Source organism: Coffea eugenioides, chromosome 3 (genome assembly GCF_003713205.1).
Source record: "Coffea eugenioides isolate CCC68of chromosome 3, Ceug_1.0, whole genome shotgun sequence".
NCBI classification, from domain to species: domain Eukaryota; kingdom Viridiplantae; phylum Streptophyta; class Magnoliopsida; order Gentianales; family Rubiaceae; genus Coffea; species Coffea eugenioides.
Genome location: NC_040037.1, coordinates 24147690 through 24219778, shown reverse-complemented (window position 1 = coordinate 24219778; position 72089 = coordinate 24147690). Strand labels below are relative to the sequence as shown.

Sequence of the window (72089 nt, the reverse complement as noted above, 5' to 3'; positions counted from 1 at the left end):
AGGTAAACAAGTAGGAAAGCGGATAACAACACAAGGTAGGATACAGGGGCTCTCAGGAGCCATTTTCCTCGCTTGATCACCATTCATCGTAGTTGACCCTCCGTCAACTCTCACTACTTATAGTCCATGTAGATCCTCTCATTTTTACTCCTAACCCGTCACCGTACGTACCCCTGTCCCGGGCCCGAACACCGACTAAGGAAGCAGTATACTCGAGATATACCCTTATAAAATTGGGAGCAGTATACTTGAGTATACCCTCAGGAAATTGGTCGAGGGATTCACCCAGCGACATTTCCGTAGTTGGATTCAGAAGTCGAGGGATTCACCCAACGACGCAACTACATTTTGATTCACGGATTCAGGAGAAAAATGTTTCACGCAAGTCACCACTCGAACGGCTAGTGCGATAAAGTACGCACTGCTCACTTCGATGGATCTAAACTAGTTTTGCAATTTATCACATATTGAGTCAAGAAAGCACTTTAATCAGGTAAGCATAGAACAGGCAGGGACACTCACCAAGAGTGATGTTCAGATATCAAGTTGGGAGTCGAAATCAACGTCCTCGCTAAATCCTAGAAAACCAAATTTTGAAACTATAAGTTCTCTATTCAATTTTTAAGCTTGTACGTATTGTGGATTATCTAGTATTTTACTAGTTAACCTTCTCAAAGTAATTTCAAAAATCTACTTGGGTTGAAGCTTGACAAAAGTAGTAAAAATGTTTCTTATAGTTTTCCTTGAGATACTTTTCCTTATAAAAGGGTAACTAGTATTATTTTCTTGAAATAAGTCGACAAACCACTTAATATCAGAGCTAGAAAGATACTTTGAAAGATTTCTTTAAAGTTACGGTTCATGCAAAATTTGTCATTAAAACTATTTTACCTAAACTAAAGTTTCTTGCCGAGCAAAAAACTCGTATTTTTGGGAACTTTTCCTATAGTCAACTAGCCAAGAACAATTCTTAGAGAAAAGAAAGGAAGTAAAAACAAAAGCCTAGGGTTTTAGAGCTAGAAAAGTCATTTTTTTTTTTTTATAAATAGTGTGGCTAGTTTAGCTAAAGGAAGTAAAATAAAATGTTGAGTTGACAAAGTTTAGGGCAAATTCCCTACACAAAATTTTTGGCGTTAACAGACAATACTAAGTGTTCTTGCTCCATACTAGCACGAAGATATATTTAAATAGCTTAATTGAAACTTTCTCAAATCTAAGAACTAAACGGATTTCTTATTCCGATTCACAATGCATTATCTCGTAAATTTTGCCACTTCGAATTCACATTATAGCTCAGGTTTTCCACCACATCAAAATCACATTTCAATAGCAAGTCACTAGGGTTTCGTCAATCATTAGCCCTAGTTTTCGATAGATTCATTTCTGATCAAGAATAAAATAAATGACCAAGGCTTCGTCAATCATTAGCACTTGGTTTTGGCAAGCTCATATCATATCTTAACTAAATCAAAATAAATGTAATGCCTCCAAGCAGTTCCAGCAATTAAATTTCATCACCCTGTAATACTTATAAAATCATTCAAATGGCCAAGGGCTTCATCAATCATTAGCCCTTAGCATCCAGCAATTAGTTCGTGAAGCAGTAAAGCTAACATTTCACAATATTCAAATTCCAAAGTATCCATTCCAAGACCGATAATTTCCTCACAACATTACAATCATAATAAAATCAAGTTGTCGCTCCGAAATACACATGCAAAGCCCTCTTAATGTGGCTTAAAGTGAGATCAATGAACATAAGATATTATACCACTCGAAACAGCAGTTTTAAAACTAAGATTCGCCAAAAGAAATCTGGGAAATTCCTTTACTACTTCTATCCATTCACTTGGAAATTTTCCAGGTCTACACTTCCACATTCTTAGTTCAAACTTCCATCATATCAAATGATTCATAGTTAAATGACTTATGCAGCTTAAAACACATATTTCTGATGCATTTCAAAACCATGACACTCTAAGGAAAAATCCAGAAACAGATTAAAATTCCAAAAAAAAACAAACTGAAATTTCTGCTCAAGCCTCTCGGCTATCAAGAATTTTTCCAGCACTTAGGTGTTTATAAATCCAACTTTCCCTCGGCTAAAACATGGTCTTAGAGACCCAAATTAGTCATGCAAAAACTTATCTAGCTAATTAATATTTCCAATTAAAATTAACTTTAACAACAACTGCAAATCCCGAAATCTCCAGAAATTCTGTTCAGCTAGCTTCGGATGAACATGCATGTAACAAATCCCCTTTTATTTTTATTTTCTGTTTAAAACCAACCAAATCAATTTCATGCAGAGCTTAGCTATCTGGTTAATAACTAGTTAATCGCAGTTATAAGCTCAGAATATCCAGATTAACCAAGTAAGGTTGCATCATTCCTAATTAGCTCTCGGCAAAATCAGAAACTCTTCCAGCATTTGGTTAGTCACAATCCAATTTTTTTCTTCGGCTAAAACCTTGTATTTTACACTTAAGTCTCACACGCACAACTGCTGAATTAATTAGCTATCATTTCCAGACCAGAAATCAGTTCGGCAACAACAATATTCATCCATAACTCCAGAATTTTGTGCAACTACTCTCGGATGAGCTTGCATGTGGCAGATTCTGTTTCATTTTTATTTCCTAGCGTAATCCAGGCTAATTAACTTCATGCATGACTTTATCATCTTGTTTTCAGGTGGTTAAACACAATTACAAACTCTGATCATCCCAAAATTAATGAATTAAGGCTACAAATTCCCAGCTCAAGCTCACGGCAGTACCAATTTTTTTTCCAAACCAATTTCTGGTAACTTAATCCTTTATCCAAACGTACAACTCTCACATGCATGCCTCTAAACAGCCTCATCTACCCATAATCAATTAGTTCAAGTCTAAATATTACCTCAACCTGGAGTTCACACGCACGGCTGGCAGCGGAAATAATTTTCCTCCCTTCAACAGCCCAGAAATTGCAGACCGCTATCTCTCCCTCTCTCCCTTGCTCTGGCTTGCGGCTGGATGAAGGAAATTTGGTCCCAAGCTCTTCACCAGCTCACGGATGGAAGGCAGAATGGATCGCAAGTCACTCCCTTCCCTCTTTAAGTTACGGACAGAAAGAAAAAAAAACAAGAAGCTCGGCTCCCTCTTGCTCACTCTCGTCGATGGAACCGAGGCTACAGCTCTCACTCCCTCTTGCTCTCGGTCCAAAGCAGAAACTGAAAATGTGTAGTGGAGTTTGGGTGCTTAGTGGTTGATATGGTTGTGTGTGGTAGTGGAGTCGCGGTTTTTTTGAAGAATGGTGAAGTGTTGAAGTGGTGAAGTGAGTGCATTGGTCGAATGAGAGGTGAGTGATCATGGTGTCCGAAAATTTGCTTGGTTTGCATGGTGATTTTGTGAGGTTGTGAGGGTAGTTTAGACATTTCACATCGCCCTGCTAATCCTCACTTAAATCCTTAATCCTAACTTAATTCCACAAATTTATCCCGAATATAAATTAAGCTCCTAATAATACACTAATCTTGCAAGGCTTCAATTATCGAAATATTTACGTCCCACGCGTATTTAGTATACTTGTATTATTCTTATCTAAAATTTGTCGGCTTTATATTTTTAACGTGAAAATTTTTAGTAGTATTAACGTTATTCACTGATTAGAATTAATTATTGGACTTTAAATAATTTATTTTAAGGTAGTAAGATTAATCGGTTTCGAGTATCATTAATTTAGCATGAAGGAATCTAAATATTCTAACGTTTTAGATTAATCTAACTTTAAAAGTATTAATTTAATCTATCGAAACATAAAAAAATTCATAGTTTAGTAAAATTATATTATTTTCACATAAAATTGTTTTTACGTACTTATCTGCAAACAAGTGAAAGTAATGCTAAAATTTATTAAAGAATTAAAAGAAATGCAAATGAAATATGTACAGGCTTATGTAGACACCAAATTTTTGGTGTTTTATTATTTATTTATTTATTTACTATTCGTTTTTATTTGTTCTATTTTTAATTGTCACATTTAGTTTTATTTACTTTTAGTTTTAGTTATTTTAGCCATTTTAGCTAGAATTTCTCAAAGGAAAAAGAAAAGTGTTCCAAAAAATATGTTTTATGTCTTTTAAAATCAATCTTTTAGCATCTTACTTATTTTTGTTAAGTTATTTTGAAAAAAAGAAGAAAAACAATGAAAAATGGAAAATGAAAAAAGGAAAATGGAAGTTGCACTTTGTTGCTTCTAGTTTATTTATTTTGCCCAATGTTAAATAAATTATTTTTGTTATTTATGTTTATTATCATTTGTGTTAAATTACTCTTTACAAAAAAAAAAAAAAAGGGGAACACGCGACAGCAAGCTGCGAAATCGCAGCTTGCAAGAGAGGACCTGGGCAGTCCCTTAGCTGCAAATATAGGAGAGATGGCTGGGGTTTTAGGGTTGGAGATGCTGGTATAAATAGAAAAGGCAAGACAGCCGCAAAAGAGAGGATCCGCGGGGGAAGAGAAAGCAAAAACGGAAAAACTGGAGCAAAAGGAAAAAACTGAGAGAGTGAGTCGTGAGCAAGAACTAGATAAAGGGAAAGGTCAGAAGATTGCTTCTGGTGGCGGCTGTGGATTAACGAAAGAACGAAACAGAGAGAGAGAGGATACGGATAGAGAGCTGGAGTTGAGGGGCTGTGAGAAGAAAACAGCAGAGGGGGAGAGGTTTTGGAGAGCAAGCTAACGGCTGCAAACTGAAAAGGAAAAACAGAGGAGAATGAAGGTGTAGGGCTGAACGAGAAGAAACCAGGTTGCAGCTCCGAGCTGCAGCCCGTCAGTTCCAGGAAATTTTGCAGCTTTCCATCAGCAGCCCATTCACCCTTGAGTCTACGCATCTTACCGCATCATGTGATGTTCCGTTGTTTAAAACATCAGGGGTAATCTCTAAACTCCCTTCCGTCATCAAAGTTTGGTCTTATGACAGATTTCTTTTTTCCCTTTTACTCTCTGCAGTTCTTGTTCTTTCTTTGCTGTTTCATATCTATTTCTCTGTTATAATCTTATGACCGAGTGTATCGTTTGATTTGTTTGACGTTGGGAGTTATATCTTTAAGTTGTCTTGGTTCAAAGTTGATGTTTGGTTGGATGTTTTGTCTTGATGAGATCGCGGTAGGCATGAAACCAGAAAATTGCAGAAAGTGCTTGCCGAAAGTTTGTATGCTTGTATGGTTGGTTTTATGTGATTTCTGTGATCCAGGCTTGATGCCTAAATCAGATTTTAGTTGTGTAGAACTTGCACACTTGCACTAAAAAACAGAAAATGAAGAAAAGCTGGCTGTTTGCAACGGGAGGGGAAAATGGACCGCACATTTGGTTTCTTTTTTTTTATATTTTGTCTATGCGGGTCAATGCTTTGAAGAGCTGAAATGATCTGGTTTCCATTTGGTTAGTTCCAGGTGTGCATATTTTGTTAAGAAGTGTTGAGTAATGTCTTGGTGGGATTTGTTTCAAAGCCATCATGTGGTTTTTTGTTTGCCGAGGGTCTGCATGTTATAGCAGAAAATTGCCGCAGGACTGAAAATGCAGCAGGCTTCACTTTTGGTTGCTGAATTTTCTGATTGTTTGCCTACTTAATCTTGTGTCAAGGAAGCATGAGCCCTGCTTAAAACACACTGTCGCAGTCTTGCTGGGTTGCTAAGAGAATTGCAATTAGTTAGACTGCCAGAAACTTCATCGAGTTGCCGAAACTTTTCCTGTTGCATAAAACCTTTTGACACTCGCACCTCCACATTTCGGTCTGCTTTGTTTTCCTTGTTTGCATTCCACTAGCAGCATCCTAAGCCTCTTAAGTCTGTTTAGGGCCTTGTGTTCTGCTCCTGCATTAAACCATGAGTTCCATGTTGGCTGGAATCATTTTGCTGCTTCACGGTTTGCAGCTCCTAAAATTTGCAGCTTGTAAAGCTGTTACAAAGAAAATTCAAAAGGTCTAGTCATCTGCATTAGTGGGTATCGAAGCTTGCTATTTGGTTTGTAATTGCATCATTATGTTAGTTTCCATTTCTCCAAGTTTACGCAGAAAATGTTGCTGTTTGGTGTGTTTTGCTCACTTGCTGTTTTCCTTCTGCTGGTTCCACAAGCTGATGAGAGGCTTGCATTCTCGTGATTGCATTCTGTTTGCTTGTTTGAGATGCTAAAATCTTGTGTTTTGTTATCTGAAATAAAAGCTTTGATGTTTGGATGGGATTAGGTGTTTTGGGATAGAAAAGAGATTGCATTGAAGTAATCCGAATTGAAGCTGGTTTCATTTTAGTCATTTGCAGAAGCATAAGCTTCATAACCGTGCATGCTTTTGCATGAAAAGCTTTTCTGGAATTTAGCACTTTGACCCCCCAAGTCCCCTTTGTTTCACTATGACCCAACCAATTGAATAATTTCATCAAATTGGTCCTTGATAATTTAATTCTACAACTTCATTGCTTGCTTGTTTTAATTAATTACTATGCTTTGTTTCAATTGCATTTAATTCATGACTTTAGGGGCTTTATGACCAAGTGAGCTTGTGTTTGGGCCTATTTTCTTTAATTTTCCCAAATAAATTGGTACCTTGACCATTTCTTTTATTTTGGAGGATAAATAAGTGATTTCACTCCGTTAAGGCGTCAATTCAAGGGAGGTAACCTCTATCTCCTTGATTTTATTTTTCCTACGTGCTCCTACGTGTTATGTGAATATGCATGTCTATTTCGCTTTCCTTGCCTTTCTTTAATTCCTTTCATTTATTTCATTTACTTTGGCTTTTTATTTAAGTTATTCATTATGGGGTATGTGTACACCTCTTGGCTTGTAATAGATAGGGCTTGGCGAGCAATTTGGTCCATTTCCCCTTCCCCTTTTGTTGCCTTTCTTTAATTCCTTTCATTTATTTCATTCACTTTTGCTTTTTATTTAAGTTATTCATTATGGGGTATGTGTACACCTCTTGGCTTGTAATAGATAGGGCTCAGAGAGCATCTGGTCCATTTCCCCTTCCCCTTGGTTGCTTGCTTTTGGTGCTACATGTTTAATTGCTTTATTAGGCTCTTGTATCTAGTCGAGCATGCTAAGTGTTATGTGCTACGTGTTTATAAGTGATTTGCATGTCTACTCGCTTTTTATAGTGTGGATGAATGGAATGGATGAATGTACGTCACCACACTAGTCCAACGCTAGTTGTGGCTTCTTTTATCGTTTCCACTAGTCTAATGCTAGTAGGAATTCATAGAAAGGGCTAGTCCAACGCTAGACCCAATAGGATTTTTCCTTTGTTTTTCATTAATGCATTATTTGCCTGTTCACGACATATCATGCATTTTTCCTTAGTTTTATCATCTGGCATGCTCCTTGATTCCTCTTTCCCCTCACTTTAGGTCTTGCATCTCATGCTAGTTAGGGTACATTTGCCTGAAGAGTCCCCTTAAATATGGGATATAGACGAGTGTGGTTTTTTCTAAACCTTAGCACGCTTATATTCCCTCTATCAAAGGGAAAATTGAGTCACGATTTAGCTCTCCCGTACCCGACTTGATGCACTCCTATAGGTTCATGCACCTCATCTTATCATTTCACTTTTTCATCTACATTATTCACTACTTATGATTTTCTCACTTCACATGCTATGTTCACACACTTCTCCTATCACTTATTTATTTTTCTACCTCACAAATTGCACCCATTTGCACACTACTATCTATGCCATATTTTTATTCACTTGCACATGAGCACTTTTTTTTATTTGCACCCCAACACTTTCACACTCTTTTGATCGCATATATGCATTTTGCCCACTGGCACTTTGAGTATATTTTTACATTCAAGGACATTTCCTTTGCTCACTTCCACTCACACTATTGTTTTTATTACTTTTTCACACAAACTCACATTTTTCATGGCATGCATTCATCCACTCATTTTTCACGTCATTTAGGTTTAGGTGTGACCTCTCCAAAAGGATCGTTATTGGGCTTCACAATTAATGTGATTGGCACCACTCAACCTTTGAAGAGAAATTTCCCCCATGTCCCCCTAGGTCTAGGTTTTTGCATTCATGTAGTGCATCCAACACGCTATACATACTTTGGGTAGAAAATTAGGAAAGGTGGGGCTAAATCACGCAACTAGCCTTGGCTAGGTCGAAGGGGTGCCTTGGATTTTATCCTTGCCTTCCCCTTCGTCAAATGTGACTCCCGAACCTTTTTCGTTGGTTTACGTGGACTAGGAGTCGTTCAAAAGGGGTTTCTTTCTATCTTTCCTTTAGAAAATTTCTTTTTGGGTGACTTGGTACACCCTAACTCTATACCAAGTGGCGATTCCATTTTTTATTAAAAACCCCCTTTTGAACTTTGTTTGGCCAAATCGTCGCATTCTAAAGTCCCATGGCCTTTTATTTTCACTTTCACATGTTCACATATTCCACACTACTCACACACCACACACATCATTCAAAAAGTGGGGCGCGACAGTTGGCGACTCCACTGGGGACTTCCTAAGTGGGTCCAAGCATTTGACTTAGCCATTCGTTTCCTTTTTCTACCCTTTTTATGCATAGCGTTTGGATATTAGGGTTGCATTTTCCATTTTTAGGGTCTTTTGCCTCGCGCGTGTATCCAACTATTCCCTCACTCACGTACGTGTGATTGGTTGATTGGATGTATGTTTACTTGTTTATCTCGCGCTTGCATTGCATTTGGGAGGGGGTGTGTCACCTTTAGAGCCTCGCGTTGGTTCTCAACCCCTTCCCTCAAAATAGGGGAACACTTCATACGTGCACGTTTACTTGCTTTTATCCCATTTTATTTTGTTTTTCGTGGGCGTTATCCCACACCGCCTTGTAGGACTAGGATCGATTGCCTTGGGTAGGCGGATGGTGTGCTCTGCGCCCGTAGCGCTACCTAAGGGATCACTCGAGCCACCGATCGAAGGCCTTGGGAGTGATGACCCTTTGCCTTTAGGTCTGAAGGCTTGGGAGCCGAAACCTTATCGAGTCTAGTTGCATTAGAGAACCCCAACCTCATGCATCCATGTTAGAATTTTCCTAGGTTAGAGTCAGCCTCACCCTATTTTAAGCACATTAGGCACGAGGGAAGGGGTTCCACCCCTTTTACTTGTTTTTATTGTATTTCTTTTCTTAATTGCTCCCAATGTGTTATGTGTACTATCAATTGCACTAACCATTCTTTTGTTTTCTTAGATTGCATTCATGTGCCTTAGCATAAGAGACCTTTTTGGCACTCTTTTAGTGACTTACCCACTAGATGATTCACATGTTTAAATTTCAGCTATTGCACTTGATTTTCAATAAATACATTTTATTTTTAAACCTTTTTCCCCCCGATGTATTATTTGTATCCTTTAGGCCGTATTTGTCACATATTTACATCGCTTTAATAACTGGCATCATGCATAAACCATAGAAAGGGAATGCCACATACGGAATCCCGTGTTTAGGAATAAGCCACCTTGTGTCTCAGATACTTAATCCAGTGAGACTTGCACGTTTACATTTTGTACCATCCAAAGGGGTAGTGCACAAGGTAAGGTAGGATCCGATCATTTTCATGGAGTGATCTTTGGAATATGAACATCTAATAATTACTTTTTGGCCATTTTATCAAAAATTGGTAAAAATCCCTTGCGTGAAGGACATTAATTTGAAGAAATTCACAAATGATTCCTCCTATTGAGACGATAAATAAATTGAGGCCAAAATTTGATTTTTAGAAGGTCATAGATCAATGCACCTCAATAATTTTGAAATAACCAATGGCCGGACAATTCAACCAATCCATTTTTGCCAATTCATTCAATAAATCGTCAATTCATTTGACCAATTTACCCTTTTTAGGGTCATTCGGCCGATCTTTGAATAAATCACTAATTCCATTTCATTCATTTGGCCAATTTACCCATTTTTAGGGCAACCGAGCCGATTTTGAATAAATCAAGTTTTGTTCAATCTATTTGCTCAATTTACCCTTGTTAGGGTGATCTGATTAATTTTGGATAAATTAAATTTCATTCAATTCATTTGACCTGTTTCCCTTTCTAGGGTAATCCGGTCGATTTTTAATAATTTGTCAATTTCATTTGACCAATTAGGGTTTCAATGTCGAATTTCAAAATGGAAAACCTAGTCGATTTTGAGAAAAACATCCATTGCATCCAACCATTTGATCAATTGGAGTTTTGACCCTTGCTTCACTGAGAAAAGTTGTCAAAACGAATTCCAATCTCTTCGATATGAAGTTCGTCAAGGTCAAACCCGTGCGTTTTTTGCAAGTTCTTGTATCGATCAAAAGTGATCAATCCATTCGGACGCTGACCTCATTTTGACAAAGTGTCTCTCGTCGCTCCAAGTGACCAATTTTTTTAAAATTATTTTTCACTCAATGAGTTGATCAGATCCGTCAGGTATGGTATAGCGCCTACCCTAGAGGATTGCATTTTCATGCTAGGCCTACCCTTGGCATAAAAGGGTTCCCCCATAGGACATGCATACCGATTTTTTATTCTTACTTACTGACTTTGGGTTTTTTTCTTTTGTTTTCCCCCTTCCCCTGCATTCATAAAACTATTTCAATAAGATGAAAATATTTCCCTATATTGGACAACAATTTTTGATCCGATAAAGTTTGGAAAGTATTATTTGATTCTTGGGCAGATCCAACAATGGGGACATGAAAGATCCATCTGAAAGCTCTAGGCTAAGAGCTTCTAAGAGATTTCATGATTGCTTTCAAGGAAAGTTCTGTATATTTGACTTGTTAATATATTTTTGTGTCAAAAGAAAAGAAGACAAAAAGGATATATATGTGGAGCTCTTTAGAAATTTTCTATTCCCATTTGTATCATAATTGAACGAGAAATTTTGTTTCAAACTTTTTCAGCAATAAAATTTTTGGACAATTATTGTTTTGTGTATATTCATGTACATTTCATTCTTTATTGAGCTCATTAAGAGATTTCATGGTGAATTTTGAGAAATAAGACCAAATCGAGTTTTCCTCAACCTCCGGCCTGAAAATTCGCAAGTATATGCTTTCTAAAACCCTTGTGTACACTAGATTGGTGATCCGACCTACACAATAAGAGTGCTCCAAATTGAAAGAGGTCACTCAGAGGGCCCATGAGATACCTTTCTCCTTCACTTAACCCCAAAATAAAATCAGTCACATTGATCGATAAATTGCAAATTGGGGCAACTTTTGCTTGAAAATGTCCGCCGTGTCTAATCCGATTCAATCACATCTAAGTGAAAGCAAAAATGTGCGTTATCCTTGTTTGTTTTGAAAATTTGGAATGATATTTCAAGCATTCGTTTCTCTACCTATACAGATTTTATCATTTGCTCTCCTATTTGAGCCTTTGGAAGGATAATTTCGTTTCAAATAAAGGCCTTAATGATCTCTACCCTACATTGGAAAACTTTCAAAAGGGAATGGGTTCTCAGTGAGCATTGCATTACTTTGATTGTCATGAAGCGTAAGAATGATACTTTGGCCATCATTTCTACAACCTAAACACTGATCATCCCTTGCATCCTCATTTGAGCTAAAAATTGATGGTTCTTTTCGAGTGCACATATGATCGCACCCCACATTGGGGAAGGAGATTGAGGAATTTTGAAAAAGGGAAAAGAAAAGGGGAAAAGCAAAAAATGCTAGAATAAGGAGGGGAAAAGCAAAAATGCTAAAATAGGAAGGGAACCGCAAATTGGGGAAATTTGATTCCACTTGGGTTCCAATTTTGAAGGAAAAAAAGAAGAGTTTTGTCCGCGTGGATCGCCTATGTTTCACAAGTATGGATGAACAAGGGTCTTCCTCAAGCAGTTAATTCAGATACATGCCAGAAATTTCCTATTAATGAAAGTTTCCTTTCAGAGTTATTGTAAGGAACGGAATACAAGTCAGGCCATCTTCTTTTCCAATCAAACGTTCTATCCCTAGTTATCCTTTTTGAGCCTTCAGAATAAAATATTTCGTTTGGAAACCCCTGAGAATCGCAAACCCCACACTGGGGCAAGTTTGAGTTGAAAAAGGAAAAGTTTCAAGAAGTGAAAAAGTGAAATGCAACAAAATCAAAAGCAAAAGAAGAAAAGAGTACCTCAGTTCAAAAATAAACTGGGGCAAATTTCAAGGAATGGCAAAAAGCCGAAAAGTCAAAAGAAGAAAGAAAATGAAAGTGAAAAGCCTCAATTGAGCATAAACTGAGGCAAATTCTGATTTAACCCTGAAATAGGGTCGACGCAACAAGTGCGATCTCAGATTTTTCAAACCACTTTTGAAATCTGCCTTCAAACCTTGACTTTTCTAAGCACCCCACCTGACCCCATTACAAAAGCCGAAAGCCCTGACTTCTGTTCTTTGCAGTGGCCCTGTCGAGAAAATTTCTGATGCCGAAAAATTTTAGCTGTATACTGAATTGATTAGGTGTGAGGTTGACACTGCTCTTCATGTGAAACCCCGCGAGGGCATTTTTGAAAAAGGAAAAAGAGAGCGAATGCAAAAGAAAGATGCAAAAAGATTTGATGCTGTTGGGTGATGATAAAAAGTCAAACAAAGTCCAAGAATTTGGAGTCCAGATGAGGGCAATGTTGAAAAATGCGATCTTCGGTGCAATGTCCTTTGAAAATTATTTATTTAGCTATCGTTTTCAAGCCAAATTACAAGCTAATAAAGTCCATCGTTGACTTATTCCTTCGTGACAATCCAAAGTGAGGATTATGCTCATAAAAATTCATCGATCACTCATGATCATAAGGGTATAACCAGATTTCACATGTTTAGCTATCATTTCTACCCAAAAATTTTGCAAGCCCATGAAGCTTATACGTTGACTAAGTTTTCTTAAGAAATAAGGGTGACAAACTCTTTGCTTTCACTAAGATATGGTATTGAAGGGATTACATACCATCTGAGCACATGAATAAGACAAATCTTGACCTCCCATTTCCAAATCAGAAATAACGCCCATTACCCAAAGCTTCGATGCTAAGGTAAGGAAGAAATCTCTTGTAATTTGGCATTATTTTGAGGAATTCATCATGAAATTTTCTTTCTTGCAGTGTTCGAATAAATGGAAAGTCATCCAAACCAATTTTTTGCAATCAAATGGGCCCATACCGGGGCAAAAAATTTTTATTTGCAAGATTTCACAAAATAAGCCCACACTGGGGCAAATTTTTTATAGTCCATCTGAGGATTTCGTCAAAGACTCAAGCAAGACTTTCAAATCAATCACGCTGCCATTTTCATGAAAATTTGAATGCATGTAAGCCCCCTGTGCAGGTATACATAGTTGAAATCGACGAAGGAGCATCCGGTGATGTGAAAGGCCGATGCTGAAGAAAGAGAAGAAAGAAGAGAAAAAGGGCCCTACACTGAGGACAAATTATTTTTGGAAAAAGATTCTCTCGAAAAATCAGAAAGGTCAAAAATCAAAAACTCAAGTTTAACTTCTTGCTTCTTGACAAATCAAATTCAATTTCTTGTTCACAAAAAGCACGTTGGGCCTGGATTTAGTGCCGCCAACTTCGCTTTTCACGTTGGAACTGGGTTTTATCCCGCCAACCTCGGCAGAACTGGGTTCTATCCCGCTGACCGCTTTAATCACGTTGGAACTGGGTTTTATCCCGCCAACCTCGGCAGGACCGGGTTTCATCCCGCCAACCTCGGCAGGACCGGGTTTTATCCCGCCAACCTCGGCAGAACTGGGTTCTATCCCGCTGACCGCTTTAATCACGTTGGAACTGGGTTTTATCCCGCCAACCTCGGCAGAACTGGGTTCTATCCCGCTGACCGCTTTAATCACGTTGGAACTGGGTTTTATCCCGCCAACCTCGGCAGAACTGGGTTCTGTCCCGCTGACCGCTTATATCACGTTGGAGCTGGGTTTTATCCCGCCAACCTCGGCAGAACTGGGTTCTGTCCCGCTGACCGCTTATATCACGTTGGAGCTGGGTTTTATCCCGCCAACCTCGGCAGAACTGGGTTCTGTCCCGCTGACCGCTTATATCACGTTGGAGCTGGGTTTTATCCCGCCAACCTCGGCAGAGCTGTGTTCTATCCCGACCGTTTATATCACGTTGGAACTGGGTTTTATCCCGCCAACCTCGGCAGGCTCGGGTTTGATCCCACTGTCCGATTCTCAAAAGCATTTCATTTTCATCGCTACTGGAGCTGGGTTTGTCCCGCCAGTAAGCATTTCATTTTCATCGCTGCTGGAGCTGGGTTTGTCCCGCCAGTAAGCATTTTCATTTGCATTCGCCGCTAGCCGTTGGGTTTGTCCCACTAGTGAGCCTTTTAATTGCATCCGCCGCTAGCCGTTGGGTTTGTCCCACTAGTGTGCCTTTTAATTGCATTCGCCGCTAGCCGTTGGGTTTGTCCCACTAGTGTGCCTTTCATTTGCATTTGCCGCTAGCCGCTAGCCGTTGGGTTTGTCCCACTAGTGTGCCTTTTAATTGCATCCGCCGCTAGCCGTTGGGTTTGTCCCACTAGTGTGCCTTTCAATTGCATTCGCCGCTAGCCGTTGGGTTTGTCCCACTAGTGTGCCTTTCATTTGCATTCGCCGCTAGCCGTTGGGTTTGTCCCACTAGTGTGTCTTTCATTTGTCATTGCCATTAGCCGTGGGTCTGTCCCACTAGTGTGCACCATGATTTCAGATTTTATTCGGGCCAGTCCCATGATTTTCATTTTATTCGGGCCAGTCCCATGATTTTCATTTTATTCGGGTCAATCCCATGATTTTCATTTTATTCGGGCCAGTCCCATGATTTTCGTTTTATTCGGGTCAGTCCCATGATTTAAAGCTTATTCGGGCCAGTCCCATGATTTTAAAGCTTATTCGGGTCAGTCCCATGATTAAAAGCTTATTCGGGTCAGTCCCGTTTTTAAATTTCTTGTTCGGGTCAGTCCCGTTTAAATTTCTGTTCGGGTCAGTCCCGTTTTTAAATTCTGTTCGGGTCAGTCCCGTTTAAATTCTGTTCGGGTCAGTCCCATTTAAATTCTTGTTCGGGTCAGTCCCGTTTTAAATTCTGTTCGGGTCAGTCCCGTTTAAATTTCTGTTCGGGTCAGTCCCGTTTTTAAATTTCTGTCCGGGTCTATCCCGTCAGTAAATTCTGTTCGGGTCAGTCCGATTTTTAAAATTTTCTGTTTAAAATTTTCTGTCAGGGGTCAGTCCCCATCGTTTGAGTAATTCGCAGCCAGATAACACAGGTAAGCATTTGGTGTCTACTTCTTTGTCTCAAGTTTTTCCAAAACTCAGACAAAGAGGGGCAAACTGTAGACACCAATTTTTAGCATTTAGTTTTTTATTTGTCGTTTTAGTTTTATTCACTTATTAGTTTTAGTTTTTTTAGTTTTTACGTTTCAGCATAAAATTTCTCGAAAGAAGGGAAAAAGAAAAAATAAAGAAAAAGAAAGAAAATTAGCATTTCGTTAGCATTTCTGCGTTTATTTTTTTTATTTTTTATTATTATTCATTAGTAGGTAATTGGTTATCTATATTTATATTATACTTTTTAAAAAAAAAAAAAAAAAAAAGGAAACACGCGACAGCAAGCTGCATTTTTTCGCAGCTTGCAAAGAAAGGTTCGGGCAGCCCTTGGCTGCAAATATAGCAGAGATTGCTGAGGTTTTAGGGTAGAGGTTCCGGTATAAAAAGAAAAGAAGAGAGTAGCCGCAAAGGGGGAGTTAGAGATTGACAGCCGAAAAAGAGGAGTTTTGGAGAGTTAACGGGCTAAGAGAAAATAGAGAAAGTTGACGGCTAGAATCTGGGGAGGTGAGGAGAGAAAGACTGAAAAAGCTGGAAAGAACGAGAGACCAGTAAGCTTGAGGGAAACGAAAGAAAAACCAGAACTTGAGATTTGGAAGAAGACGAGAGGAAACAGGAGGGGAAGAGTGAGAGAGAAGAAAAGAGGGTTTACGGGCTGAGAGCTGGAGGAGAACCAGCAAGGTGGAGGGTGGAAAGGAACGGTCTTTGAACTGGAACAAAAAGAAGGGAGCTTCGGTAGTAGCGGCCGGAAGGAAAAGGAAAAACACAGAGCAGCCGCAACCCCAGAGGATCTCATCGTCGACATTGGCTGAAGTGGTGGCGCTGTCATTTCCGCTGCTACTCTCCTTCTATTGCCGTGCACTCCATCACCACCGGCAAAATCTTCACCCAGGTAAATCCAGAAAAATGGCGTAGAACTCTGGGCAATTCTGATTGATGTTTTCTTCTAGTTGTGTATGTGCGGCAGTGCCTTGGTGTTTTTTCCCTGTTGTTCTCCTTTCCATTTTATTCTTAGCATCGTGCTTGCTGTTGTGTTTGGGCTTTATAATGTTTCTCGAAGTTCTGAGTTAGAGTCAATAAATGTTTATATTCCTTTGCGCTGTTGCTGGATTTTAAGTGAAGTGGATGAATCTGTCTTGTTGTTTCGTTACATTTCATGCTTGGCTATTTTGATCAGATCTCCTGGAGACAGATGATTATGTTTTGGGGAATGGTATGACAATGGATTAGAGCCTTTGTGGTTGGGCTTAGTTGTTGAACTAGTATAAGTCTGTTTGAACTCGGTTAAAGGAAATGAAATGCAGCAACAACATTGCCAAGCGCCTGGCTGGCAATTGACGCAAGTTCCAATCTTTCTTTTGTTGCATTTGTATTCCGTTGCTAGGACTGAACCTTCAGTGATAATTTGAAGTCTTGCATTAGATTTTGGTTGTTGAATTGGTAGAATCCGTTTGAGTGGCTTCATCATAGGCCTTCTTGTTGAATGGTGAAGTTTGTTTTTATTCCGAGAAGTTACAAGGCTGGTTTTGTTTTTCTGCTGCTGCACACATTCTCTATTTGGTTCTTCATTTGCCTCCATTTGATCTTAAATGGTTCACGGTTCATGACTGGATTCTGTGAATGAGAATGTTTATGTGCTAAGTGATGTTGAGTGATGGTTTTTGCTAGCTTATATCCTAAATCTTGCATGAAATCTGCATTGCATTGGAAAGCTTAAAGGTTGCCGAAGCAACATTGGCTGGAAAATTGCAGAAATCTCAGTTTCTTCATGAGCCTTGCATGAAAGTTTTTTCCAGATTTTGCATAACCTTCTTCTAAGTTGTTGCGTGCAAGTTGAGTCGCTGAATCCATCGGTTTGCTTTGTACAAATGCATCTGGGCTAAATGAAAGATTGCTAAAAGAATGGTTGCTGGAAAATTACAGGAATATGAGTTTCGTAGGCTTGCATGGTTTGCATGAAAAATTTTCAAAAAAAATTGCACTTTGACCCCTTGGCTTTTAACTAATGCTGCTATGACCCAATCAATTGAATAATCTCCTCAATTTGGTCCTTGGTAGTTTTTAATTTTACAACTTCATTCCTTGTTTGCTTCAATTAACTACTATGCTTTGTTTAAATTGCACTTAATTCATGACTTTAAGGGCTTTATGACCAAGTGAGCTTGTGTTTGCTTATTTTATTTAATTTTCCCAAATAAAGTGGTACCTTGACCGTTTTATTGTTTTGAAGCCATTTTTCTTTCATTTGGACTCCATTCCAAGGGAGGTAAACTCTACCCTTTTTATTTGCACTTCATTTTTCCTATGTGCTCCTACGTGCTAAGTGTGAATTGCATGTCTACGTTGCTTTCCTTGCCTTTCTTTAATTCCTTTCCTTTATTTCATTTACTTTTACTTTTTATTTAAGTTATTCTTTATGGGGTATGTGTACACCTCTTGGCTTGTAATAGATAGGACTTGGAAAGCACTTGATGAAGACCTATTGAAGACATGTGCCTAGCTAGCAAATGTAATAGGTTCATTAGCTTGATTGCTTGCTTTTGTTGCTATGTGTTAATTTGCTTTATTAGGTTTTTGCATCTAGTCGAGCATGCTAAATGTTACGTGCTACGTGTTTATGAGTATTTGGTATGTCTACTTGCTTTCATAGCCATGAATGAATGGAATGGATGAATGTACGTCACCACACTAGTCCAACACTAGTTGTGACTTCTTTTATCGTTTCCACTAGTCTAATGCTAGTAGGAATTCATAGAAAGGGCTAGTCCAACGCTAGACCCAATAGGATTTTCCCTTTGACTTTCATTAATGCATTATTTGCCTGTTCACTACACATCATGCATTTCTCTTCAGTTTTATCATCTGGCATGCTCCTCGATTCCCCTTTCCCCTCACTTTAGGTCTTGCATCTCATGCTAGTTAGGGTACATTTGCCTGAAGAGTCCCCTTCTGATAAGGGAAACGAGCGAGTGTGGCTACTCGATAGCCTTAGCACGTTAGTTTTGCTTTCTAATCAAAGGGAAAATCGAAGTCGAAAAGTTAGGAGTCATTCCCATACCCGACCTGATGCATTCCTTTAGGTTCATTCATTCTCATTTATCACTTACTCATTTTTTTCCAATTCACATTTCCTCATCACTTTTCCTTTCCTTATTGTTCATTTTGATTTCTACTTCACAAAATTGCACTTAATTACACCCACATGCACTTATCACTATATTTCATACACTTGCACACAAACACTTGGATTTTTCATACAATTTCACACATGCACCTTTTCATACACTTGCACACAAATACTTGGATTTTTTATACAATTTCACACGTGCACCATTTTATACACTTGCACACTTGCACTTTAGCCATCATTTGCATTAATCGACCTCTATAAGGTTTTCCTTTATTGGCCGCCACAACTCATGTGGTTGGGACCAAAAACCTTACAAGAGACATTTTAGAATTTAGGTTTGCATTTTTTTCTTTTCTTTTTGCATTCATCTAGTCAAATCCAAAACATGCAATACATATCTTTGGTAGAAAAGTTAGGAAAGGTGGGGCTAAATCACGCAACTAGCCTTGGCTAGGTCGAAGGGATGCCTTGGATTTTTATCCTTGCCTTCCCCTTCGTCAAATGTGACCCCCGATCCCTCTTTTTTTGGTTACGTAGACCCAAAGGTTCTCTAAAAGGGTTTATTTACTTTTTCATTCAAAAACAAAAATCATTTTTGGGTGACTTGGTACACCCTAACTCTATACCAAGTGGCGACTCCATTTTGATACAAAAACCCTTTTGAACTTTATATGGCCAAACCGTCGCATTATCAAGTCCCATGGCCTTTATTTTCATTTTGCACACGTTCACACACACACTACACACTCACATCTCACACCACACACTCATCACATTCGAAAAGTGGGGCGCGACATCTTATAGATGGTAAAATCATTTGCATGATAATTTAACTTATTCTGATGAGTGCTAGTGTAAGATTTTTCAACATTCTGTTGAAAGTAATTCTGTTTCTGATATTGTAGCCACTGGCCAAGCTCATTCATTCTTCTTTTCAAACAATTTTGTTCATTTTTGAGTATATCATAGACATTTATTTTTCTGTTGAGTTTAGCATGCAAGTCTAATTCAATCCTTTTCAGATTCTCATATTCATTTTTTAAGTGTTTGTTTTGTCGATAAAGATTTGCATTGTTTTGAATTAAAAATCTGATCTTCTGTTTTAGTTCCTTGTTTCTGACACAGGATTCTTTCAAACTGTTGTGCATTTTTTCTAAAAATGAATTAACATCATCATCAGATTCACTGTCACTATCCGTCAGAGAGTTACACGTAATTACCTCTTCATCACCAATGGCCATGAAGATCACTTGGGCAGATTTCTCTTCTTTTTCGACTTCACCTTCTGAATTGCAGTCATTCCAGGTGATCTGAAAATTGTTGAACCTTGATTTTCGTTCAATCTTGCTCTCATTCTTCCTTCTTATTGGACACTCATTTGCATTGTGTCCAGGTTGCCCGCATTCAAAGCATTTATCTGTTTGTTTTTTGTTAAACTCTAGTTTCCCCTTATTTCTCAAGTTGTTGGACTGATTTGAGAAGGAATTGCTTGGACCACCTTTTCTGAATCTCCTCTTGTTGAGTATTCTTTTGAAACCTCTTGTGATGAGTGCAATGTCACTGTCATCACCTTCCATGTCTTCTCCATCCAGGGAGGCTGTATCATCTTCATCTTGTGAAGCTTTCAAAGCAATACTCCTCCTCACCTTTGTGTCTTCTTCTCCTGCACCTTGGATTTGAGTTTCAACTCATATGAGATTAGAGAATTAATAAGAGATTCAATAGGTAGGATATTTAGATCTTTAGTTTCCTCTATGGCAGTCACTTTACTCTCCCAATTCTTTGATAAGGCATTCAGAATTTTTCTGTTTTTCTCACCTAGAGAGTAGTTCTTCTCAAGCACTTCTAAATCCTTGATAAGATCATTGAATCTGCAGTACATTTTGTCAATGTTTTCATGAGGTTCCATCATAAAGGATTCATACTTAGTGACCAGAATGGACTTCTTTTGTTCTCTCACATTCTCGCTTCCTTCATGGATTTCTCTAAATTTATCCCAAATTTCTTTTGCAGATCTGCAACCTTTGACTCTAATGGACTCATTTGAATTTAGAGCACTATATAATACATTCATAGCCTTGGCATTTAGAGTAAGATGAGTTCTATCTTCAACAGTCAACTCATTTCTTGTTTTTGATCTCGGCCAATGAGTATTATCATCAATAATAGAAGCATCATATGGACCATCATTAACAATAAATCATAACTCAATATCAATAGATTGTAAGAAAATGATTATCCTCTCCTTCCAACTCACATAGCTTGACCCATTGAACATTGGAGGTCTAGTGACAGATTGTCCCTCAAAGAACATGGCATTGTTGGTTGTCATTTTTACTCCCAAGCCGATTGAGCTTAATCTCTAGGAGACCAAACTCTGATACCAACTGTAAGGATCAAAGACAACCTAAGAGGGGGGGTGAATTAGGTTCTTTAAAAACTAGCCGAGATATGAGTCACTTTTTCTAGAGTTTGCTTTCTTTTTCTAAAGGTCCTCACAAAGAAACAATTAACGGATTAGCACAGGTGATTTGTGAATAGAAGAAATAAGCAATATATATTGCAAAACAGTAAGTAAAGGGATAGAAAGGCAAACCAAGTTTCAAACTTGACTTAAGTTTGAATATCACTTTATATACCAAGCTTCTTCAAGTTGATCAATTTGCAACCAATCTCCTGTGTACAAAGGAATGATCACTTCCTCCTTGCCTCAAGTCTCACTTGATCAAGCAAGGAAGTTTTATAATCACTCGGATAACACTCACAAGGCTACACTATTGAAGAAACTGAATCACACTTGAAAAGCTAAATGAAGATTACACAACTAAGAGTACAAATCTTCTTTTTGAAGTATTCTTGCACTTGAATCACTCAAGATCTGATGTAAACTTAAAGTGTAAACGTTTTTTTTGAAGTAGTTGACTATTCACGATTTATAGGGGACCAAAAAGTCTTCAATTAATACTGTCAACGGATAGAGGACAGTTGAAGAGTCAACTAGCCGTTGGTGGTGTCGGACATCCAGTACTCTGATTTTCTGCGTCCGAACGAAGACAGTGAATTCAGGACATCTTTTTGAGATTCTTAGGACGTCCGGTCCTTCCACAATATACGTCCGAAGGTAAGATGTAAACTTTGCAGATCCTTCATTATTTCTTTCGAACGTTCGGTACTCATAGTGTATTGCGTTCGAAGTACCGCAACGTTTGTCGGACGTCCGGTACTGAGGTATTGAGTGTCCGATCGAGATCATTGATCATAGAAGACTTGGCTCATTATCTTCGGACGTCCGAGTGTGAGTTCTTCATGCGTCCGAAGTTACTCAATGGTTGTCGGCCGTCCGATATGGCCCTTTTGTGCGTCCGACAGCTATTTCAGCAATTTGCCAATCTTTTGATCCTGTTTTGGTTTCAAATCTTTGACCTTGTTTTTGTTCTAATTTCCTGAAATAATCTCTTCAAAGAATATTAGTAACATCCAGTTGTTTTGTAATCATCAAAAGTTATGGACTAAGATATACACAACTAACATTGATAAAGTGTAAATCAAGAAAGGTAGCAATGATATTGACGTAAAAATTCACAAGAGAAACAAAAGCACTACCAATAAAAGATAAGAAGCTCTCAGGAGCTAAATCCACAATTCATGCTACGCCGGTACCTTTGAACCACGATTTCCTAATGTTGACACTCCGTCAACCAAGCAAGTACAAGATTATTCAAGAAAGGGAGGACGAGTGTGATAAAGTACACTCTCGCCTCATCAAATTCAATATTCAACACATAACACGTGGTATCATTCAAATCAAGATATCAAGAAACATGCACTTGACACTCACCACAACCAAAAGCAAATGAGCAAGCAAGTCCTTTACGGTTTCGCGCCGGAATTCCCTTCGAAATCTTCTTAGATACCTGAAGCAATTTCAACCAACAATCACCAAATGCAAATCGTCTTTTGCTGAATCCCCCCCATTTAAACCATCACTCACGTACACCCTAAGTTACTTAGCACACAAGGAGGAAAAATTCATTCACTTAATCAACTAAGATAATACATCGAGAGGGGTCTAAGCCCTTCGAAAACATCCATTTTAAAAGAGGGGTTAAAATCACAACAAAATTTGTATCCGTCTATGAAATCAAACTTAAAACGGACTAACAATTTCAAAGGAAAGTTGGAAGTTCTTAAAAGAACATTTTTGTTTTAAACCAGAAAATTCAGCTTTGCACGACGCTATTTGAAAAGTCATATCTTGAGTTCTGTAAGTCCAAAAATCACAGACTTTATACCGTTGGAAACTAGATTCAAAGCACTACAATTGTTTCGAAGACACTTTTGTAAGATTCAATCTAAAAGTAGATCAAAATTTGGCCTCAAGTTACAGCTTTACCAAGTTTAAGAGCAAATCAGGTTTGAATTTCAGTTATTTTTGTGAAATTTCTGGCACTTGTAGAAATAGAGTAAAAATCTGAAACTTACAAAGTTGAAAGAATTCTATATCTAGTTTCAAATGCCACAAACGGAACTCGATTTGAATTTTTTACACCAAGATATCCAGATTTTTCTAACGTTGGTCAGCACGACTTGCGAAAAATTTTCAAAAAAATAGGGCAGCAAGAACTCCACTCTTTTGACTTCTTAAGTCCAAAATTTTTGCTCAACCCACTCACCCATTCATAGATTAACATCTAACAAAGATTATTGAGCTAGATTTCACCCCAAAATTCAAAAATCAGGGTTGGAAACCAACTGATCAGATCGGCTAGCACACAGGGAAAATTTTCAAAACTTTGTCCTCCAACAAATCACATCCAATATTCATCTGATACATGAGATTTCCACAATAAATACAAACCAACATATATCAAGTCTTATAGCATCAAAATCTACCATAACTTCCATCACAAAACATGAAAGATTCTCAAGTCATCTAGCCTAAATTTTTTAGGGTTTAAGAGACCCTTTCATAGCAACCAACATCTATTACTAATTCTTGCATGGAATCAAAGATCAAGTAGAGTGGAGTTCATTACCTCTTCCAAGCTTCTTTAACCCTAACTAAGTCCAAGCTTTGCATCACTAAATCCACCAAAAACCACCACAAGACAAGGCCTTTCTTCAAACTTGAACAACTTCTAAAGGTGAGTGAAGATTTGGAAGATTTTAGAGCAAGATTTTGTGGTTGGAGAATGAGTTTTTTCTTCCCCACTTTTGCAGCCTCAAGATTCGGCCAAGGAGAGAGAGAAGAAGGGAAGATGAAGGCTTGAATGATGATTTGAAATGAAATGAAAGGTGGCACTTTAGTTGTTTAAGAAGTCAACTAGGAATAGTTGTAAATAGTGCCATGCACTCACTAGTTTTTCTCTTGTTTCTTACTCTCAAATATTAATCTAATCTGTCAAGATAGTTTCTCTTACTACACTAATACTCACTCTTAATAGTCCGAAGTTAACTCCCTAAATCACCAATTAATCGCGTCGGTGCGACTTTTGCAAAATTTTTTTTTGACGCGTAAACGATGAACATATGATTTAAATAAAGTTCATGTTAAAATGATAAAATTAAATGATATGCCAATACAAATGATTTAAAATAGATAAAATTAAGAATAAAAGTGTAAGTTCTCACAATTTTCCTTAGTTTTCTCTAATCCTGAGCTATTTAATTACCCATCCTACGTCGCATTAGTATTAGTTTTATATCATCCATTCTATTTTCTACGCTTTAGAGAGATGTTTCCCAGCTCGAGTTGCACCAATTTTAAACCGACCCGTTGAACAACGGTTCACCGATTTCAATCCTTTCAAAACCAAAGCTATTTTGAAATTCCTAAAAATTCAAAAGGTTTAGGAAATTCAATTTAGGGAAAGAAATGTTAGAATTGAAATCGATCTCAAAAATTCCTCCCAAGATCATCTCTAATTTTTTGTTAATTTGCCTAGCGTGGCATCTGATCATACTTGAGCTAGGCTCCACTGTATCAGCCATCAGGTAAAAACTCAACAATCCTCTCTTTTTTGTAATTTGTCTCCAATTTTGAAATTCCCCATTAATTTTTGGTTTTAATGTTTTTTTTTTTGTTTTTTGGTTTAACAGGAAAGATGTGAGCCTTCAGGAGAATCGTCATTGCAGAACTACAGTTCAAGGAAGATACTTACTCTCTGACGATAATGGTACAATTTGATTTTTTTTCCTCTCCCTCTTTATACCTGTTAATTAGTTTCTAATATAACAAAATTTCAAAATTTTCCTTATTTGGGAAGTTTTTTCTGTTATTATTTTTCCCCTTGAACTATTTTGTATGTTAGAACTTTGTCTTATCGTGTAAGGGAATTGTTATTGGCACTCTCTTAGCTTTTAACCGGGTGAATTGTAGATAATAATAGCTCTATTCTGAATTTCATTCACAACCATGTAAATTATAGATTCTAATTTAGATGAGATGTAAGGGAATTTTTATCATTTTACCTCGGTTAAAAAGTCGTGTGCCAGTAACAGATATGAGTGTGTAACTTACAATTTTCTGGTAAATATTTGGATGGATTTTTAAGGGAATAAGTTTTAGTGTTGTAGGTCATGTATGTGATGCACTCTCAGTTGATCCAAAGTCCAGATGCTGTCCTATCAGAGGAGAGCAATTCTCTTGTCAGTGAGTTAATCCCTAATTTCCTTTTTAATTATCAGGCCACATATTTGTGTTGCGGTTTTTGGGAGAGTTTTTCTATTTCTGGCACGAAAGATTGTGTCATGGGAAAATGGATGTCTGTTGTAGTTTATAGTGCTTTATTGCTTCCTAAACTGCTTTTACTCCATTGCAGTGGCTGCAACCTTGTTTCACAATGCTGTAACTCTTATGAATATTGTGTTTCGTGCTGCCTCAATCCAGCTCGGGTAATTTGTTCATTGTTTCTGTTGGTTGATAATATTTTTCGATTTTAGGAGTTTATTATATCACTTTTAAGTCATAAATTGGTCTGCAGACACAAAAGGATCTGGTGTTGAAGCTTAAGATAGCAAAGCCAGTAAGTGCAGGTGATGTTTCACTGTGCATTTCATTCAATTAGGCAGTAAAAACAGAAGAAGATTTTTATATTCTTATTTTTTCTGGTTTTAGCCTTATGAATGATTTTTGAAGTGTACTTATTCAGCTTAACAATTTTTATTTCTCCTTTGAAGTGATTATGCTAAATTTCAGTTATTTTAGGTGCTCCGACCATTTGTGCTGGGGGATACATGTTTATCTCCAGTGCTGCATGTTCTGGTTTCCATGGTACTTAATGGCTTCACTAAGTTGTTAATTATAGTGTTCATTGTGATGGCAGGAACCTACTCAAGCATTTTTGATTATTGTGCTGGGAGGTGTCGCCATAATTCAGAGAGTGTAGTAAGACTCATTTTCCTTCTATTTTTGTTATTGTTTAGGATGGTCATATACTTTGAACTTGACATGAATATGAGGTGCTGGCTATAATTTTTCTTTGCTGACTTTCACCCAGACAACTATTAAAACTTTGGAGTGAAGTTATAAAACAACGTTCGTATTTTTTTCTATTAATGTTTGATATTTAGTTATGATTATTCATTATTGGATTTTTTTTGTTAGGGATTTATCTGTTCTTTATTAAATGTTTTATAAGTTGTTTAGGAGAAGAAACACTTAACAGACTTAACTGTATCTGTTTCTCTGAGTGTATGAAATAAAGGAGAGAAGGTACGAAAAGTTTTAATAATTCTCTCCTGAATTTTTTATGCTAAGTTGCAGTGATAAATATCTAGAAAGCTTCTAATATCAATGAATAATGAATGCGCGGTTTGTTCTTTTTGTTTTGTCTTTAAGTCACACATGTATAGATCAAGAGTTGTAATTGAACTAGAAGCAGCATATGCACAGCATCCTTCCTCCGTAATAGAAATGTAAATTTCCCATGGTTGCACTATCAGTGTGTTTTCTAACATAAACAATGAAATGCCCAACCCTTGCTGAATAGTCTCTATTGACTCCTAGAGACTGATAATTTGGTAATTCATTCTTAGTCCATTTTAGAACATATCCAATATGTGATGTTTAAAACCTCATGTCTATAAATTACATGGAATGGAAAACAATGTAAAATTTTTGTTTCTCTTTGTGTCTTGGTCTTATCTTGTTCTCCCATGCTGTCTTTACTAAGAGATGAACCATTTACTTCCCCTAGATTTTGTGTAACATTAACGTGACTTTTTAGTTTAAGGTTGTCCTACAGAATTTGAGCAGAGCAAATTTTGAAAAAAAGTTGTATGAGGAAGCCTAATAGCAGGAGAGATTTTTTTTTTGAAAGAAAGTTAATCAGAAACTATGTTCAGTTGGCAGACTATGTAAACAGAAAAGTGTTTTTTTTTTTGAAAGAAAGTTAATCAGAAGCTACATTCAGTTGGCAGACTATGTAGTAAACAGAAAAGTGTTTTTTGTAAGAGATGTATTCATATGAAAGGAAAGAGGAAGAGAACGTATCTCTGATAATGTTCAAGTCATGAAATCATCTATCCGTAGTAGGACTCATTACTCCACAATGGTTCATGTTGGACAGATGTTGACTGTATAACATATAATTTATTTGATTACAATTGTGTAAGGCCTATTGTCCATACAATTTTGGAAGGGCTCATTATTGTCCGTACAAACCTTAAAATGGTATAGTGAATTATGTTGATCTTGAAATTATGTGGTTCTTGTAGATTTGTAGCTTCTAGTGAAATAGGTCTTGGACTGCTGTAACCATTGGTGATGAGTAGTTTTTTGATTCAGTGCCTTTTCTGTGTTTTTGCATCGAACATTTCTTATTCTAGTTTATGCTGCTCAATGTGGGAAAGCAGAATTTGAAGCCCAAGCTTTCCACATGTTTTGGAAGTCCCTTAACAATTCAAGCAGATATTGAATTGTCTGCCTTTTAATTCTTATATTCTTCGAATGTGATTAGCTGGGAGTAATCAATGAAATTTTCCAGTTAAGAAGTTTTAACTATTATTTAAAATGGTAATGTTGGTAAATTGAAGCTGAAGTTCTGGGTTTTGTTTTCTCTAAAACCAAGTCAAGTATTGACCTGGAGTTCTTAAAATTTACACTTTCATCTTGAGCTCATTTGCAGCAAAATATGAGAACACACTGGAAGTAAAGAGCGATAGGGGAAGAACAAGTGACTGTTAATTTTTATTATTATTATTAATTTTTTTGCCAATATGACTACTTTCCTTGTCTGTTTTCTTTTCCTGTTTTTCTTTTTTTTTTTTTTTGGGGGTGTTGGGGGGGGGGGGGGGGTGGTTGGCTGGCTTAGCCCCCATGCAAGCAATCTTTTTTCTGGTCTGTATCCAGTTTTGACTTGATATTCATTCCTTTGTCCTTTCTGCATTATTTAGTTCTCTATCATATAATCGTCTGAATACCATCTACGTTTAGTTGCTTATCATTGTCATATGTAGTCAGCTTACCTGATAGATGTGGATGTAACTTTATTTGATCCGGTTGACTGTTATATAACATTTTGCGAATCTTGCTGGTTTTCCAGGTCCATGAGAATGCGTATCTAAGTGATTTTCATCATTGTTTCTCTCTACCATCTAATTCTTCTGGTGAGTATTAAATAATTTCTGTTTGAATAATTTATAGTTGCTGATAGGTGGGAAAATGATTGGTGGTCTGGGATGCAGCTAATACTGTTATGTTTGAAAAGCACCCATGAGTGAACTTCACGGTCCATCATTCAATTACTTTTTCAACAATTATTCCCGCTGGTATGCCTATTCCCTGATCTATTCCTCTGTAGGTGATTAACAAGACCCTGAAGGGTATTGATGTGCCAGTCTATTCTTCGCATTATCTACATTTGCCTTTCCCTAGTGGTTTGTCTCGCACTTAGAGATTTCTTTATATTGGTGGAACATTTTTTTGAGTTTCTGATCCTAGAGTCACGTTACTTTAGAGTAAGGATAACTGAAAGCTTGATCTATGCTGTTCCGCATATTTCTCTGTGATAATTTTATGCACAAATTATGGAGAATCTTTTCTTGGAGGACAGAAATGCTAAGGCTATGTTTAACACATTTATATGGGAATTCATTTTACACAAAAGTAAAAGAAAAGAGAATAATACTAAGTCACTCGTGAGAAGAACCTCAAAAGTTCAATGTGTAATCCTTTTTCTCATTGTGGGAATTACAATTGACTAATAGAACCTACGCTCAAAGTAAGATGATTACATGCGCACCTAAAGTTTGTTGTTAGACTTTGTCCATCAGATGCCCAGTGTTGTTTTGAACAGTTAGTGCAGCAACTTTCTTTAGAATATAAAATTCACTGGCATTGGGGTTTCGGTATTGCTAGGTTTCCTTGCTTCCAGATGGTTTTTTAGTTTAATAGTTTGTTTGACTTTATTTCTAATAAATTTGAATTTAGTTTAGTTAAGAACATGGCAAAATGTTGCAGCAGCAATTTGCCAGGGATTGAAACTGTTCCCCATGGGCCCCACTTACAGATTACTTTCTCTTGCTGAGTATATACTGACAGGCTAACTTAGACAGCAGTAACTTGCTTGAACACCAGATCTCCTTTGATGAAGAACGTAAGAGTTTTACTCTAGTAATTTTTTGAAGACAGCTATCCAATGATTTTTCTTAGTGAACATAAGAAGAGATTTGAATGTCCTTTGATTTATGAGGTAGACGACTCTTGAGTATTTCTTGAAGAAAAACAGATTATCATATGGAAGACTTTTTGAGAGCAAGAACTGTTCAAATCTAATGTTGTCGAGAACAACATTTCTCGAATGAGAAACACTCAAGTAAAGCTTGAAGGCTATTTCAGGGGATGATTTCCTTGAGTTCAAAGTCATGCTATAGCTTGAAGGCTTGCTCTTAGGTTTTTAAACACCCTAATCACCATCCAGAACTCTTAATAGTGCAATTCATTGAACATAAATATTAAATTTCTGCACGTCTTAACTTGCCGAGTTTCAGAGAGGAGAGTGATTTATTTTGCTAGACACTCTAGCTTGCCCCTCGGAAGACCTGCCTGCTTTTCTAGAGGTCTTGACATGTCATTTATTGTTTTATCTAGTGATTTATTGCTCAAGTTGATTGTCTGACAAATAGCAGATAGATACCTCTAAAATCTGAATATATGTTGCAACAGGGGATTCAGACGTGCAAATAGAAGCAAGACTGGTTGGCATAAAGATCATTGCCGGAAGGTGAGATATCATATTACGGTCATACTTGGTCTATGCACCTTATTAATTTATCACCTGGTCTCATTATTTGGATCTTGTTTGGAGATAGGCAAGGGGAATCATGTGACTCAGTATGCAAGTCAAACGGACAATCTTGTGTGCCCAACAAGTTAGCTCTACTTAACCAGTGCCAGATGTAAGTTCCATGTACATGGATGTTCGATCACCTTCTTGCTTTTCGGTGTTTCTACTTTTTCGCGTTTCTGTTCAATAGTTCAGTTGTTACTGAACTTCATAATGACTGATGTTTTAACATTGATCCTACATATAAAACTGGATCTCCATTTTTAAAAGCATATATTTTGTCAATTTTTTGGGTGCATAACACAATTAATCACTCCATCTCCCTTTGCAAGTGTGACATTTCCATTTGGTTATAGGAGAAAATTGATAATCTTCTTTCTGCCTTGACATCTATTCTCTTCTTTTTCTGTTGTGTACCTGTACTTTGGCTGGAGGATAAAATTTATCTCCTGCAGTGCTAGTAGCAATTGGATGAATTATGCAGGATTCACAATTTCTTGTATAGTGTACATGTAATCTATCTTTAATCTGTCCTTGACTTTCTGCAATAATAGGATTTTTTTTTTAAAAATCTTCAATAGCATGCAGAAGTACTTTAGCTGCAAAGGATCATGTTTGGCGAGTATTGGAGCTGATCAACCTGCTGAAGTAGTTGATGATGCTCCAAATGATCTGGTACACTATATTTCTTGTCGCTTTTCTGTAGTTTCCCTTTGTAGTAGTTATTTTACTGGTAAGCAAACATTATCCATTGATACCAGCATATATCTAACTTAAAGGCGGTTTTGATATATTGAAGGAGACTATATGTTGTTCTGCAGAAAATTTATCTTTCTCTGCCAGTGGCTAGGCTGATTAATTGGTAAATCTTTACCAGGATGTAACTTTTGAACGAGGAGAAGACATGCTAATGATGAGAAAATATAAACAACTTGCAACTTTTTTTTTTTAAAGGGACTGAGACTTGATGCAGATTTGTTAGGAACTAACAGTAATTGCAAGCATCTAAAATGACCCCATTTTTGGTGGATTTTACAGTCCAATGGCTTAGGAGTTTCAAGATATTGAGAAAATTTGAATCTCAACAAAATTGCGTCATTATTTACGATTTTGTTTCATGAAACCAGGGGCGGATTTAAAGGGGGGGCACTGGGGGCACGGGCCCCCACTGCCCCCCTTAAATTCCTATAATAGTTCTATAATTTTGACATAATTTTAAAGGTGCCCCCAGAATTTTTTTTAAAAAAATGTGAAAGAATGGGTCACAAAATTTATATCATTCACTTTCCTCCTTTGGTCCCCATTTTCCCCCAACAGGGCCAAGTACCAATTATATCAGTCATTACTTTTGGTCCCCACTTCCCAAGTTCCATTTACTCCTCTGGTCCCCCATTTCCTTTCACAACCGATGACCCCTCTTCTTCGACACCCAACTAACAACTCTTTTTATTTATCACTTCATCCAATCATCATTAATCATTTACTTCCTTTGTCTCCACTCCCCAAGTTCCATTTACTCCTCTGGCTCTTGGTTGTCCCCACTCGCCAACATACGATTGCCACTTTTTCTTCCACAACCAAAGCTTGTTACTCTTTCTCTTGATCACTTCATTCGATTTAGAGATTTCACCAGAATCAATTGATCTTCTGGGATCTGGGTCTGCCACTGATTTGCAGCTCTTTTTACCAACTTTAGGAGACCATCAAAATCAGGTTCTAAACAGTTACTTCTTATTATTATTATTTTAAATTTGTTTGCAAATATATTGCTAGAGCATGAGACTATTACTGTTTTAAAGAAATTTGAAAATTGATTAGTTAATGTAATAATTAATAAATGGGTTATTTGATAAATATTTTAACTTGTGAAATGGTGATTTTATGGATTTATAATTTATTTTTTATTTTCCTTGATTAGTTTCTTATATTGGAGTTAATGTAATGATGAATAGAGGACCATTTGACACATATTTTAACTTTTAAATTATTCTTGTATGGATCCTTTTGTCTAATTAACTTGATTAGGTTCATATGTTGTGATTAATGATTTGATATAGTAATGAATAAATAAGTCATTTAATAAATAACTTTAACTTGTAAAATAGTTCTTGGATAGATTTTATTGTACATTTAATATTTTAATTGGATTAGTATCTTATATATTGATTTTAATTTCTTTAGCTATGGAGAGATATTTCAAGAGGAAATCAATGGAAAAAGAGTCATCTAATAAAGAAGAAGCCAAGGATAATGAAAGTGCAAAAAATGACAATAAAAGAAGTTACTTGGGGATTAACTTAGATGAATTACCTGCGGATCCAGCCCAAAGAAAAAAAATTGGGGATTATCATCCAAAACTTCATGATGAAATTCGGAGATATTACTTACAAAAGGGACCATGTCAACCTCATGATTATTACATTAATAATTTTGAGTTTGTCTTTTTATGTTTTTCATGGAATATACATATCATTTGTACTTGTTGGTGAATTTAAAAAATTAAAAAAAGAGTAGATAAAAAATTTTAGTGTTATTTTTGCCCCCACTAAGATTTTTTTCTGGCTCCGCCACTGCATGAAACAACATAGAAAGAAGAAATTGTCTGGAAAAATGATACTGAAACTTAACTGGAAATATTATTCTGTCCTTCTCCATAGTAAGATGTCTCAAAAGTTCTCCAAGTCAATTGCCAAACCGGATGAGGTTAAAAGAAGGGGGGGGGGGGGAGAACATACTTTATTCTCCCACTCATTTACTTGCATAAGTTGTTGCATTCTGTCATTTCTCCTGTTATTATGATCATTTGCAAAAGTGTCACAGGCAGGAGATGGAAGTAAGTGATGCCTACTTTGATTTATGATTTGGTCTTTAGGTAAAAACCAGTAGCAAAGCCTTGATCAGGAGCTAATGTTGCTCAAACCCTTGAAGTTTGCTGAGATGGACTAAAAGAAGAATACTAATGTTCTTTTAAATATCATCTAGCATCATCTTATCAACATATTGAATCAAATACAAGCTAAACCTGAATGGTGTTAGAAATCTCATATCATTTTTTGTTTCTTTAAGTAAGGATTGTTTTCATGTCTAGAGTGTTTCATACTTTAACTTGTTATCTAATTGTGCTTTTATTCAACTTTTTCCCGAACATGACTTTCGATTAAAATGTACTAGTTTCCTTTTTTGTTGGTTTCTTCTCTAAATTCGATTGAATGAGTTTATGTTGCAGCTAATGTTAAAATTAAAGATAATTGGAAATGTGCTCAAGTTTTATTTGGCAGAGTTTGGTTTAGAAAGTGAACTAAAGATTTACTATCTACTAGGTATATCTACTGTTTTCCAACTTAGCTGTGAAATTCTAGTGCCAAATTAGGAAATAGGTAGCTTTTGACGAGCGAGGAATTTTTCATTTTTTGGGAGTTTTATATAAGAATATATGCATATATTGGTTAAATGCTTAGAAATACTAGTTGTGATTAATTACATCTAAATCTTTTTTATTGCAATATCAGTACATTACATTCTTGACGTGTCTAACCAAAACATTAACTATTCTAGTTAAATGGACTATTTCTATGCAATAAACACATATGATTGAGTATTCATCTATCTATTTTGTGGTTTGCTGTATGATCTGCTGACTTTGAAGACACGTTCGAGATACAAACTGTAGCTAAGAGCAGGCAGCATGAGATCATGGAGATGTTTTCCTTGTATACAGTAGTATTAAGAGCATTTTGATTTAAAAAACCATAAAGACCACAGTAAACTGTGCATTAAAGTTAATCTCCACCATAACCACTACTTTTTTTGTTCAGGAAATAATAATATGATTCCTTTTCAGGCATCATGACTATTTCATCAATTCTGTCACAATATTTGATCTCATTAAACATCATTATGATAAAAAAAATGATGAAGAGAGAAAAAAATTATAAACTGCCAAATTACACTCTGTTTTGTGAGCATTCCTGAAAGAAAAGTCAAATAGACGTGTGCGTGCATGCAGAGAGAGAGAGAGAGAGAGAGAGAGAGATCTATAATCTCATTTACCAGTATTCCTTGGGCGGTAAAGGTTTCCAAGACTTAGGCACCATTTGGATTGAAAGAAAGGAAGGGAAAGGAGAGGAAAGGATACCAATGGAAAAGAAAGGAAAGGAGAGTGGTGGAAAGTGGTTTACATTCATCCTGTTTGGATTATATGTGGAGAGAAAGAAAGGAAATACTGGATTTTTGTTTGGACTGAGGAAGGAAAAGAAAGGAAAGGAAAAGATCAAGTGTTAATTTATTGGAAAAGATAGGGAAACATTGATCTTTTAAAAAAATTTAAATTGTTTCAATAAATTGGGTTTCATCTCCCTTCATTTCCGCCCAAAACCATAACTCAACAAAATAACTAGACTCTCTCCCTCCCTTTCCCTTCCTATCCTTTCCTTTCCCTCTACAAAAATCAATCCAAAGAATAGAAGCCAAATCCCTCCAATTCCTCTCTTTTGCTTTCCCTTCCATTCCCTCAATCGAAAAGGCGCCTTAAAGTGCTTTCCTTCATGTTTTACATTGTCTTTAAGCGCATGGTGCCTCTTGCTAATGAAAGAGAAATACAGTTTTGCATGCTTCAGAGAATTTTTTAGTTTGAAGAAGGGCTCCACATTTAACTGGTGGAGGATTTTGGCTGCATAATTATCGGTTTCATAAAAAATGTGAAATACATACACATATTGAGGGGAGCATAGAGTTTTAACTCGAGAAAGTCAACTGTGACCTCAAATAATGACACTGGTTCCTGTTCTTAGTTTATTATTATGTTGGATTTTGATGGTGAATCAGAGGAAAACAGAATGAATGGCTGCTACAGTTACAGGTTTATTTACATGATACGAAATTGCTTACAGCTGTTGAAGATGTATGTGTACAATATACTTTTCTGTATTTCTAAAAGCACCTAGCTAAACACTATTAGTGACATGAATAATTTGATAGAGCTTGTCTTTTGATCTGTTGGTTCTTTTGGCTCGCAGAACCCAGGAGCATGCTTGTACACAGAAAAACAATCAATTCTTTCTTGTGATGGTTCGCATCAGCATACGAGGAGGCTTTGCCCCTGTGCATAGCATGTTTGGAAAAGGTAGCATTTTTCCCACTCATCCATTTTAAAATAGTTGCTTGTAGTGAAATTTGTCAAAATTACCATGGACTTGTGTTTATGGGCTTGGGATCTCCATAAACAAGCAAATAGAAAATGATCCAAGTTTACAGCACCTCTTTCGTAATTTATGGCACCTCTTGCATGAGAGTCGTATCCGTGATGCAGACATGCTATGTTTACTTTGTATTATAGCTTCATGCAATTTCTACTTTCTACTTTGATAACATTGTCAATATTAAATTTTAGGATGTAGACATGCTGTACTAAAACTCAAAAGCATGGTTCAAGGTTGTATAATAAAATGTCCAAATGCCATGTACATATGCAGGAACCTTCTCATCTTCAATGCTCGCGTATGTCAATTGTTTATTTCTTTTTGATGGAGGAAGAGCTTGCAGGAAATCATTAGTTAATTTACAGCTTCCAGCTTGTTGGGAGGAAAGAAATTGAGCTCCAAAACCTCTAGGATTGTTAATGCTGTTCCATTTTTCTTTTTGATTAATTTGGGGAAGCAAAAGTTGGGCAGCTTAGTCTTTGAGAATAGGCCGTTCCTCATATTCATTTCTTCCGTTTGGCATGTTAGTGTCTTATTAATCTAGCCAGCTTTTAAACCGAAAGCTCTGTGGCTACTATTCTGCTCCATTCAATGGTATTGGTGTGATTGGCTGTAGATTTCAGGTTCTAGATGGATCTCTGTCAACCTAAACAGGAGGAGGAGTGATTTAAATCTTCTCCCTTGATTGCTCTGTTTGATCCTTGTTATTGAAATAATTTGCGCTGTTAACATTATCATCTTATTGGTCCTATTTGTTTACGAAGACTCCTATCCGCCTGGAGAGAAGTCTCCGACTTGCAATTTCTTATTCAATAGACATGTTTGAAGGCTTGAAGAGGATAATCTAATAGGGATGCTAGCTGAGATTTCTGCAGTTTCAAACGTGAATTATAGTCATATTACCGTTGAGGTGATGTGCTTCAAAACGTGCACGGCATGATTCATTTATCAGAAACATATATCATTTGACAAGAAATAAATGAGAAAAGTGTACTAAACCGAAAAAATCGTAACTAAAGAAAGAGAATCAGATTAATAAATCTCAGTTTAGTTCAACAATTCATTGATGTCTTTTAGGAAACGAGTTCAGTTGGATAAAATATAATCGGAAGATGTCAATGTGACAGGTAGGATAAAAGATCACTCATGTGACAGAGAACAAAGAGTACCCAGAGAGTCAAGACAAATAATGAACAAACTACGAACTTAACATGAATTGAATCAATAAGAAACTGTCCAATTCTCTCAATGTTTGTTTGCATTCTCTTAACAGTTTTTCCCTTCGAGAAACCGTCTGCCAAACAGTGGGTAAGGAGCCGAATGGTTAGAGGTCTGTTAGGCAAGATAAAGTGGTAGGCCTCTAAGAAGCATAGTTGTGGTGGACGTTTGCAACTCGACAAATCGGTCAAATATAGTATGCCAAAAAACGCCTTGCAGAAAATTGTCTCTCTACTTGCTGGTTTTTTATGGTATGGGGGTTGCAGAAAATTGTCTCTCTACTCGCTGGTTTTTTATGGTATGGGGGTATAACGTTGCATCATGGAGTGCAATGGTTAGAGATCTGTGCACCTGTGAGATGAGGAGGCTTGAGTTTAACTTGATTGGAGGTTTTGGAACAAGATTTAGATGCTTGAATGTATCTAAAACGTTTGTGCTAAATAAGATAAAAGAGTCTGGATCAAATGCGTGCCTGACCTTTCAATGATAGGAAGATGTTTTTGGAATATTGAAGTGCCTTCTGACTGCACTCTTCATGTTTATAGAGGACAATCTTGAAGTTGTGACCTAAAGGTGAGAAGTAAATCAGGGTTGTTGTGAGAAGTTAATCAGGGTTGTGGTCGATGATGGTAAACCTACTATCCTGTTATGGGATAATGGCAAGCTAGTGGACCATTATAGCAAGCTTTTTCTAGTGATATAGTCAACCTGGTTTTTCCCATATCAATGGCATCCCTGTGGCATCCCTGTGGACCATTATTGCAGGGTTTTCCTATTATCATAGTGACTGAAATTGGTAGTACTCATTCTGCCAAAGTTGACTCAAATCATACAGGATACGATGTGGAAGTGACCAGCTGGAAGGAGAGTAAATGCTCAGGTACAATCAAATTGATTCAAAGCATCCCTATACAAGTTACACCGGCCTGATCAGTATGTATGGTTGGCTTATTCACCTGCTACATTTATACTTGCTTCTGCAAGATGGCTGAGAGGTTCTCAATTGAAGTTGTCGTATAAGGTGGTTAAGACTAGGAGATGTATTTGACGCATTGCATTTATTCTTGGAAAAATCGTTCAAAACGTTTTTTTTTTTATATTTTGCCAAATTAATCATTTCATAATTCACTTTTAAAATGTTAACTTTTTGTACTTTACAAATTCAAGTTAGTAAAATTGGTTCCAACCTAAGTTTTTGACCACTTTTCAACTTGATATCACCACGTGACTAACATGTAGCCATTTTTTTATGTACAAAAAAAAAAATCATATTTCACTTTTTAGTAGCAAAAATGAATATGGATTGGGTTAAATCCACTTGTTTAAGGGAAAAATGAATATGTTTCAAATCAAATCTTACTTTTTTAGGGCAAAAAATGAATATAAATTGGGTCAATTGTTTAATTACAAATGAGATTTCACTTTTTCACTCTTCAAAAAATAATCATGTATGGATCACGTGATCGATTCAGAAATAAAAGATAATAGAAAATCTAGATTAGAATCAAATTTTACCGACTTGATTTTGCAAGGGAGGTAAAGTTATCATTTTAAAAGTTGTAGATGAAAAAAGTCATTTGGTGAGATGTGAGAGAAGTTTTGAATAATTTTCCCTTTATTTTTTGTAAGGGTAGATTGAATACAAAGGATCGTATAATTAAAAAAAAAAAAAAAAAACGAAGGGTCGTAAGAGACAATGTTGCTTGCAAATATATGGAATATGCTGCTTTTGCCATCAGATGCTGGAAATTTCTGATGACTGATTTTTTAAACATGTTTTTCCATCACCGTTGGCAAAACAATTTTGACATTAGCAAACTGAGTTGTTTGGCGGTTAGTGAATGGCATCATTCTACTTGTGGTGGTAAGATACTAAGATCGGCCCTGGCTATCACTGTCGATTGGTTGTGGTGATTTAGAAATATGGTGCTGCTTTACAAGGGCGGTGTCTAATGTCCTCCAATTATGCAAACTATCAGCAATGAGACAATGTATGTGACTCATTCGTCTAGAGGTGTTAAGAAGACACAAACAAATTGGTGACTTGTGGTGGAGCAGGAACAATCTGATCAGGTATTTTCTTAGTTTCGGTACTATTGGTTGATAGCTTGATAGTTGATACTTAGCTAATTTGTTTAATATTTTATTACTGGGGAATTCTTACCTGAGAAATAAATAAAGAAGTTAATTTAGAATCATTTCATGCAAGGAAATAATGACCAAGTGTAAGTGCAATGAAAATTTGATTTGTTTGACGAATAAATATTTTGAGAAAAAAAAAACTAACATGGAGACAAATATTCAATTAAGCTTAAGAAATCAGAATGCTAATTGAGTGGGATTTTAATATTTGTGTAAAAAAAAATATAATTTAAAAGAAGAAAATCATGGGGAATTTGTCCAAATCAGCATTTACGGAACTAAAGTATAATAAGGCGCTTTCTTATGCACACAAACATAGAGAGAAAATCACTTAAGGAGAAGGTATTACATGCTTCATGTGCATCACGTGACATGGTACGTGATGTACTAGTATTAAATTGACAAATAATAGCGATGAATCATGTATTGTCTTCTACCTCCTAGACAAGATATAAGCAACTAAAGTACAATTATCTAGTGACAAATTATTAGTATTAGTGCACCATGTGACAATGTCAAGTGGTGCATCTGGAGTATCCAATCTTATTCTGTAAATACGGTAAACCAAAGAACAGCAGATGAATAATTTCCATATAAATCTTATCCTATGATAGTCTCCTCTGATAAATGGTAGTGAGCTACGCTGAATGAGAAGGAAGTGTATTAAGAAACCTACTACTATGTGATTATCTTAGTAAGAAGGTAAATAAAATTAAGAAGTCATGAAAACCTACAAAAAGAAGGAGATTGAAAAGCCATCCAAATCAGCTCCATGATAATGTTATTGTAAAATAGAAGTAACTAATATATCAATTTGTCTAACCATAAGGGAAAGTATATTGTTTCCTTAATTTCCTAAATTGGAGGGTGGATGAGCTTGATAAGCAATTGAGCAATTACCAAAAAAAAAAAAAAAAGGTTTTGTTTTTGTAATTTCTAACGTTGGAAAATGGACATCACGTCAGGCATGTATGTAGAGAAATTAGAAGAATGGTTCATTTACAATTTCTTCGAGGAAGGAAATAATGGTGGAACGTAAATCCGTTGAAAATTTGACAAGATTATAAGAACATTAGACAAGAAGCCCTAACCATGGATCTAATCGCTCAAAACTATTAAGCTTCCTATTACCTCATTCCAATTTCCACATAATAAATGCCTGAAAAGAGAGTAGTATATACAACTCATGTTTGACTGACAAAAAAAAATAAAGGTTTTTTTTTTAACGGGTGCCCACTAATGTTAAGTGGATATCAGTACACGTAAATCACGCATAATCTATGATGTGAATTCACACTAATAATTATTGTCACATTTTGCATTTATATATATTTTTTATTTAAATTTACATTTTCAAAATTTTGACACGTGAATTCCATTTCGACGAGTAGCTGTAGATGCACAAACCCAAATATTAATTAAGAATAACCTCTGGATACGTAAGCAATAAAACATACTTGCCTCATTCGATAACATTACAATGTACCATCCTGCCAGTTACTGATTTGCCTAATGATCAAATTTTTGTTTAGGTACTTGGATTCTAAGAAATATAGAGTAACGTTACAATTTCTACAGACAAATGTCATATAGAATCTACATGAAAAATTAAAGTTTGAACAAAAATTTTAATTTCTCTAAATACACAAGTTTCAGCAACCTAGATCAAGCCGCGTCAATTATAACAAATTTGAAGAGCTAATTGGGTTATGTTGGTTAGTCGTATATTCATTATATTTCTATTTTGAATTCAAATTTCATGTTCGAAGTTGCGATCAAATCGATTTATTAAAAAGAATCGATTCAATACATTTCTTATATATCTATAGGTACTAGATTGTATTTGAATTTAGATTTCCGATCAACCTATACTGGTTGATTGCCCCCATTAGGTTCCTGAGCATAAAATTATACAAAAACGGGTCATTCCAAAGAAAATGAACACTAAGAAAAACAACAATCCCAGTCAATCGATGTTTTCAATGCATCTATGTAATATGATATTAATATATAAATTCACAAATTTGTCAGTATGTTGATTCAATTTTTCTTTCTTGGCACAACTTGACAAAAATCTAAAAGCTGTAATCTGGCTTGAAAATTCCTTTGCTCAATGGTGGTTTAGCACTACTACTCCTCAGGCCTCCATTTTCTGCTCCTTTTTCTTGAGTCAATGGTTTTTCTTCTTCTTCTTCTTCGTCTTCTTCATCTCCTTCAAAAGCAGGATGGCTCAATATGCGATTCAGCAACTGAGTTCCTCTGAGTGCATTAGTCAATGGGAGATGTCCCTCAGGAGTTTCATCATTCATTTCCCACGTAAATTCACTAGGAAAAGACCTGTAATTATACTGCTCAACCTCCGTATCAAGCTTCTTCATCCAACCAACTTTGAGGAAGAATTTGGTGAAGTCTCTGCTCACTTTATTCCATATCTTTTTCTGCACGCTGTAGCCATACTTGTCATTGCTGTATTTTCTCCACAGTTCATCAATGGTCCTGAGATCATCCTCAGAGATGAACTGGACTTCAGAGAAGAAAACATAGCCACGCTTCTGGGCTGCTTCACCAGCTAGAACGATGAGGAGACGGCGGGTTTCTTCGTCGGCTTGCCGGAAGTCTTTCAAGGACAAATGTTGTTGAAGGAGGTCAAAAGAGATGGTTTGTGAGGTGGAAGGAGTGGTGGAGGAGGTGGAAGTGGTGGATGATAGGGAAAAAGTGGCGAAGATTGACTGGGAAAGAGATAGGGTGTTGCTGGTTTTTGTAGTTGTTGGTTTGAGAAAGGAGGAGGAGGTGGAGGAGAAATTGCTTCTTGGGCAGTCTATGGAGTGGCGCCGCCGTAGAGAACGGTGGTGATGGTGGTGGATGGACTTGAAATAGTTAGTGGCCATAAAGAATTTATCGTTTGTGATGAGAGTTTGTTTGATTGTCCAGAGAGAATCAAGAATGAAATGTAGGAGAAATAATAAAGGGGGATTTGGGCCAAAGATAAGAAGTGTGTGAGAACTGAGCTGTGAAATCAAACGGGTCATCAGGAGCAATAAAATGCTGGAATGTGATTGGCTAGAAAGGGGTGAGGTACGATACTCTATCTTTATGAAAATCAGTCATTAAAGTTCCAAAAATACTCTTTAACTTATTTGGCTCCCATGTCTTGATGCTAAGGTATCAAAGGATGAATTGTGACCTGAAAAAACAAGTAAAAGGGAAACGCAGAAGGAAACTATTATTGTACACAAGTTAATGGGGAGTCCTTTTTTCTCTTCAAAAAAAAAAAAAAATCAGATACTTATAACGGTTTAGCTAATAGACGTTCATTAAGTATTCATTAAAAGTAATAGGATTCTCAAAAAAAAGTGTCACAATTCAGGAAATGCAATAAATATGAATGTATATATTTATATGATAACTTAGATGTGATTTAGGTGTCGTTTTAAGTGCTTCTTAGGTACCATTAGAAAAACTCTATATATAATTGATAAAAAATAGAAAAATAACGAACTTTTAAAATCCAAGATATTGCACCAAATATAAAACAGATATTGAAGTTAGATGGAATGAAAATAGTTAACTCAAACACCAACCGATGGCTACTTTCAATTTAAGCTACCCGGGCAATTCAATTTTGCTACCTTTAATCAATGATGAAAAGGTGATATATGTGAAGAGAGAAGACAAATTAAGAAATCTACCAATATTCGATTTTAGAAAAAAGAAAAAAATAATAAGTGAACATCTACAGAATGAAAGAGAACGAAGAGCTGTTTAAATCGATCCCATATGAATGTCATTACAAAGAAGGAAAAAATGTAATTGGTTTAAAATTATAAGGAATATTTGAGATTTGACAGATCTGATTGGAAGATAATTAATTTCCAATTGACCAACTACAAGAAGAAGAAAAGAAAAGGGCATAGAGTTTACTTGATAGCTGGCCATATTACGAGAGAAGAATTTTTTTACCAGAGCAACTTTCAATTAAATACCAACACTACCCTTGACGAGTCAAAGTCTCAATCTCATCAATTTAATTTCATGATCCCACCACATCTTTAGTTTGTGATTTATTCAGTTTCTCCCCTAATTATCTCTCTCTTAGTCATTCTATCTCTACAAGTCGGATAGAAATGTCAATCCTCTCTAGTACATCTCACCCTTATTTATCAGACAGCTATCCTCTTCCATCTTTAGCCTTCCCTGTCTCAATATTTTTAATTTCTTTTTTTTTTCTTCAATAAAATAAAGCCTCTCAAAGTTATAACCAATTAAGATGTTCAATAAAAAGGGGAAGAAAAAAGACTACCGATTAGGATGTAAAAGGGTTAAGAAAACCTGAAATAACAATGACAAGTTTTAATTAAGAATAGAGGATACAAGCACTTCGTTGTCAAATGGACAATTAACAAACCTTTAACTAGGTTAGATGAATATGAGACAATGTATATGTATTATTATATGGAGTTAGACTTGTGAAGGGTATTGTGGGTACTTTAAATGAAAGTTGCTCTAGCGCCAATCTTACTTGATTTACTAAATTGAAAATTTGAATATCTTAAATTTTTGATATGGATAAATTACAAAAGAAGGAAAAGAACAGATGAATTAATGAAGAATCTTTGCATGAAAGGAAATAACAAAGGAACATAAAGTGCACTAAAGTCTATTTGGTTTGAATAGCAAAATTAAAAGGGGAAAAACTTGGAAAATGGGTAAATGAATAAGTGAGTTTTTTAACGAGGGTGCAACTTTTACACAATTCATAACAATGAAATAGGTTACATTCAAAAAAGCATCAAAAACAAATATTATAATTAAATTTTTAAAGATGCAATTTGAACATTGGTTGAAGAAGTAAGTGCGCCCCATAAGAACCTAGCATTGCCATGTCATGATGACAGGATGCATCATAACATGGCACTAAAAGGTCATCATAGCATGGCCCATTAATGAGTCAACATGTGGGACCCATATACTAGCATCGCATGGGATATGCGGCAGGGACGGTTATCAGAAGGATCGTCCCCGGTCAATATTTGATCAAAAAATATTATACGGTCCAAATTTCATTTTATATCACGATTTTAATAACATATGTGAGATCCACAAAAATTTGTTCTAAAGTTATACGTTATTCAAAGTAAGTTACATCATGTGCAAACAAAGTTACGCGCCGTACAAAATGTACATAATTATCAAGAATGGTTGTACCTGCCCGTGATCCCATGGCATGTGGTCCACGTGGCTTAAACTAAAAAAAGGCTAAAAAATTGGTTCTTAATTCAATCATACTAACTTTTGATGTAGTAAATATTGCTACTAATTGAGTTTTTTGAGTGTTGATAATTTTACTAAGGATTGTTTACGTGGAAGATCACTTGTGAATCTTGGTTACCCAAGTTCTTTTAAAGCCTTGTGGTGAATGGAGTAGAAGAGAAAATTAAATGATGAAGTGGCACTGAAGTCAAGTCACGACCCATGTGTATTCAGATAATATTTTTGTAAGTCATGAACTTTCTTTACATAAGGAATTTCTATCTGAGCTCTACCAGTCAAATTAGGTATATTAGGAAAATAAGCACAAACTATTCTATTCATGGTGTGTTTTGAATATTACTCTCTCTAGCACACTTTTGTGTCTAGGTTCAAATATTTTTTAAACTCAAGACCAAATCCTTCGCTGAACTATTCTGGACTTCATTCTTCTCAAGCAGGCTGAAACAGCCATATACTTGTTTTAACCCAAATGAATTCTTACCACGCTTTTAAAAAGGATACTTGTTGAGATATCCCACATCGATTTGAGGAAAGGAATGGAATGTGTATAAAAACTTGGGTGCTTGGACTATTGAGTAAGTTGGATTAATCAATTTGAACCATTGAATTTTGGTCCAAAAATTGTTTAGTCCAACTCCTAGACCTGGGTCGTAAGGGTATCGGAGCAAATTTTGCGTGGTTTCTGTCTGGGTCAACGGATTATGGTTTTGACTATTCAAGGAAATGCAATAACTAAGTGCTGTGTAGGGTTAAGTGCCACATCGAATGGGTATCACTCTGAAGCCCGTATGAGCCGTTTGAATTCTAACAAGTTTTACGAGAACGCAAAATCCTAAAGATGGGGAGAATGAAATATCTCACATCGATTTGAGAAAGGAAATGGAATGTGTATAAAACCTTGGGTGTTTAAACTATTGAGTAATTTGGGTTAATCATTTTGGGCCAATGGATTTCAGTCCAAAAGTTGCTTGGACCAATTCTTGGACTCGGATCGTGACACTTGTCTTATTGAATAATCCATCTTCTCTTTAAAAGGTCCGGTGGCATCTCTTTCAAAATAACTTTCCAGAACTTTTGAGCCTTGAGTATTTTTATCTTACTTTTACAAACCATAGAAAGAGTTCGGGTAGAGTTTTTGAGTTTTCTGACAAAGCAAGACAACGCTACTCGGGTGGCAAAGAACTCCGTAGACTAGGTTTGTTGTTAAAATGATTGTGTTTGAGCATGACAAAAAATATAGTAAAGCGAGGTTGCTACTGAAAACAATAAAAATCTCGATGAAGTAATTGCATTTGAGCCATAAAAGAAAAGGCATATTGTATTAAGCTAATTTGTGTTGCTGCCATAGGTGTAAAGAAGAACAGCATGGATCTTAATCAATACGGTTATTAGTTTCAATATCCAAAGAGGAGAAAGACCTTTGACAGTGAGTATTAGCCTTTAGTGCCGAAATACTATAAATGTCTGTCCTGATTTATTCTTCTTCTTTTTTATTTCGCCACCGAACTACTATAAATCTCTGTCCTTGTTTACTCTTTTTTTTTTTGGAATAATTTCACATACCTCTCCTGAGGTTTCTGATACTTGCACTGACACCCTCCAAGGTTTTAAAAATTTCACTGACCTCCCCTGGCAGAGATTTGGAGAACTTTGCTTATATCATGATAGCTGAAATTACCACTTTGTCCTATGAAATTGGGACTAATAAATAATGTAAATTTTGGGGAAAAAATGCATCAAAATTAGTTAATTACATTTAACTAGAATAACATAAATTTGATGTCTAATTAAGCTAATTAGAACTCCATTACAGAAAGGTGCCAATTGAGGAAGAAATTGGGTGCCATTTTTTGTGACTGGTATGATTTGACAAAGATGATTGATCAAATTTCTAATATTGTAGCCATGTAACTAGAAGGGAAGAAATAGAGAAAAAAAAAACAAAGGAAAAAGAAGAAGAAAATGGAGACAAAGTGAAGATGCTATTCATTTATTAGGAGTAAAGGTGATTTAAAGCAGAAATCAAGGTATAAATTTCCTTTTCATCTTAGCCTCCTATTACAAAGTGTTCTTGTGAATTGATTTCAAGAAAACTAGTATATTATCTACAATACATTATGAACTACTTTACTTGATCAGTAGATTTTTTAGTTGGTAATAAAACTAAATTCTTGTTCTTCATGTATCCTGTTGTTATGTGTAAATTTATACTATGAGAAAGGGATATTAGAAAGATATTAAGAGTTGAAATAAATATTGGTGTGTTGTTTTAAATCTTATATTAAGTAAAAGTTGTATTTTGTTGTTGACATATGAGGGTGAATTCCATGATTCTCCCCTATGGTTTTCTACTAAATGTTTTCACTATGAACTCTAAATGCAGCACAAAACAATAACTTTATATGCTCCCAAACCCTTGCTGCTCATAATCATAATCTTGAGGGTGTAGATGCAATTGTGATGCTTATATACACTTCCAGCTGAATAAAAAATCTGGCAGTTAAAACTTACAGGTAGCCATTGCTATGGCTGTTAAAACATTGCTAATGTTTCCATGTGATGTTTGAAAGTTTTTGAATTATATTGACACTCCCTCAACTTTACTAATCATTTCAACCTTTTAATAACTTGCAATCTTCTACTAATACATGGACCAAGAGGGCATTCATGGAATAAAAATCTCATCTTACTCATGAAAATAATATTTTAATCATATTTGGACTGAATTGTTACCAAAATCTCAAAAGGGTGGTTAGTGAAATTTTTAAAACCTTAGGGAGTGTCAGTGCAAGTGTCAGAAACCTCAGGGGAGGTTTGTGAAATTATCCCTTTTTTTTTTTTAATTTGGCTGCAAATTTACTTTGAGAGTCATTATTGCTTTTATTGCATGCATCTCTATTAATGTTGTTTGCTCACTTAAGTTACTTGGTATAACGTAAGTGTTTGCATTGTGGTATTTTCGTAGTGGGACAGTTTTGATTTAATACTTTCAATCCATTTCATTGGAATTTTTCAAATCTGAAAAAGTTCTTAAATTTAGCCAAAATTATATATGAACCTATTCACCATCTCTCTAGGTTCGCCTATTCGGGACAAGAATAACTTTTGGAACCTCAACCAGGGCAGCTTACAACTAAAGGTTGCCATTTGTTTACATAAGGATCTTTTTTTTTTCATGTCCCCTGAGATGACTTCCTCTTTTATAACTCAAATATCATACAAGTTTTAGCAACACCAAGTAATTATTTTATGAGATATGTCACCAAATTTTAACACACCACACACAGTAATCTACACACTACACTACTACAGCCTAATTAGCCACAAAATAGTCTTCAAGTGTCTATTGACCGAAACAATTTTCTAATTGTATAAATGCATACAGAAATTTTTATAATTTTTATTCTTTTAAGCAGATCTTTTTTTATTATGTTCCATGAGATGAGAAGTTAGTTACGAAGAAGATAAATCCTAGTTTTGTTGGACTACAGAGACGGCCAGAGGAGACGAGAGAGACTCCGTGTAGTCTTATAGCTCTTGTCGAATTTTTCTTTTTTTTTCTCTCTCTCTCTTTAGATTTTCTCAAAAATCTTATAAAACTTGAATTAATGTTATATCTTGTTAGCTTAAACTATAAGGTTATATATAGATAAATAGATACTCTTCCTATAGGAAATACAAAGTGGTTCCAAAAGAATTTAGTTTCTATTTTCTAATATAACTCTCATTTTTGAGGACTTAACCTTTTCACATTGTAAGTCCCTCACAAATTAAACTAAAACTTATTAAAACTTATCATTCAAGCCTTTACTTGAATTCCTTTTAATTTTGCTAATGAAACCCTTAATGTGGACCTGTTAAGTTCTTATACACGTTGGTAATAACTATAAGTTATAACTCTCAAAATAAATAAGAGCTAGATATATTAAATTCTTTTGAATTTATCATTGTTTCAACTAATCAATCAACTTAGTTTTATAGATCAAGATTAACATGTAGCAATGCATCATAACCACTCAAGCAATGCAAAAGTCAACTAGATAACTTCACAATTCCTTACATGTTCACCATGTAATTAATATCCCTTACCATGTTCCTTTCATGTTCTCTATGTAATTAATATCCCTTACCATATTTATCTCGCATTACTCTAAAGTATGAAATATGTGGCAACTATAATATGATTAATGATAATTTTTTGTTAACAAAATATAATTGTGACTACCCCATCTCATCTTAAGACGCACCCTAGGCCTTAGTGGACCACCTGCCTGACTCTGGCCAGAATTCACTGCAATGACCTCCCAAAAGTAACATTTACTCTATCAATTAATCATGAGATTCACACTTATGTACAACCCAATAAGATTAGAGTATGAGTTTATTTACTAATTCTCAAAATACAAGATTGTTTGGAAAAGATACAAAGTAGAACTTCAAGATCAGGGTTGCTAATCTCTATTCCTTCCGCCCTCATACCCTATAAGGAAAACAAACTAAAGGGTTGAGTTTATGCCCAGTGAGGTCCTAAAAGAAACAATCAATAATAAACATTTCAATTCAGGTCAAAACACTGTACAATTCACGATATAATAACTTATTCAATATAAAATGTACAAGCTCTCTTTGGAAGTAATTTCAATATCATTGCACACTCTGCCAAAATCACCCCCTTATATCCTCCAAACCAATAAACAATCCCCTTCAATTAATAGTCATTTCAATAGTCATTGTACTACAAGGTAATACTCGAGTATACCACACATTTACCCAAGGTTGCTAACCTATCCGACCGAGCCCGCCGTTGTCTCGAATAGGTCGACTAACGAAGGGTTTTGGGGTCCAATTCAACAGATGTGATAGCATACACATATGGCTTACAATCATGCACATTTAGTCCAACAATTAAGGCCATAGAAATCTCAAATTTGATTAGGTAAAGTGCGATAAAATACGCGCTCGTCTATCAACCATAATGCAGTAAGTAACTCAAGTTTAAGTACCAACATGGCAATTAGGCACATCTAACAATTTTCATCATTACTTTCCAACAATCACCAAGCGAACAAGTAGGCAACAAGCACTAAACCAATGCAGATATTTAGTTATAAACGCACATAAGGAACACTCACCCTAAGTGAACAATTTACACCTTGGCTTTGGGGTTTCCATCTTGCACCTTATTGCCTCCTGAGACAAGTTATAATTACCATAATTATTTAACTATTCATTTGGTATAAATATTAGGAAAATTCCTACATGCATGCTGATTTCCAGCCACCAATTATAGTTTCAAGAGTGTTTAACCTATACTCAAGTTTTTGGTGAAACAAATCAGCTTACCTCTCCTATGAATCTCATACATTTATCTCACTTTTAACCCAAGAAATTCAACATGCAAACCACGATATATATAGTAAAACATGTGTAAAGCAATAATATACCAAAATCTATCAAGATTCAAAGCTACATGCTACAAAATAATCAACTTCAAGGTTCGGTAATAAGCTGTGAAAAATTCCAGAAATTTCACTTTTTACTTTTCTTGTAAAAATCACCAAATTTTCGTGTTTAAATCAAGTAGAATACCACATGCATGCTAAGATTAAAGTGTTAGAAGGTATATGGAGCCAAGATTACAACCAAAGTTTTAGGGATAAAGCTGAAAAAATCCCAGCTTCTCCCCTTAGGGTTCTAGCAGAAATTTCCAGCAAGTTTCTTCAAATTTTTCATCCAAAGTCACCAACTTTCCACTAGATTCAAAGGTAAAATATACTATATATCATATAAAGCAAGAGATAAGACATATATCATGTATTCTTAGTAAAAATTCCTCCAAAAAATCGAATAAAAAGATGTGAAACTAAGCTCTCTTCCTCTCGGCCAAAGCTAGAAATTTCCAGCAAGAAATCAGTTCTTAAGCAAGGTTTTTCTTCAGCAAAATTCTTTTTCCTTAACTCAAATCCAACATGCAACAAGTATCTAAGTCTATTGAGAGAATGGAGGGTGTGGTTAGCAAAATTTTACCTCTTTTCCCTTGCAAATAAAAGCTGGAAATGCACACACAGCTTTACTCCCTTCCCTCTCAGTTTCTCCAAGGATGAAATGCACCAATGCAGCTGGTTTGGACACAAAAAAGTTGCAATCTCTCCCTCACTCTCAATTCTGTCTCTTGTCTTGAAGTGAAAAGAAGAAAATGGAGCTAAATCTCTCCCTCTCTCTCTCGGTTGCAAGACAAAGGATTCTTGTGGGGTAATAGCTAAAATTCATGCGATATTAAACCATGGTTTCTTGTGGGAGATTTTAATGTTATCTTAAATGCAGAGGAAAAATGGGATGGCCTACCTTTTAGACATGTTGAGGGGGTTGAATTATCACATTTTATGTCATTGGCGGAAGTTGGGGATGCTGGGTTCTCGGGGTCTAGGTATACATGGTGTAACAATTGGCAGGGTATATTGAGAGCCTGGAAGCGGCTAGACAGACTTTTGCTCAACTCGGCTGCTATGCTTATGGAGAGTTCTATTTTAGTGCAGCACTTGGGGAGAGACCCTTCTAATCATGCCCCTTTTATGATATCGGCATCAACGAGATTGGATGACAAGCCACGGCCATTCCGATTCCTGAATGTTTGGACGACGAAGCCAAGTTTCCTGGATGTGATTAAGGGGAGTTGGTGTATTTCCTCTCCTGGTTCGCCTCTCCAGGTTTTGTCGGCTAAGCTGTGAAGGGTTAAACAAGCACTTCGACTATGGTCGAGGGAATCTGTTGGTGACATCTTCTTGGTGATTCGGACGGCAGAGCAGAGGGTGCTGGAAGCTAAAATAGATCATGATAACCATTCGTTAGAAAGGTCGTTGGTGACTCTACAAGAGGCACGTGCAAGATTGAAACACACATTGGTGGTTAAGGAAGAGTTCTGGAGGTAAAAGGCTCGTGTCAAATGGCTCTCAAATGGGGACAAGAATACGAAATTTTTTCACACTGTGGTGACCAAGAGGAGAAGGAAGTCAGTGATTCATAGAATTAGGAAGACAAATGGTGACTGGGTGGCTGACGAGTCGAGTATTTGAAATGAGGCTGTTTCGTTCTTCCAGGAGTTGTTTACAGATGAGGAGGGACAGTCCTCGAATAACATGCTAGAGATTATTCCAAGGTTGATCACTAAGCAGGATAATGAGACGTTGACTGAGGTTCCATCGATGCAGGAAGTGAAGGAAGTCATTTTTTCAATGAATGGGGAGAGTGCTGCGGGTACGGATGGTTTCACGGGAAGTTTTTCACGTCTGCATGGGAGGTGGTCGCTGAGGATGTTCACAGGGCTATCGTGAGTTTCTTTTGTGGCGCGACGTTGCTAAGAAGTGTCTTAACTACTGCAATTGTTTTACTTCCCAAGGTTCAAAAACTTCACACAATACTGCCCGATAAGTTTATGCAACTTTATCAACAAGGTCATCTCCAAGATTTTATTCTCCAGCTTGGCTAAGGTTCTTCTTCGAATTATCTAACCGCAACAGAGCGGTTTTGTGCAAGGGAGACAAATGGCGGACAATTTTCTATTAGCTCAAGAATTGTTGAGTGATATTAAAAAGCCTAGTCAGGGAGGGAATGTGATGCTCAAGCTGGACATGATGAAGGCGTATGATAGGGTGTCTTGGTTGTTTTTTATAGAAGTGCTTCGTCGGTTTGGGTTTAGCGAAGTTTGGATTGATATGGTGTAGAGACTGATATCGAATGTTTGGTTTTCTGTCATTGTGAATGGCTTGCCTCACGGTTTCTTTAAGTCCTCACGGGGTTTGAGACAAGGTAACCCAATTTCGCCGGCCTTGTTCGTCATTAGAGCAGAGGTCTTGTCTCGTTCGCTCAATGCGTTGGCAGAGCATCGACGATTCATACCATTCAAAGTCCCAAGAGACTGCCCTATGGTCACGCATTTGGCCTATGCTGATGACGTGGTTATTTTCACTAGCGGCCTTAAGACTTCAGTAACGTTGGTCAAAAGAGTAGTGGATGGATACTGTGCAGTTTCCGAGCAGCGAGTTAATTGTCAGAAGAGTTATTTTTTGGTACATCCCACCTTACCTTTGCAACGACGTGCAATGATTGGAATGGTAACCGACTTCTCGTACAAATCTTTTCCAATCAAATATCTTGGCTGTCCTCTATATATTGGAAGAAGGAGGATGCATTATTTTGCCGCGCTTTGCGACGTTGTAACATCCAGAATCCTATCATGGAAGAATCGAGTCCTCACCATTGGGGGCAAAATTGTGTTGTTAAAAAGTGTTCTGTCTTCAATGCCAATCCACCTGTTAGCAGCGGCATCGCCTTCGAAGGGAGTTATTGCTTCCTTAGAAAGGGTGATGGCTGACTTTTTGTGGAGTTCGACGGATATGGGCCATAAGTTCCATTGGATAAGTTGGGGGGAGTTGTGCCGCCCGCAGCATGAGGGTGGGATTGGAGTCTGTAGCATGGCGAAGGTATATGACGCATTTTCCATTAAGCTCTGGTGGAACTTTCAACAGAGAAGATCGCTATAGGCTGAATTTTTAGCAGCCAAATATAGTAGAGGAGTGCACCCTTGGCAGAAGAGGGTTGTTTGCTTTCTTACACTTGGAGGAGGTTATGTTCGATCCAACAATTGGCAGAGGAGTACATTTGTTGGGTCCTCGGTGAGGGATCGATGGATTTCTGGCATGACAATTGGCTGGGAACTGGGGCTATCTGTCAACAGGTGGAAATTTTTCATGAGCATGTTGTGTCGGATTTTGTCTCTCAGGCACAATGGAATATGCAGCTCCTTCAATAGGTTCTAGAGCCTGAGTTGGTTAGGCAAGTGGTGAAGGTCCCCCCTCCATCTGCTCGTAGTTCTGATAGGATGGTGTGGGTTTTGATGCAGGATGGTGCATTCTCGATTTCTTCGGCTTACTCGCTTGTTTCGTAGGCTTCTAATTGTTCTTCGGTGGTTTCGCACGTGTGGTTGAAGGGGTGTCCTATCAAAGTCTCCTTCTTCATGCTATGGTTGCTATGATTGTCTCTTCCTCTGATGGACCTGCTGCGTAGATTTGGGGTACAGGGTCCGTCTAAGTGTCATTGTTGTTCTGAGCCAGCAGAGGAGGAGGCTAATCACATATTTTGTACAAGGGATTTAGCTAAGGTAGTCTGGGGTAGATTTGAGGGCGGCTCAGGAGATTTGGCAATGGTGTCCACGCTGAGACACGTGGTGTTACGGTGGTGGTTGCGTAAGGGGCACAACGTGTACCTCAGGTTTGTTTATGATACGTTACCTATGCTTATCTACTGGGAGTTATGGAAAGCGAGAAACAGGGGAGTTTTTGATGGAAAGAAGGTGGGTAGGCGGAAGTGGCAGATCAAGTTTTTCAACAACTGTGTGATTTACTGCATTGTAATTTTTCGGAGATAGCATGTTTTTTCGTCTCTTGAGATGTTCTTCACTCTTGGTTAATTGGTCTGAAAAGAAGGGTTTCCATTTTACCGATTACATGGTCGGCTCCTAGGGCAGGGTATAAGTTGAATTCGGATGGCTGTGCTAGGGGGAACCTGGGAGTGAGCGGGGGTGGAGGAGTTGTGTGAGATTGCGAAGGGAGAATCATCGTCGGTTATTCCTATTTTTTTGGGTCCTTAACCAGTTTACACGCGAAGCTCAAGGCCATGCTCTTTGGGGTGTGGCTATGTGTTGCTCGAGGCTTACAAGAGTTGCATGTCAAATCTGACTCACTTGTCTTGGTGCAGATACTGCAAGGGACACATGGTTGCCCTTGGAGGCTGCAACGGGAGGTGAATGAATTGCTCAGTTTCAAGCAACATTTCCGTGAGATAACACATTGCTATAGAGAGGCGAACAAACCCGTTGATTATCTAGCTAACCAGGGTGCAAATATGGAGCAAAAGGGTGTTTTTGAAGACTTTCACGCTTTGCCGGTTACTGTCCGTGGGGAGAGTACCATGGACAATTTAGGTTTCCCTAATTTTCGTAGAAAACTGCTTTAGCTTAGCTGGAAATTTGTACCACTTTTATTTTGCACAATTTAATAAAATTTAAGTATTAACAAGAGTATTATTTAAAAAAAAAAGTTCTCTTATGGACCTAAATTATAAGGAAAGCAATTAAATACATAAATCAATCAATAATAAGGTAAATGTAACACACTTAGTTTTCTAGATAAAAGTATGAATATTTATAGATTAATTTTTGAGCCCTCATAATAACTCTCATGAATAGGAATTTAAAAATATATTTCTATGACCATTTTCACTTAGTGCTAAGATTTCTTGAGTTATGCTTCAATAAGTGGCCAATAAAAAGATAACTCTTGTACCATTAGATCCTTATAGATTACTCATTATACTTCTATATTCATATTATACCCAATCTCTAATGATTTGAACTACTCATTCTCAAGAATGAATCAAATAGAGTCTAAGCATAGTAATCCACATTCAAGGCATTATCCCAACCCTAAAACTATAAATCACTTACACTCTTGGTACTTAAAGAATATCCCATTGGTACACAAATAGTTATCTATAAGGGTTTCTCTATTCAGATCAATCTAGTAAATTTGATCATCTTATCAAATATCCATATACTAGTTTAGATGTCCTTACATCATATTTAGATAAGATCTATAATTTTCTGCAAAAGGAAGAGGCACCGTATGTGCTAGTCTATTCATATTAATAATATCTCATCTTATTAATACTATGACTAGCAATATTTTAGAATAAACCCTAAGTAAGTCAAATAAATCTCATCATTATAACTTTTACAATTTTATTGACTTAAGTTTATTCCAAGAACTTTATAATTCTAATGTAAAATATATGCAATTGAAATGACAAAGATGGCACTCATTAATGCATAATAGCATAAATAAATAAGAAATTTATAGAAGTAGATTGGTTTTAAGGCATACATACTGATGCTACTAACCCTCAGGAAAACTCTAAATAAACCCTTCATAAGGAGAAATATGGAGTACCATCATCTATTAGTATAGGCCTAGAAGTTTTGGTAGAAGTACTGCACTGGGGAAGTATCTAAGTAGTAAAGGTGAATCCAATAATTATTAGTCACTCTTTGTGACCTCGTTGGCAATCTTTGAGGTAGAATATGGAGAACATTGGGGTTAGATTGTGAATGCCAAGAAGATTGGAGGTATTAAGAAAATTAAAAAATTTAGTGGAGGAATATAAAAGTGGTAGTGGGGTATTATTCATACATTTTTATGAATTATTATTATTTTTCCTCTTCTTACCTCTCGTCTCATCCTCTAAACTTTTCTTCCCATTTTTTCTTCCAATTGAGGTGCATCGTTGAAGAATCAAATTTAAGCAAGTGGTGAGAAACTAGGAAATTATCTTTGAGTTTATTATGGTTTAAAATGATTTGGATCTTGAGTTAGCGGGTTGAGTTGTTAGGTGTAGTTTATCTTTGTTTTAATACCATGCTTTAAGCTTAGTTGTACAACAAAAGTTGGTCGATTTAGTTAGCGTGCAATTTGATATTTTTGGGTGTTTTATGAGATGAGTGAATTTGATAGAAATTGCATGATTTGGGTATAATACTTCACCTCCAAGTGTGTTTATGGTATAATATGATTTTAGGTATAAAATTGTGGTTTTTTTATGGCTACAAAATCTTTGGCATAATGTAAGGTGAAAATGGAACTTAGACCCAAAGCTGGAAAGCTATTCTGCCAAAAATCTATCTGAGATTCAGCTCAAAATTTTCTAGTAGCATTGTACTAGTTTAGTATTTTGATTATATCTTTGAATAAGAAACCTAAATTGAGCATCATTATTGGGTTAAAATCTAGATTCAGAGGGTTTTAAGTTCATATAAGTGTCTCACCCAAGTTTAGTATCTATGAAAGTTGATAAACCTTTAAAGTTGATTATATGCACCATTATAGTGAGAAGATGATCTTTGCTATAGGTATCACTTAGGATTAGTGTTTGGTGACTTTACTATGATAAATTAGCATGCATAAGAGTCTTTAGAGCTTGAATTAGTTGTTTTTATTATGCTTAGATGGGGAAGTGATTTGTATTGAGACAGCTGGGGGTTAAACTGGATGCTAGCTCACATAGTTTGAGGTAAGTGATCCCTCTATTGCCTCAACCAACTCGTAGTTGAGTTGTGGGCCATTCCAATGGGAGTTATAGTTGGTTTATGCTAATAAACTATTTCAAATTTGTTGTAGTTGAGTTGTTGGCCCTGCCAACTACCAATTGAAGTCATTGTTGGTAATTAGATATCTAAGGTCAAGTCCACATAGTATGCATTATAGGCATTATTATCTAATGCCTTGGCTAAAATACATTACTAAAGAAGAAAGATATTACATGCCACGTGAGGTACACAAAAGAATCTGTGGTTGATAAGTGTCATATTTTGCATTATTGGGTGTGTGTTTGGATCCATTTGTTATGCATGTATGTTAAAGTTGTTTATTTTAGGATTTTCTTAACATTTTTGTGTTTTAATCATGATTTGATGATATATTTAAAAAATAATGGTTTTAAGTAGTGTTTTATGTTTGTTTTGATAGGATTTGGAAAAGGGCTTAAAAGTGCTTAAAAAGTATTTAAGAAAGGTTGTTAGATGCCTAATGACATTTAGAAAACTTGGAGTTAGAAAGAAATCAAGTTGAAATTGCCTTGAAGAAAGTTAAGGAAGCTAGTTTCCAAAAGTGATTCGCGTTTTGGTTTCACACGTTTCTGTATTTTGACCATAAATTGAGTTACAGAGATCGAATTGAGGAAATCTTGAAAATATGTTGGCCATAAAACCAATCAATTTTTAGGGATTCCCTATATATTTTTCTATTCATGTAATTAATGAATAACAAGTTTATCATTTCAATTGCATCTGTTTTACATTTAAATTATAAAGTCATTAGAATAAATCAATTGATTAAATCATAAAATTTATGACTTTGAGGTTCAATATGTTATTACTAAGGTTTAATCTTAAATGTCTCTAGTCATAGTATCGACAAGAAAAGACATTGTTAATACGGAGAGACTAGTATATACTATGTCCGTTCTATATGAGAAGTTGTAGATCTCATCTACTATGATGTGAGACATCTAAACTAGTATATAGGTACTTGATAGAATGATCAAATTCACTATATTACTCTGCATAGAGAAATTCTTAAGTGCACAAAGGATTATTCTCTAAGTGATGTTTGTGTAAGTGATACTTAGGTTTAAAATTTATCATGGTATCTTGAGTTGAGTTTCTATACTTTGACTCTATTTGATTGCTTCTCGTAATTAAGTAATCCAAATTGTTAGTGATTGGGTATAATATGAAGTGTAGTTTGATAGTGAATAATCTATAAGGATTTATCTTTTCTTTTGATAGAGGAGTTATCTCATTATTGGCTACTTATAACTTGAAATTCTTATTGCCAAGTTGAAAACTCGTGTTCCTAAATATTTCTTCATTAGAGTTATATTTTGGATCAAAGAAGTAATATTAATCTTAATTGGACTAGGCACATATTCCAAGACTAATGTGAGATAAGTGTGATGATGAATGTTAATTCTTTTCTCATTACTTGAGTGGTCATTATATATTATTAGGTGTAAATTTGATCTATAAGAATAAGTTAATTGTAGAATCAATGATAAATTAAATGGTGTTTTAATTTATTTAGTTGTTATTTATTAAGTTTTATAACTTATACTTATTGTCAGTGTATATGAGTTTTATAAGTTTTATAAGCAACACCTGTAGCTATATAACTCACATGCAATTCTAGTTTAATTTTTATCTCCATCGTCACCAATGGGAATAGGACATGCTTGTACATTGAACACAATTCGGCAGCAAATTTCACTTGATCAAAAAATTCATCCATATTGACCCATTCACCATTAAAGCCTCCATATTTTCTTGGATAATAATAATTCACACTATTTTCAACCAATAAATCATGGCTTTCTTTTTGCCAATAATTTCTAATTCTATGATTGCCAATGTATTCATCCATCCCACAAGTACCAACAATTTTTGTAATATTCTCATCCACAACCAAATTAATGCATTCATTGACAAGTTCTTCTTATCAATCATCCCAAACAAAGTATGCAAATCATAATTTTCAACCATATCAAAAATTTCAAAGTCTCTTTATCATCAACAAACACATCCTCTTCCAAATTAATCTCCCATTCTAAACCAATTTTTGACTTATGATTAGATTCAAATGAAAATTCTATCACCAAAATATAAAAGAGATCTTACCAAAACCACTAAAGCGATTGAGAAGAGAGGATAAGTCTTTTGTAATACTCTTTAGCCATTGATTTTCACATTATTTTGAAAAATAATCTGGTCTTCCTTCTTTTAATTTCTTTTGATGGACCACTACTTAAATTGATTTCAAGAAATTCACCTAAACCACACCTTTTAAGATATTTGTGCATTATTCTTGACTATTCAGATCTTTCTTTATCACCACTAAGTGTCCATAAAACTTTAAATTTTCACAATTGATAAATTCTCGCTCCATGGCAACTCAAAATAATTTGCACACCTTTACAAAATTTTTCTTCCCTACTTGAATTTCTTGGCCTCCCTGGTTTTAGGCTTGATCAAACTCCGCTATAGACAGTCAATAATTTGGCAAGACTTTTTTTTTTCTTGATCACTACACAACACCAACAATCTCGACAGAGTCCCTCTTTTTAGACCTTTGTCCATTTAGGGTCACTTTTCCCTAATTCCAATCAATGAACGAGTAGTCCAAGACCAATTCTCATGGTCCAATTTTTCAATACACGAGTATTCTATCACAACCTCTGTACCCTGCTATGGCATAGGGTTCTCTATCACAAACTCTATAAACCATCTAGGCACTATAGACACCCCAAAATCAAACTTCTGAATCGAGAACTCTGATACTACTTGTTAGCACAAAAAAACACGTACAGCGGAAACAATTTTAACACATATAAAATAATGTGAGAAGAGGAGGAGAATAAACACACAAACAAATATTCAATAATTTACTAACTCAAAACTTAATAATAACAAATATCAAGTTGTAGCCTTTCGCTCATGACAACTCATAAATCTCAACTACACGGTTTTCCTTCAAATCTACCCTCAAGCCTCAACTCAATTCTTCAAGTAATAACTTATTAGACTGGCAGTATGTATAGACTCCAAAACTTTCTAAAGTAAATGCAATTGTAAATCGAAACGTACTTGAAAATTGACTTGAGATTTCCTAAATTAATATGGAAATTAACCAAACAAGACACCAGAAAGAGTTACGAAAAAAATACTAAAATAACTTGGTTTAATTTCCTTCATGGTCCAACTTAACATTGAAATTTAGTTTATGCTATCTTAGTTGTGACTTTAACATTATCTCATGTTTTTTCAACTCTTAAGGTCATGAGCTTGCTTTTACTCTTACTTTCCTCTCTCAATTTTATGGATGAAAATTTTGAGGACAGCTATTAAAGTTAATCCTATCTCTAATAGGGAGGACAAATGTTATCTGAGATGCTATTCTCGAGTTGGAATGGAGCCTTAGTTGAATATGTGCAACACTTCTTTCAATTCAAACTGTATAAGTGTTATAAAAACTTAAAGTAGTCTTCACAAGCAATGCAATCTATCAGCCTTGACAGCGACTTCACAACATGAATTTGATTTCAAGTTTACATACAAGCTATTGTCTATTTTAACAAAAGAAGCTCAATTGTAAATCTCTAACTGTTTTAATATCCAATTTAAAGTTTTATTGGAACTTAGATTCTGCATTCAAAATGGACTCAAGGCAGCCATTATGCAATCCTTGGGATACAGTTCACTTGAAAAAGTTGTCAATAAATGTTTCAAGGGTGATTGGGATTTTGAATGGGCTAGGTTTGTTACTCGGCCAAGAGCGATGATTCGGTGTATAGCTGTCTCTTGGGTTAAACCTTTGGTTAGATGTTTCAAACTTAATACGGATGCGATCTTACTCTATGGTCGTGGTTTTGGAGGAGGTCTTCTACGAGACCATGAGGGCAAGCTGGTTTTTGCCTTTTATAAGGAATTTGGGGAAGCACAGGCTCTTTTGGCAGAAGCATTGGCATTGTGTTATGGGTTGCAACTTTGTCTTGAACTTTCAGTGGATTCTATTGAGGTTGAAGTTGACTAAGAGGTTTTGGTATGCTTGGTTAATTCGGATTCTCTCGCTCAATGGCCTTTATGTAATGGTCTTAGGAAGATTCGTGGGTTATTGGATCAGTTGCAAGTTTCGGTTGTTCATGTGTTTCGAGAAGTGAATTGTATAGCAGACAAAATGGTAGGACTGCAGCTTCATCATGATCAAGTTTTCACGGTTCTTAACCATCTCCCAAGCAGCGTTAGAGCCTCCTTACAATTAGACTATTTAGGTCTTCCATCTATTCATTCTAAATTTGTAAGGGAGTAGTACTCCTTATTTATGTTTTGCTTTAATTGGTTTGAAGTTAGGTTTGATCCTAATGTTTATTTTTCTTTTCTATTAATAAAATAATGGGCTGGCATCCCAACCTCGTATACGGGGTTTGCCTAAAAAAAAGTCTACCATGAGTAGCAGTAACAGATAAAGTACAAAGGAAAAGAATTTTTGTAACGGCCAATTACTATATTATTATTTATATGAAAATAAAAATGAAGAAAGAGGGATCAGGTTTCCAGTTTTAAGATTGCTAGCTAATAGCAGGATTCTATTGTATTCATTTTTCAACAAATTTTCCTCCCTTTTTGAAGACCAAAAACAACTAATCAAAACCTTTGCTCTCCTATTTTTCCACTCAATTTAAATAGGGAAAATTACAAAAACTCCCCGTAAGGTTTATAGCGATTTTCACTTTACCATGTGACAACCTCACTTCCCCTTTAAGCGTACCCTAAAGTTTAGCGGATCGCTTGCCTAACTCTCGCCAAGACTCGCTACAAACCCCAATCAATAACACTAAAGTCTTTCAATATAACATTTACATGTTCCAAATTGTTCAAATATTCAAACCAAAGTACAAGTCAAAAGAAAAAAACTTAAACAACTAGTACCATAATACAGTGCCGACCAAATACAAGTTCAAGATTTCCTAGTACAAACTATTACTATTCTTGTCTCTCTCATCCTTGCACCCTGTTAAGGAAAACAAATAATGGGATGAGCTAAATGTGAGAATCCTCACTTAAAAATATAAATTCTCCTAAATCACTTGCATTGCCCTAAAACTAAATAAATTGTAACATTTCCTTTCATTGCATTGCATTGCCTTTCTACATGAATTGTAACATCTCCTTGAATTGGCATCATTTTATTTCACTATATACACTAGGGCCAAATACCTTTTAATTGTGTTTGAAACCTTATGTAAAAGTTTAAGGGTGCTAATTAGACATTTAAAGCACTTGGAGGGAAGAAACATTAAGTTTAAGGGAAGGATTGGCCAAGGATCAATATCCCAACCACTCAAACCAATTGACCAAGGAAATTAGCAAAATTTAAATCTTTTTGGCTCCATTTTTTTTCTTTGCTTGGCCGGCCCTCTTGAGCTCCAAAGAGAGAAGAAAGATTCCATTTTCTTGCTTGAAACCCTAGCTTGGACTTTGAGGACAACCAAAAAGAGAAGGAACCTTAGTTAGTTTGAGTAAACTATCTTCAAGGCTTGCTTGTGATTTAAGCTTGGAACTCTTGTTTTGGTGGACTTTTGGGTGGTTCAAACTTCATTTAAGAGAGGTAATTGATCCTTAAACCCTAGCTTTATTGTTTAATATCAAGTGTTTAAGGTATTGATGACAAACTAGAAGTTGGATTGATGTTGTTTGTGGTTAAATTCTTTGAGCTAAATAAGTGGAAGTAAGGTTGGATGTATGGCATGCCATGTGTTTCATTTTTTGCCTAAGCTTTGTTTGTGATTTTTCTTGATGTATTAGCATGTTAATGAATCCTCTTAAAGTTAGAAATAATTCTTGGAATGTTGGTTAAGTTAAAAATAATGAAAGGATGGAGTTTGGTGGTGAATGTGAACTTGGAACTTTTCTCTTTTCTCCTTGCTGGCCGGCCATGGATTGGAGGTTTTTTCTTGATCTTTGTGACTTATTGAACCTTAATTAAGCTTAAGAAACTTGACTAAACATTGGTTTAAGCTTGTTTGTAAATTGAGGTGAAATGGAGCAAATAAATTGGGTGATTTTGTCAAAGTCCTGAGCTGATCATAATAGAAAAATCAGTCAACTTCCCCAGACTTTTGGTATTGATAGGAGATGAACTAGAGTTTTCATTTTATACCGTTGGAAAACCCTTCGAGTCTAGTTTCCAACGCCACCAACAGCGTACGATTATGACTTTTCTATAGTGAGATATGGCCATTTTCCCGAGACTGCGCGCGGGCGACTGTTGTACCCGAGAAAACCCTTTTGAACTTAAATGAGATTTTCCTTTTGCTCAACTTTCTTGCACTTGTCAAACTCATTTTCTAATGACCTTTTCCTACATTTTTGGTCTAATTTGCATGGTAAATTGAGTCGATTACCGACCCACTTGATCACCTAATGAACTTACATTTGGGTTGGAAATGAATCTAGGATATTAACGACTTTTACTCGTTGCCCTAGGACTGGGAAACGAAGGTGAGGGTAACCACGGGACTTGATGGACAAACTCTGCATTTCTTAACAGGTGAGTGTTCCACTACCTATTACCTGTCTATGTGAGATATCTGAATACTTGGTCTGTGATTATTTGATCTAAACATTTGATTTGACAAACTTGAGGTGAGCGTGTACTTTATCACACTCGACCTCCTTCGATTCTACTGAGACTTTGTGTACTGATAATTTAAGAAGTGATTTCTCTATATTTGACTATACATCGTTTGGGTGATATTTCATCGACTACTGTGACTGTTTGGGTACCTAACCTCGTAGGTGAGTCGGTTGTATCGAGCCAGTAAGAGCTTGGTCGAGAAGGCCGATGAACCCTGAGAACTATTTACTGAAATCCGGAACTGGTATAATCGAGTATTACCTAATTATACTGTTTGAGGTGTTCGGGCCTGGTAAGGGGGTGACTGGTGGATAGAATTTGGAGAAAGTGGTGTTTTACAGATATTAAATTCTTTAAATGCAAACGTTGACGGAAAGTCAACGGATTCTCGATACGATCAAGCTTAAGTGGATTTGGCTTTTGGAAGCTGTCGCGCCCCATTTTTAATAAAAAATAAAAATATGTGAAGTATGGTTTGGAAATTGGTGAGGTGTGTGAAAATGAAAGAGAAAGGCCATGGGACTTTGAAAATGCGATGTTTTGGCCAAAAATAGCAATCTAAAAAGGTTTTGGTAAAAATGTATGAGTCGCCACTTGGTATTGAGTTAGGGTGTACCAAGTCACCCAAAAAATGTGGATTTAAAAATATAAAAAAAAACCTTTTAGATTGACTCCAATATCTACGACAAATCCGAGAAAATGATTCGGGGGTCACGGTTGAAGAGAGGGAAGGCAAAAATAATGTCTAATGCACCCTCTCAACCTAGTCTAAGCTAGTTGCATGATTTAGTCATGATTTTCCTAATTTCTAACCAAAAGATGTATCGCATTTGGATGTAACTAATATGAATGCAATCCTAAACCTAATGAGGAATCGAGTAATGCTAATGACGAAAAAATGAATGGAATGAATGTATGCAATGTGAAAACATGAGCTTGTGTGAAGTGAAAAAAGTAATGATAAAAATAACAGTGTGTAAGTGGGAGTGTGCAAATGGGCGTGCAGGGTGAGGTATGTAAAGTGATAGTGTGAAGTGCATGTATGCTCAGTGGTAGTATATAAAGTACAAGTGGTAGAGTAAAAATGTGCAAAATAAGAGTTGTGTGAAGTGAAAAATGCGGAAAAAAGGATAGAATATGAAGTGAGAGTGCAAAGTGATAGTGGATAAATAAAATGCATGAACCCTAGAGGAATGCAAGCAAGATGGGTACGGGGAGACCCTAAATCGTGACTTTTGCTTTTCCTTTTGGTTAGAAAAAGAATAAGCGTGCTAAGGCTATGTGTAGCCAAACTCGTCCATCCCCCTTACCAAAAGAGTAACTTCCTAAACTAATCAGGCAAATGACCCTAATAACTAGAATGAAATGCAAAAAATCCTAAAGATCATACTTAGAATGTGGGAAAAGGGGAAAGGATCATGCAAAAATGTAAAAATACTAACAAATGCATGAAAATGTAGTGAGGGCATGCGAGTATGTACTAGCGAGGGACTGCCCTATTGGGTCTAGCATTGGACTAGCCATTTACTAACGCTCTCTCACAAGCATTGGACTTGTGAGCGATCGGGAATAAGTAACCATGACTAGCATTGGACTAGCCACGGTTATATCGTGCATTTGCATTCACCATATATACACAAGTAAATGGGCATAGTTAAAGCAAGTAGGCATGTGAGCACGTAATTCACATAACACATAAACATGCATATCTAGATGCTAAATCCTAGGAAAGCGATAACACGTAGCAAGTAAGCATGCAAATCACACAGGGCAAATCAAGCAAAGGAAGCCCTATCTATTACATTAGGAAGCCCTATCAAAATTGAACTAAAATAAATGTACAAAACTAAAGCCAATAAAGCAAATAAATAAATAAATGAAATAAATAAATAAACATTCAAGAGGCATGCAATTAAACACATAAAGTCACATAGGGCACGTAGAGTCAAATAAAGTAAGAAATGAGGGATAGGGTGTACCTCCCTTGAGTTGAAGCTCTAATGAAGTGAAATTACTTATTTATCCTCCAAAATAAAAAAAGGTCAGGGTACCAATTTATTGGAGAAAATTAAAGAAAATATGCAAACACAAACTCACTTGGTCATAAAGCCCTTAAAATTATGAATTAAGTGCAATTTAAACAAAGCATGGTGGTTAATTGAAGCAAACAAGCAATGAAGTTGCAAAATTAAAGCTGCCAAGGACTAAATTGCAAATATCAGAAAGTTTTTAGGGTCTAATCACAATTTTCAGAACTTTGGGGCAAAATTGAAAGAAAGATAAAGCTCAAGGACCAATTTGCAAATTATAGCAGGGACCGAATTGAAAGCCTTTATAAGAGTCTTGGGGTCAAAATTATGAAGTCCCAAAAACTTCGGGGTTAAATTACAAAGAAATGGAAAATGGAGGGACTGGAATTGCGAATTTTAACCCAACGGTCTTCTTCTCCAATAGAAGAGACATCAAATCCACCATTTCTGTTCTTCTTACAACCAGAGCAATACCGAAACCAGTTTTAATTATAACCCTTCCCAATCAACACGAAAATCACACAAGCTTCCTCTCATATCATTTCAATTCGAATTCATTCAGCCGGAACATACGAAACAGAAAAAAAATGAAATACAGCAAATGCATCACAATTTCTCAAACGTGAGGAAGCGAATTGGCCGACTTAGCCGGTTTCTTTACACGAAAAATTGCAAACAAAATATCTTTCAACAATAATTTGCAACCAGGCATTTCATCGAATAGATTGGGGGTGTTAGAAATTTCATCAGTCCTTTGCCCCATTTATACTACAATCGGCCCCAAAATTGTTTCAGAAAACAAAGATTCAGTCCAATCAACCCCAAAAAACATATACGGCCAAGCAGTTATGAATAACCACTAGAGAATTGCAAGAAAACAAAGTCACGGCAGACATGCTTAGAGCTTGAGAAGAACTGAAATTTAAAGAGAAAAAACTTACAGTGCTTTCAATTTCTGAAGTTTAATTGAATTGGGATGGTGGTGGCGCTGGTGGTGGTCAAAGGAGGGAGCGAATGATCGGGCGACTGTAGCTGCCATGGTAGCCGCGCTGGAGCTGGGCGCCTGTGGTGGGTGGCAACATGAAATCGATGAGCGACGGTGAGGGAGAAAGGCCGCGAGGGAAAAGGAGGCGCGTCCGGCAGCGAACGAGATGGAGGTACCGCGGCGGGACTTGGAGGCGGCGGAAATTGGATGAGAGCAGAGTGACGGCAGCTATGGAGATTGTGCGCTGTGGTGGCCGATGAGCGGTGGTTGCTCTGTATTTTCTTTTTGTCCCCTCTGCCCTCAAGACCTCCAAGCTTTCCCTTTTCCGTTCCTTTTTCCTTTTTCCGTCTGCCGCCCCTTTTCTCTTCAATCTTCATTCCCCCCCATCCAATCCCCCAGTAGCTCCCCTTTTTCTCTTAGCCCTCGTTCTTTTTTTCTTCCTCCTGCTCTCGGACGAAGCTCCCTCTCCATTCCAGATTTCTTTTTTCCGTTCTTGTTCTGTTGTTTCTACGAAGCCCTTTGGCTGAAGCCTTCCCTGTTTCTTCTTCCTATGTTTTTCTGGTTTTCTTCCTTTCTCCGGCTTGCTACTCTCGACTCTCTCTCGGTCCCCTTTTTCTTTCTCCCTCTGCCGGCCCATCCAATCTTTTTCCTTTTTGATTCCCTGATTTTTGTTCCCCCAAAATTCCTTAAGCCACCGAGTGTCTAGACACCTAATCCCTTAGGTGTTGTGTTGTCCAAAATACAAAGGGACACTTGTCCCAATGCATGCCCCCCACTTGCTATTTTTATTATTTTTTCTTTCTTTTCTTTTTTCTTTTCTAAAATTTAGTGTAAAAAAGCTCTTAAATCAATTAAAATAAAATGAGAGACACGAAATAAGAACAAAATAAAATAAAATAAAATAAAAATCTAAAATTGACACAAATAAATCTAAAAATCAAAAATTTGGTGTCCACACCTTGCCCCTCTTTGTCTGAGTTTTGGAAAAACTTGAGACAAAGAAATAGACACCAAATACTTACCTGTGTTATTCGGCTGCGAACGACTCGAACGACTGACGCTTTTGAAATGGAGACTGACCCAAACGAGAATTTAAACATGGGTGTCGCGCCCCACTTTTTGAATGTGATGTGAATGTGTGAGTGATGTGTGGTGTGAACGTGTGCAAAATGAAAAGTAAAAAGGCCATGGGACTTTGGAAAGCGACGATTTGGCCAAATGAAATCTTAAAAAGGGTTTTTTAAATATGAAAACGGAGTCGCCACTTGGTATAGATTTGGGGTGTACCAAGTCACCCAAAAAGTGTTTTTTAAAGACAAAGTAGTAAAACCCTTTTTAAAACGACTCCTAGTCCACGTAAGCCAAAGAAAAAGGTTCGGGGGTCACGTTTGACAAAGGGGAAGGCAAGGATAGAATCCAAGGCACCCCTTTGACCTAGCCAAGGCTAGTTGCGCGACTTAACCTTACCTTTCCTAATTTTCTACCCAATATATGTTCGCACGTTGGATATGACTATATGAATGCAAAACGGAAAGAAAAATGCAATCCTAAATTCTACGATGTCTCTCGTGAGGCTTTTGGTCCCAAACCACATGAATTGTGGCGGCCAACAAAGGAAAACCCCATAGAGGTCGATTAATGCAAATGAGACTCAAGTGTGCAAGTGTGAAAGTGTATGAAAGAAATTAAAAATCCAAGTGTTTGTGTGCAAGTGTATGAAAAGGTGCACGTGTGCAATCGTATGAAAATTCCAAGTGTTTGTGTGCAAGTGTATGAAATATAGTGATAAGTGCATATAGGTGTAATTAAGTGCAATTTGGTGAAGTAGAAATCAAAATGAACAATAAGGAAAGAAAAATGTGAATTGAAAAGAATGAGTAAGTGATAAATGAGAATGAATGAACCTAAGGGAATGCATCAGGTCGGGTATGGGAATGACTCCTAACTTTTCGACTTCGATTTTCCCTTTGATTAGAAGGCGAAACTAGCGTGCTAAGGCTATCGAGTAGCCACACTCGCTCGTTTCCCTTATCAGAAGGGGACCCTCAAGCAAATGGACCCTACAACTATCATGATATGCAAAAATCCTAAAATGAAGGGAAAGGGGGTTCGAGGAGCATGCCAAGTGATAAAACTAAGAAAAAATGCATGATATGTGGTGAACAAGCAAATGATATGCTAATGAGGGGAAATCCCTAAGGGTCTAGCGTTGGACTAGCCCATTCTATGAATTCCGACTAGCGTTGGACTAGCGGAAACGTACATTCATCCATTCCATTCATTCATGGCTATGAAAGCAAGTAGACATGCCAAAACACTCGTAAACACATAGCACATAGCACTTAGCATGCTCGACTAGATGCAAGAGCCTAATAAAGCAATTAAACATGTAGCAACAAAAACAAGCAACCAAGGGGAAGGGGAAATGGACCAGGTGCTCTCCGAGTGCTATCTATTACAAGCCAAGAGGTGTACACATACCCCATAAAAGCATAAAAGGGAAAGGGTGAATGGACCAGATGCTCTCCGAGCACTATCTATTACAAGCCAAGAGGTGTACACATACCCCATAAAAACTTAAATAAAAGTAAAAAGCAAGTAAATGCATGCAAGGAGGTAAGGAAAGCGAAGTAGACAGGCATATTCACACAACACGTAGGAGCACGTAAGGTCAAATGTAGTGCAAATGAGGGATAGAGTGTACCTCCCTTGAATTGACGCCCCAATGAAGTGAAATTATTCAATTACCCTCCAAAATAATAAAAAGGTCAAGGCACCACTTTATTTAAGAAAAATTAAAAGAAAGGGGCAAAACAAAGCTCACTTAGCCATAAAGTCCCTAAAGTCATAACTTCAGCGCAATTGAAACAAAGCATGGTAGTTAATTGAAGCAAATCAGCAATGAAGTTGCACAAATTAACATGACCAAGGACCAAATGGATGAAATTATTTAATTGGTTGGGTCATAGTGAAATGAAGGGAGACTTGGGGGGTCAAAGTGTAATTTCTAAAGTTGTTTTTCATGCAAAAGCATGCAATCCCACGTAAGAGACTTGTTTCTGCAATGTTTATGCATTCCAATCGAACAAAACAAAATCTGCTGCATTTTCTTATCAAACTCAACTTCCTTAACCACAGCCTTGATGCGATTTTTCCAAACTAACATCATAAATTCAAACAAGCAACCCATTTCATTCAATCAAACAGAAAGGCTTAGCAAAACATCATGCAAATCTGCCGCACAAATGAGAAACCAAAACAAATTGCAACCTGGACAGGAGAAACAATGTGAAAAAGAAACTAAAAGCACAAGAAAAGTCATGTACGACCGAAGTAAGTGCGAAATTAAAACCAGAAACAATCACACATGAACTCAGATTCTGGTGAGAGCCACTGAGAGTCAACAACGCAGCTGCTACATGCGTGAAAGATTGCAGCAAAGTAACAAAAAGAAGGAAAAAATGGCGGATGCATCTTATCAGCAAACTCAGGAAATTTGCAACCTTAACAGGCATATATTCATCATGAGCATACATTTGGACATGTAACCAAAAGAATTTGGGATAAAGAAAGAAAGAAAAACGCAGCTTCATGATCTAGGCATCGTGACACACAAATTCAACATCTCAACACACCAAAACATGGAAGAAAAATCATGCAAAGGCTGGAAAATCTTGATGTGCAATCACAGAATAGAAAAACAAAACAGAGTATGCAACTTCTTTTTGTTTTTGCTAAGAAATTTCGCAGCTACAAAGCTCGTGTAGGTTAAAATGCCAAAACATTCGATTAAACCCAACCATTTATTCAGCAAATGCACACACATTTTCCAGATATCTGTTTTAGCAGTGAAGGAACCAAAAAAAACGTAGCAAAGACAACACCACACTTCAGCTAATGTATCAAAATGCAGTGACAGGCAAAGCAGCAAATGGCAGGTTACAGTCTGCTGTCATAGTATCCAAATCCCAACAAAGCAAAACTTAATCAAGCAGGGGGGAAAGTCACGGCTGCAACAGCTTTTAGCTACTTGTGGCAATCCAAAAAATATTCCGCACTTTGCTATTTAAAAATGGTAGCTAACACACATGGGATACTATCTAACAACAAACAAACACCCAAGAGACAATTTAATCTACTCCAGAAAAATTCCAGCAGACCAAAGAGGTTGTCTTTTTTTTAAACCGCTGTAACAAAACAAAACAAAGTCAAGGCCTGTTGCTGCAGACCCTTGTTAATCTTCCTAAACCCAAATCGTAAAAAAAAACAAACAAGACACTATTCAGAACTTGCAACTCACGGATCATGGGCATGCTGCTTACGGAGGAAAGAAAAACATGAAAGTTAACAGCTTTTTGGATTCATAGGTTTTCCATCACACATATTCAGAATACACATAATAACCCACATAATAAATTCATGCTTGAAAGCTTCAAGATACTGAAATAAAGAAAAGAAGAACCACTTACGGTACGCGAGCTTTTCTTGATGAAGGTCCGCAGCTGCTAAATGGCGTGAAGGTTGGCAGTTCCTCCTTGCTCTCCGCCGTATCCTTTCTTCCCTCTTAGCCGCTCCAGATTTTTCTTCTCAGCCGCCCCCTTTGCCTCCCCGATTCTCTCTCTCGTTTTCTTCGGATCTTCTAAGCCCTTTTTCTTCCTACAACCCCTAACCCCAGCTCTCTCTTTCAGTTTTTCTCTCGCTGTCCCAACTCTCAATCCCTCAGCTCTCAGTTTTTCCTTTTAGCCGTTCCCTCTATCCTCTAAAAACCCTTGCTCAATTTTCTTTCAGCCCGTCGATGCTCCCTTCTTCTCAGCTCCCAGTTTTTCTTTTTCGTTCTTGACTCTTCCCGAAGCTTACCCTTTTTCTCCTTTTTTATGATTTTTCTTTCTTTTCCTCTTTTTCTTCTTTTTTTTTTTCTTTTAAGAAAGCATTGAATTTAAACTACAAACGACTAAATCATATTTTTCTTGAATGCTTTTTTTCCTTTTCTCCAAATTCTATGATAAAACTTAAAAATAAAAATAAAACTGGAAACTAAAAACTAAAAATGAACTCGACAAATAAAAAAACTAAAAATGAAATTACACCAAAAATTTGGTGTCTACAATGGGAATGACCCGAACGAGAAATTTAAATATGGAACTGACCCGGAAGAGAATTTAAACATGGGACTGACCCGAACAAGAATTCAAACATAGGACTGACTCGAACGAAAATTCAAACATGGGACTGACCCGAACAAGAATTTAAACATGGGACTGACCCGAACGAGAAATTTAAAACATTGAACTAACCCGAACAAGAAATTTAATCATGGGACTGACCCGAACAAAATTGAAACATGGGACTGACCCAAACAAGAAATTTAAAACATGTGACTGACTCGAACGAGGAATTTAATCATATGACTGACCCGGGACTGACCCGAACAAGAAATTTAATCATGGGACTGACCCGAACAAGAATGAAGTCATGGGACTGACTCGAACAAAATTTAAAATGGGACCCCGAGAATTTAATCATGGGACTGACCCGAACAGGAAATTTAAAAATGGGACTGACCCGAACAAAATTTAAACAAGGGACTGACCCGAACGAGAATTTAATCATGGGACTGACCCGGAGAAGAATTAAATCATGAGACTGATCCGAACAAAATTTAAACATGGGATTGACCCGACCGACAATTTAATCATGGGACTGACTCGAACAGGAAATTTAAAACATGGGAATGATCCGAACAAGAATTAAATCATGGGACTGATCCGAACAAAATTTAAATATGGGACTGACTCGAACGAGAATTTAATCATGGGACTGACCCGAACATGAAATTTAAACGAGACTGACCCGAACAAGAATTTAAACATGAGACTGACCCGAACAAGAATTTAAACATGGGACTGATCCAAACGAGAAATTTAAAACATGGGACTGACTCGAACAAGAATTGAAACATGGGACTGACCCGAGCAAAATTTAAACATGGGACTGACCCCAAACGAGAAATTTAAAACATAGGACTGATCCGAACGAGAAATTTAATCATGGGACTGACCCGAACAAAAATTAAATCATGAGACTGATCCGAACAAAATTTAAACATGGGATTGACCCGAACGAGAATTTAATCATGGGACTGACCTGAACAGGAAATTTAAACGGGACTGACCCGAAACTACCATGATATCGGTCAGTGGGGTACACCCAAGCCTGCCGAGATTGGTGGCACAAGATCCAAGCCCAACGAGATGAAGTGATGTTGGTGGCACAAAATCCAAGTCTAACGTGATGTTGGCGGCACAAAGTCCAGACCCAACGTGATGTTTGTGATGTTGACGGCACAAAATTCAGGCCCAACGTGATGAAATGAAGTGAAATGAAGTGTTAGTGGAACTGACCCATGTCAAACGATAAGATGTAATGCACACTAGTGGGACTAACCCATGTTTAATGGCAATGTGATGAAATGCTCACTAGTGGGACTAACCCATGCTTAGTGGCGATGCAAATGAAAATGCTCACTAGTGGGACTGACCCACGGCTAGTGGCGGTGCAAATGAAAATGCTCACTAGTGACGGTGTAAATGAAATGCTGGTATGTATGAAAAAACTGTATAAGATTTGCTTGGAAAATTATTCAAAGATTTGCCCTAATGTGATGAATTGGTCAGTGGGATTAAACCCGAGCCTGCCATATTAAACCCGAGCCTGCCATGGTGATCGGTCAGTAGGATTGAACCCGA

At 36.6% G+C, this 72089-nt stretch overlaps 2 protein-coding genes across 3 annotated transcripts; one reads left to right on the top strand and one right to left on the bottom strand.

The window, feature by feature from the left end:
• Window positions 1-24111: 24111 nt before the first annotated feature.
• Window positions 24112-35640, top strand: LOC113765254. 2 transcript variants are annotated; one of them, XM_027309369.1, is made up of 12 exons: window positions 24112-24408; window positions 24514-24590; window positions 24991-25066; window positions 25236-25308; window positions 25398-25449; window positions 25740-25801; window positions 27960-28023; window positions 29582-29639; window positions 29728-29814; window positions 30284-30377; window positions 34718-34824; window positions 35174-35640. In XM_027309369.1, the coding sequence occupies exons 1-11, from the start codon at window positions 24290-24292 to the stop codon at window positions 34808-34810; spliced, it is 855 nt and encodes a 284-aa protein (XP_027165170.1). In that variant the 5' UTR covers window positions 24112-24289; the 3' UTR covers window positions 34811-34824; window positions 35174-35640. The 2 variants fall into 2 exon arrangements, with proteins under 2 accessions (XP_027165170.1, XP_027165171.1); XM_027309370.1 differs by lacking the exon at window positions 24112-24408 and having other exon boundaries at window positions 24991-25062.
• A 4460-nt stretch (window positions 35641-40100) lies between these two features.
• On the bottom strand, window positions 40101-41217 carry LOC113764626 (tetrapyrrole-binding protein, chloroplastic). The gene has a single exon (XM_027308587.1). It carries the CDS (start codon window positions 41146-41148, stop codon window positions 40336-40338), a length of 813 nt encoding a protein of 270 aa, XP_027164388.1. The 5' UTR covers window positions 41149-41217; the 3' UTR covers window positions 40101-40335.
• Window positions 41218-72089: the final 30872 nt, after the last annotated feature.

Excerpts from the sequence above, each read along its gene's own strand:
- LOC113765254 (XM_027309369.1), top strand. The coding sequence starts at position 24,290 with ATGTTAGAATTGAAATCGATCTCAAAAATTCCTCCCAAGATCATCTCT. Across the intron at positions 25,309-25,397 it reads GCTGCCTCAATCCAGCTCGG|ACACAAAAGGATCTGGTGTT; the intron begins GTAATTTGTTCA and ends ATTGGTCTGCAG. Across the intron at positions 25,802-27,959 it reads GCCATAATTCAGAGAGTGTA|GTCCATGAGAATGCGTATCT; the intron begins GTAAGACTCATT and ends CTGGTTTTCCAG.
- LOC113764626 (XM_027308587.1), bottom strand. The coding sequence starts at position 41,148 with ATGGCCACTAACTATTTCAAGTCCATCCACCACCATCACCACCGTTCT.